We start from the raw sequence: 71,344 nt of genomic DNA on the forward strand, positions 1-71,344 counted from the left end.
AGATAGGCTTAGTGGGGCTATTTTGTAGAGGAAACTTGTTGGGGTATAAATTAGATTAAATGATCCTTCTCCAGAGTACCTTTCAATCCCGTGTGCTAAAGAAAGATAACACTATTTTAAGGATAGTGAATGGGGGAGAGGGGGTGTTGAAGATTAGACTTCTGCTTGGTTCCAGAAGGCAGAAATAGGAGAAATGGGGTAAGAGTTGAAGAGAGGAAGATTTAAGTTTGGTATTAGAAAAACTTCTTAACAATTAGAGCTACCCAAAAAGAAGAATGAGCTGCCTTAGGGTGGGTGGGGGAGTAAGAGATCCCACTCTGTGGACCCTTCAAGAAGAGTATAAAAATAATAATATAATAAATTATTAAATATTTATTAATTCTAAATTGCATGAGGACTTTTAGGGATACTCTTTATAATATCTTTGAGGCAGATGGATTGCCCAGTATGCCCAGAGTATCTAGACCTGGAGTCAGAAAGACAAATCTTCCTGAGTTGAAATCTGGCCTCAGACATTTACTAGCTGTGTGAGTCTGGACATGTCACTTAACTCTGTTTTCCTCATTTTTCTCATCTGTAAAATGAGCTGGAGGAAGAAATGTCAAATTATTCCACTATCTTTGCCAAGAAACCCCAAGTGGGGTCACAAAGAGTCAGAATAACTGAAAAATAACTACAGTATCCTTAAAAGTATACAAATCACTTGTGTGTGTATATACATATTATATACATATTGTGTGTGTATACATATTATATACATAAAATCTCATTTGAATCTCTCAATAACACAGTGAGGTTAGTACTGCAGGCATTATAATGCCTGTTTTTACAGACAGAATAATATCTTGTTTTTACTGACAGAAAATTAGTACTTAGAAAAGATAATTTGTTCATGAAGACACAGTGTTAAGCTGAGGTGATAGATTCAAAGCCTTACTCCCTCATACTCCAAATCCATTCTATATCCACTGTGCCAGATCAGATAACTGTTTTTGCTTGCATGTTGCAAAGATATGATTCCATTGGATACAAGTTTGATTCGGTGACTTTTGAGATCTCTTCTATTTTTGTAATTCTGGAGCCAAAGAAAGAAGATAAAAGAAGTAAAAGAAACAAATGCCACCGAAAAGTCCTTTGTTTTTTTTTTTTTTTTCAGTGACCCCTAAGATCTCTGATTGTCCCATTAGCTTCTCTGGATCCTTCTCTAAGTCTCAATTTTCTCATCCCTAAAATAAGATTGTTGCCTTGAATCATTAAGATAAGAGATTATTGATTATTGATAAACTAGAAACTATGCAGAGGAGGGAAACTAGGACCATGCAAGTCTTGAATCAATACTTTATTAAGACTAGTTGACGGAATTTAAAAAGTATAAACTAAAGCCGACTCCAGGAGAAAAGGAAATATGTGTGCAAGTATTAGAAGGTTGTCATGTGGAAGACAGAGATTAATCCCAGGTCTAAAGTCAAAGGAATAGCATTTATATAGCACCTACAATGTGCCAGGCACTGTGCTAAGTGCTTTACAGATCCTCCTGGGAGGTAGGCGTTATTATTGTGCCCATTTTACAGGTGAGGATATTCAGACAAGCAGGTTAAGTGGCTTGCCCAGGGTCACACAGCTAGAAAGTGTCTGAGGCCAGGTCTGAACTCAGGAAGAGGAGTGTTCCTGTTTCCAGTCCAGCACTCCATTTACTTAAGTTGCCTTCAACCAGGAAGACAGGACTAGCAACAATGGGGTGAAAGGTTCAGAGACAGATGTAAGGTAGATGTCAGAACCATCTTCTTAAAGATTAGAGAGGTCCCAATGGGGAACAGCTTCATTTTAAATCTACAAGTAGAGTCTGGATGACCACCAATCAGGTTCCGTGCGGATTTTTTTTCCAGGTGTGGATGTGGACGGGATTAGATTAGAAGTTTGTCGATGCTGCGATTCCGTCCAGCACAGATTGCTCAGAATTCAAAGGGCGGATAAGGTACCGCCACGTGCAGCGCCCAACCAGGAACCTTCCCAGCTAGTTCCATAGTGGGTGGGGCGCCGGGGGGCGGGGCCTCACAGCTGGAAGATCCGCCCCGTGCTTTCGCTTACGTAGCCCAGGGAGGGAGTGGGCGGGGCCTGGAGCCTCGCCAGACTACGTGAGCGGATGCATAATGGGGGCTGGACTAGTGGAGGCGCTGCTCATTGGTGAATCCGTCATGCGAAGGCGAGGCTGAAGGCATTTCCAGGCGGGGCTCACGAGGCTCATTTGGAATTTTTGGCGCGAGAAGGCGCCGCGCGCGCGTATGGGCCCCTCCCAGTTCCACCGACCCCTCCAAGCGCTCGAGCTTTTGGGACCAGCCGACGTCAGGACCCTCCCTTCCCCTACCCTGTTCCCCCCTCCCTTCTCTACTGCTCGTGACCCCGAAGGCTGGACCCGTGCCGAACTGGCTCATCCGGGGCTCTTGCAGTAGGAGCCCGAGACCCCACCTGGTGGTGAGCATCTGACCCCTGACCTTTAGAAGACCCCTGACCCTCGGTAACAGCCCCAGCTCTGGCCTCCCGAGTCCCAGGTACTGCGGGCTCGCTCCTCCCATTAGCCACTCCTCCAGAGCCCCTTCCCCTCCCAGCTCCTCCTGACAGGCTTCTTTCTGTCCCGCCCTCCGAGCCCCTTCCCCTCCTTGACAGCTCTTCATCCCCAGTCTCCCAGCCCGGCCCCGCCCTTCCCTGACTGCTCTTCCTCCTTCAGCCCCTCCTCTTCCCTTCCCTCCCCTCGCCTTTTCTACCTTCTTTCGGGATCCCCAGCCCCTCCCTGGCCCGACAGCCTCTCCCCTTCCCCTCCTAGTCAGACCTAATCCCCTCAGCCCCTGCCCTGCCCTTACCTCCCTGACAGACCAACCTTTTGTGCTTAGCCCTCCACTCTTACTCTTTCTCAGACTAACTTGTTAGTCCTGCTCCCCTCCCTCCTCTCTTCCTCTCCCCTTCCCTCCCCCACATTCCTCCCTGTCCCCCTTCCTTTGCTCCTCTCCCCCATATCTAATTCTCCTCCATTCCTCTATTCCCCGCCCTCTTGCTTCTTCTTCCTCCTTCTCCTCCTCGGGCAGCCCTTCCCTTTCCAGGATCCTTCACTGACCTCTGGGATATAGCAACCTTGGATGACAAGCAGCCCGTCCCTTCCCTGCTCCTCCTTCCACAAGTGGCGAGCTTTCTTCCTTCATAGGACCCTCTAGACTTAATCACCGCATTTCTAGTAACAGTTTACTGCTCATTGGTGCTCTTCCTCCCACTAATAACCCCACAGCCCCTGGTTTCCCCTCACCTAAATGACAGGCATTGCCCTCCTCCTGGAATGGCAGCCACTTGCACCAAACGCACTCCGTTTTGTCAACTATTATTTTAATTGTAGGGCTTTCCTTTCTAAGGGAAGGTGTCACCCTTTAACCATCTACTTTTGACTGTAGGTTTAAAGCATTTGGTTTGCCAGGATTTCAAAGGTCTAGAAGACAGACAGGTAGGAGTATGGTGGAGTCTGTCTCCATGGAATCATTACATTTCTAGAATTTGTGGAGGAAAGAAGGGAAAGGCTGGTTTTGAAGCTATTTATTAGGCGTTGCTTGCGCCGAGCAGGGTTTTGTAGCTTGATTGCAGAAGGTTATTTTGTGGTTGTGCCATCATTGGAAGGTGTTCGGGCTTATTTTGTACTGCATGTGTATGTTTTGGTAGAATCCCTTTCTTCTTCAATACAGGCTTCCCTATACTGTGATCTAGACCTGCTTTCAATTTAGCAAAATATTTACTCTAAGTAGATATTCTTTTCAAGAACCTGTGTTTGTCATTGGGAATACAGAAAAGCATCACTGACATTTTTAGTCCCCCTCCCCCCCAGCACTTTACTGCTGGGAAAGAAGATGATACATACACAGATATGTATAATTTGAATCATCAAATAGAGTGACAGGAGAGATGTGGCATAAGTTGCAATTACTTCTAGCTTGCAGCTGGGGGGAAATGTCATGAAGAAAAGGACCTATTGAGTTGGGTCTTGAAAGAATGGAAGAATTTCCACGTGCAAATATGTGGAGAGGTCGAATTCTTAGGTACTGGGAACAGCATCAGCAAATGCTCAAGGGTTGGAGAGAATATATTGAAGAATATGATATTGAAGGATGATGAATAATCTTGGGATTGTAGAATGCCAGAAGGATTATATAATGAGAAATGACTCAAAAAAAAAAAAAAAGAGAAATGACTAAAAATGCAAGTTAGTGCCAAATTGTAGAAAAGTCTTGAATGCTAAAATAATCTTAATTCTGTAAATAATGGGAAAAACTGAAATTTTTGTGATTTGTAAGTTTTTTCTCATAATGATTTACTGGTTACTGACTATTGCCTTTGTTTTATAGGGTCTCCTGTGCCAGTCATGCCAGTCCCAACAGAAGGGGCCCCTCCACCTCTAAGTGGTACTCCTGTACCTGTTCCTGCCTACTTTCGTCATGCTGAGCCTGGTTTCTCTCTTAAGAGGCCTGGGGGTTTGAATAGAAGTCTTCCACCACGGCCCCCTGCCAAGGGGAGTGGTTCTGTCAGCCGATTCTTTCCCCCTCGTACCCCAGGCTGGAGCCAACCCAGACCCAGAGGAGTTTCATTCCGGGGTGGGCCCCCAGGAGCATTGCAAAGCCGGGGCTATGACCCAGACCGGCCTGAATCTTTCTTCCAGCAGAGTTTCCAGAGGCTTGGGCGATTGGGACGGGGTTCCTTTGGGGAGGTCTTCAAGGTGAGTGAGGGTATAAGAATTCCTTGGTCCTATAATTAAACTCCACCTCTTTTCACTAAATTCTGAAAACTTTCAAGGAAGACAGTTATATCTCTATTTTGAGCCCTATCTCCTAGCAAATGTTCTACCTCTAAATTGTAGGGTTTAAAAATCAGCTGCTCAGGACTTGCTTTTTCAAATGGAATTGATGGGGTTAGGCAAGTTGTATATTTTCACTGCTCTTGACTTTGTATCTAGAGCTTTTTCCTTTTACTGTGTTCAAAAATGTTCCCCAACTGAAATTTAGTCCTGAGTTTCTGGAACTTCCTAATCCCTTCTCCTGTTTGGTTCCCAGAGATCTACTATATGGAAACAGTCCCTAAATGATATTTCCCTTCTACTCATTCTTTTACCACATTTTGGTGCCCGTTTCTGGCACATATTTCTTTTTTTCCCTACTGCCTTTTCTCCATGTACATAAAACACAGAACCATTTTTTTTAGGCATTTGCTTAGGCATTAAGGATTTAATAGATTTATGTACATGCAAATTCAGAAACGATATCTTAGAAATATATGGAATTCACCTCATTTATGAAGCACAGATTTAAAAGATTAAAACAGTTCCTGTCATCCAAGATCTGACATTTTACTAGGGGAATGTGATATATACATAGATAAATAAAGTATAAAGAAAGGAGCAAAGAAGAAACGAGACAAAATGCTCTAGGAATATTCAAGGAAGAGTATTAATAACTGGGATAATTAAGGAAGGCTTCTTGGAAGAGATAGTCTATGAGTTAAAAGAAAGCTATCTTGTCCTAGATATGTGACATTTAATTTTCTTTCCAAATTGTTCATTTTATATTTTTGGTCACCAAATTATATAATTTGATCACCTTATCGTCTCCTGGAGTATTTGCTTTTTCATAGTCCTCAGATGGGGATAGCATTTCAGTCTCAGAAAATACACAAAATTGATTTTCAGAATCATTTAGTTTTTGTTTTGTTTTGTTTTGTTTTGGTGAGGCAATTTCGGATAAGTGCTTTGTCTATGGTTGCACAGCTAATAAGTGTTAAATGTCTGCGGCTGGATTTGAATTCAGATCCTCCTAACTTCAGGGCCAGTATTCTATCTACTTCACTATCTAGCTGTCCTGAGAATCACTCATTTAGGCTTAAAGAATTGAATGAAATTCCACTATTGTTCAAAGTCAAGTTTGTTCTCAGCCAATTAGAAAAATAGTCTAATGACAAGGGTTTCTTGTTGTGTTCTGTTTATATTACTAGAGAATCATTTTGGTTAATTTCTTCCCTAGTCTAAGGGTCATATAAATACAAATGGGCAAAAAAAAATTTCCATAACATTAAAAAATAGTATTATTTCATCTGATAATGATTTGTCATCTTCAAAGTTGACAATAAAAAATCCCTTGTACATTTTCCTTGTTTTACTATTGTCCTTACATTTTTCCCCACCAGAGAACCTTAATATCTGATTTCTTTCCTATGCCCAATATTTTCCTTAGATTCTTTTACATAATTTTCTGATCTAGCTACCTCCATTCTAATGACTTTGTCATAGACACTTCAACACATTAATATTGGGCTGATGTTATTTCCTTCCTTCCTAAAGTTAGTCATGTTTTCCCATATAGTGTTACACTAAGTTGTAAACTCTTCCTTTTCCAGACTTGGCAATATCATTGTTCTACCTGCTACCCCCTTTTCTAGGTTCGCTCCAAGGAAGATGGTCGTCTCTATGCAGTAAAACGTTCAGTTTCCCCATTCCGGGGTCCTCAAGATCGAGCCCTCAAGTTGGCAGAAGTTGGGGGCCATGAAAAAGTGGGGCGGCATCCTCGTTGTGTTCGTCTGGAAAAAGCTTGGGAAGAGGGTGGGCTCCTGTATTTGCAGACAGAGCTATGTGGGCCCAATCTACAACAGCACTGTGAGGCTCGGGGATCTGGCCTACCTGAGGCCCAGGTTTGGGGCTATCTTCGGGACACGTTATTGGCTTTGGCACACTTGCACAGCAATGGACTGGCCCACTTGGATGTCAAGCCAGCTAACATTTTCCTGGGGCCCCGAGGCCGCTGCAAGTTGGGAGACTTTGGACTGCTGGTGGAGCTGGGGACAGCTGGGCCTGGTGAGGCCCAAGAGGGTGACCCCCGTTATATGGCTCCGGAACTGCTGCAGGGTTGCTATGGGACTGCTGCAGATGTGTTCAGGTAAGTAGGAAGAGAAAGAAAATGAAGAACCGATCTTTAGGAGTTGGATAGGAAAGTAGTAGTGGAGATTGTGTAGAGATAAGATGAGTAGTTCAAAGACATTTCATTCCATTAGAGTTATCACATTCTTAGGGAACAGGCTAGGGTTTTTCTAGGAGAAGGGATGTTATTTTATTTTTGGAGAATTTTTGGAAGGAATTTATGATCCTAAATATGATTGAGCTTGGATAGGTTTACTCAGAAGATGCTGAGGCCTATGTTTCTTGTTCCTGAAATAAATTTTACTGCAGGTAAGAATCTTAATGAAAATGGAAAATGTCTATGCATAAGGGACTGTCATGCTTTGTATCAGGAATGGCCTTAAACATTATAATGCTCTATGGGACTCTCTAAAAACAAACTCCTAGCCAGGGAGTAGCTACTACTTTTCTAGGTGACCATTAGGAAAAGTGTACTGCTGAAGGTAGAATTCCCTTCTCCACTCTATTCAGGGACTTTGCCATTAAAACACAGCAAGAAACCCTGAAAGGTTCTTTGGAATTCTAGATGAGTCAGTTGCCTTTGATTCCAGACTTTGTTAAGAAGTGGTATGCCTAAGTTTCTCTGTTTCAAGTTGTTTGGAGAAAGGCTCCAGGGGTAATCACCATTCCCAGGAACTTCAGTGATCCTACTCTATTCTCTTCCCTCCTAGTGCTCTTTAAGACTAATACAAAAAAAAGTTGTTTTTTTTAAAAAATTGACTTTCTGCTGCTAGATGCAGTATTTGCAGTTGCCATTTCCCTCTTATGCTTTTGGAAGTGAATAGGAATATTTTTATCTTGAGGTATAGACATAAGTAAGTTAGTTTTTGTGGGTTAACACTGCTCTTTTCCCCAGCTTGGGCCTTACCATTCTGGAAGTCGCCTGCAACATGGAGCTGCCTCGTGGTGGGGAAGGCTGGCAGCAACTCCGGAGGGGCTATCTGCCCCCTGAGTTCACTGCTGGTGAGTAGGGGCAGAAGGGAGAGAGTGGCAAGAGACACCAAGGCAAGATACCCTCTTGTAGTTCTGATAAAAGGGTTTGACCTGTATTCCAGGATAGACAGAAAAGGCACACCTAGGTTCTTGTGTACCAGAAGGGCTGGGGGAATGCCAAAGAAAATACCACTTATTTATCAATACTACAAAATTGGACCATGGAATAACTGAGTTCTAGTTCTGGGAATAAATTGTGGTAGGTACGAAAGGAAAGCCTTCTAGAGTACCTGGGAGAACTACATTTGGGTGCTGGGAGAACAGGTTCCTGAGAAGTAGGACAGTTTATTCCTATTTTCCTCCATAGGCCTGTCCTCTGAGCTGCGCTCTGTCCTCACCATGATGCTAGAACCAGACCCCAAGAAGCGTGCCACAGCTGAAACCCTTTTGGCCCTGGAGGTCATAAGGAAGCTGAGGCACTGGGGACCCCTGGGAGGCTTAGCCAGTGAGATCCTGAGTCGAGGTCGAGCCTTATGGCAAGTAAGTTCCATAGATTGCTCCTTCTACTAACATTTCCAAGTACTCCCATTCCTTTAAAAATTCTCCTTTGGAGTTTTTACCTCCATTTCACTTTTTTCCATAGGGTTTCCTTTCTCTGCTATGCTGGTTATGGCACAGTCTGGCCAACCCTGCAAGCTGGCTCCGCCCCCTGGGTCCTCCAGCCACACCTCCTAGCTCCCCACTTTCTAGCCTCCTTCTAGACAGTAGTATCTCCAGTGACTGGGAAGATGACAGCTTGGGGTAAGTCAGCTTAGATAACCCAGCCTCAGTGGGAAAGGGTGGGCTTATAACTTTTTAGAAAAACCACTTGACTCTTAACTTTTTCCCTTTTTTATTATATCCTTCCTGCTTAGCCTAGCCTCTTAATAAATGCTTGTTGACTAGACTATCTCAGATTGGAGTCAATGATATTTCTGACATTCTGTTCTCCCAAGAAGCTTCCATTATCTGACTTTCTGAGTTTATGTGGTGATGACAGTACCCCATCCCAAATTATAGGTTAGGAGCATCATTTCACAATGTTGTGCCAAGTCTCATTAAGTGAAATTCTACTTTGTTTCAAACACATATCTGTTGTTCAGTATAGAAACAGATGTGATCTAGTAGGGACCTGATTTGTTTTACTTTTAGGTTCAAGATACATTGAGCTTTTATCATATTTATTTGATGGTAGGATGTTATCTAATAGTATCTAACAATAAAACTATGTTAAATCATTCCAAATACCTAGACAAAAAGAAAAACAGAACAAATATTTGTTCAAACTCTTTGGTGTTAGAAGATTCCAAAGTATAAGAGAACTAATTTGACTAGTACCAGATTATGTTTTTAGTTGGGAAAATGCAACAAGAGCAAAGTAAATTGCTAGAGGGAGACAATTCCCCAAATACATAATCTGCAAGTATACGACAGTTACTCTTTTTATATTTTATATATTTTTTATATTATCTTTTTTTGTGAGTTAATAATTGGATTTTTTTTCTTTAGAAGTATATCACAGATTTTTATTAGTCAGTGGATAAGATTAAGTTTACAAAATTTACTTAACCTCAGATCTATAAGTTTTGATAAATGTACTTTAATAGAATTGAAATCCATTTTTTCCTGTGTATTTTATGGATTTAAAAACATTAATTTGATAGACCATAGACTTCACAAACTGCTAAAAGTTAGGAACCCTTGCTACAGAGTTAAGCCTTATACTTCTCTTCTAGAATCTTAGATTTTCAGGGAAATAGTGTCTGCTGTGCCCCCTTCCCTTTTTGGTTCAAATTCTTCTATCCCCTACAGCCCTCCACTGTCTCCAGCGATGATCCTAGCCCGCTCCCCTGGGGGTACTTCCACCCCTCGAAATGGTTCCCCTGATGTCAGAGGTGGACGGAGGATAAGGTGAGGAGAATCTGAGTCTGAATAGGGGAAGCCCAATTTGAGAGAAAGCTGAAGACTAGGAGATGCTAGTGGTCAAAAGAGAACTGAATCCTTAGATTTGGAGTGAGGCATCCTTGTGTGCAAGGTGAGACAAAGGGGCTGGTTGGTGTAGTGAGTGCTGGCCTTCATTCTTTTCTTCTCTCCTTGCCTGCAGGGACCCTCTGGACCTAAGTGGCATCAGCCCGGAGCTGCCCCAGGGTCCCTCCTTTGAGCCCCGGAACCTCCTCAGTCTCTTTGAGGACTCACTTGACCCCAACTGAGCCCAACCAAACCCTAGTCTGTTTTTAATCTTTTTATCCTTGTTCTTCACTCCAGGGCTCTTTACTTTGGGGGCACTTCTGTATATAGGCCTATGCTTTCCATAAAGTGGGGAGGGGTTGGCAGCAAGGAAGGGACAGTTCTTCTAGGATCCCTTCTGTAAATTTTGGAGATGGCATAGTCTAATAATAAAAACTATTTCAGTCTAGGGACTCTTGGTTGTTCTTGCAATTGAGAATATTAGAAATTGCCTTTATAGAATTTTTAAGGAATTACCCTCCTCTCCCCCCCCCCAAAAAAAAAAAAAAAAAAAAAACCAGTTCCCTGATCAGCTCATCCTGCTCCATTTATTGATTTTATCCTTGGTTATTCCAACCCTAGAGATAGGGTCTAGGGTGGGAGACATTTCTGTTCCAAAATCCTAGTCCTCATACAAGAAGACTGGTGATTGGAGCTGCATCTTCATTGTCAGGGATGGAGAGGTTTTCAAATCTTACAAGACCAACAGTCAAAGAGCACCATCCTCAGGCAAAAAGTGCAGGTATTTAGACCTGGGCAGTTTCAGTCCACAGGTGAGGCTTAAAGTTTGCTTGGGCATTTAAAAAACCCTCTAGATCCATCTTATGCAGAGTAGAAAAAGCCTGAATTCTTGGACCAGAGAACTAGTCTTTTGCCTTAGTTTAGAAGTGGTTGTGAGTCTTTGTGAGAAGCTGGATTTTCCTCTGCAGTACCACCCTGGCCCAATCCTTGTGCAAAGAGGCCTTGTGCAAGAAGCAGATATTTTGGTATTTGGTAATCTTAAATCCATGGTTTTCGAGGGGGAAGGAAGGAGTGTTTAGGGGCTGAGGAGGCTTTAGGAGGAGAGAGGAAAGGGAATAATCTCAAGAGACGGAGCTTTTACAAAGTTAATATAAGGGGCTACCATGCCAAGAAAGGAGACTTCAGTTGTGCAAATGCTGAGAGGTGGTACTTAAAGCCACCACACACTGGAGGAGGTGGGAAGTCCCTCACTGCTCCCCATCCAAGTTAGTGAAGGACAAAGAAGGTTTAGATAGTAAGGTTATTGACTACTGGCTCTGAAAAAGGGTAGCATATGTGCAAACATCTAGAGTTGGAAACCTAGATGAAATATTAAGTTTCAGAATTATAAAACTTACTTCACTCGCTCCTCATTTTACAGATAAGGAACCCAAGGCCCTTGTCTTAAGGTCACAGTACAAAGATAGTAGAATAGTGGAGGGCTATAATCCATTGATTCCTGATGCTGTCAATCATTCAGTCACGTCATACTACCTCTTGGGGTGAGCTCTCATCACTGAAAAAGCTCTAGAAAATATGACAGGCTGTGAGAACGTATTCTGGAGGAGATGAAAAAAGTAAGGAATGTTATAGAGTTGGACAACCCTTTACAGACCTGAGGAAGGAAAAGAGTACGCATTTAGGAAACTCAAATGAGAGCCTTTGGTACTCTAGAGAAGAGCTCATGATTAGGCAACGTGAGAAAGCTCTATAGATTTGAAAAGGGAGACCTAAGGGAAAAACAAGGCTATAGCTTTTGGGGGGCCTTGAAGGAAAAAAGGAACCCTCTACAGCTTCAAGGAATGGGAGCATTTTTTTTGCAGATTAAAAAAACAGCTCAGTCCGTAGGACACGCATGGCGGGCAGCCCAGAGCAGATCAGGTACAACACCAGCATGCAGTTGTAGAATGGAGCCAACACTGAGCAGATGCATGATTTGGTGGGAATTACCCCAGTAGTCAAAGCGGCCAGGCCCCCAGCGTTCAGGCAGCCGGGCCACATTCACTAGCCCCCCCAACAACGCTAATGCGTCCATTCGAAGATAGCAGGGCAGGGATCCTGGGGCTCCTGCTCCCAGCCCCATCCCTCGAGCCCCAAACACCAGCAGTCGTGCTCCTGCCTGCCAGCCAAAGGCCCGAAGTCGGGCACTAGTCGAGGGGGCAGTGAGGGCTCGCCAGCCTGCCAACCCAGATAAGAGAGTATAGCCCACCAGGGCTGCTGGACGCAGCCAAGGCCGACACGCCAGGGTACAATGGATGATGGGCAGGGCTCCTAGAAGGAGAAACAGAACACAAAAAAGTGATGAGTGAGAAGTTTTCAGTCTCCGAGCCCATCCCAAGCCCCACAAAAAGAATCCAGAAGTCATCTTTTTTCCTTCCCACCCTTCCTTTTTCTCTACCCAATTGTCTACTGCTCTAACTCATCTCAAAAGGTGGGACAAAGTCAACCCCACCCCAGTACCCAATTTCCCCCCCCTTTCCCGGCTCACCGAGGGTGTTGACGAGGCAGACCCCACACATGTCGAGGGCAAGGAGCCGGGCGTAGACAGGGCTACCCCCACGGTGGCACATGAAGAGGTGGTAGAGCACAGAGCCTGCAGGGGGCGCCAGGCAGGCCACACAGTGTGTTCCCCCCAGCCAGCCGCCCCCTCCCAGCTGTCCCCAGGGCATGGTCAGGGGCAGCAGCACCAGGAAACCCAGGAGGGCCAAGCCTGTTGGGATGGGGGGGAAGGGGGAGGTAGAGAGATGTAGGGACAGTATCAGCCAGATTGCTGTGTTATCCAGCTCTTCCCATAATTTCTTCCAAAGCAAAATCTGGAGAAATAAGAAATTTGGGCCTTTCTAATGATTTTTTTTTAACACAAGACCAAGCTAAGAATAGAAAGAGTGATAAGAAGATACCTAGTTCTCTATTTCCAGTCACCTAGCCTCTTGTAATTACTTAGCTTCATAAGAATTTCCAGCTTCTGATATCCATTCAACCTAGTATCATACTAGACTGATTTCTTTATCCTTCCCAACTCCCTTACTCTTTTATTCCAATTCCCCTCTGTGGCCCACCCTCCCATTTGAGGCCTGGTTCAGAGAGAAAACAGAAATGGAACCCTCTGTAGTAGGTAGAGCAGAAAAAGATTTTAGTGTGTCCCTAAAATCACTGAGCCAGTTCCTTGGTGTTTGACCTTAGGCAATAGAACTCAATTTTCTAGAGCATTTTTTAGGTTTACAAAATGGTTTCCTATGTTACCTTCATTTTACAGATAAGGACACTGAATGAAATGGAGGGGGAGGGGGTATTTGACACCTTAGCTAAACCTCTTTCTTTCTTTGTACAATTCTGAAATCTCCTACATCAGGAAAGTAATATGAATTGTAAAGTCCTACATTAACATCAAATATCATTTTTCTACCCAGTCCTTGACTGGTCCTTGGCCCTTCAGGTATTAGGGAAGCAAAAAGTCTGGGGCAGCCTTCTTGGTCTCAGAGACCATAAGTGGCCCTCAGCCCAGACTAGGTCAGAGGAATTCTCTCTTTTCTCCCAGGAACAGCTCAAGGACAAGCCTAGTAAGCTCAGCAGCTGTGTCAGCAGAGCTCAGCCCTGACCGAGGTAGAGGGGCCAGAAGAGGGCAATGGGGCGGCAATGGGCATCTTGGACCACCAGGAGGAGCTGTGACACAGAGAAACCTCAAGGCAGGCAGCTGGCTCTGGGATGGGAAAGGACACGGGTAGTCTTTAACGGAGAAAGAAGGGCCAGTTAGAGGGCTCCCAGATCTAGATGCGCCACCGACTCCTTCCCTATCCGCTTGCTCCCACACACTCCCCACCACCAAATATCCTCAGGAAGACAAGTGACCCTGAAATGAATGAACACTAATTGAAGAAAACTCGCTGTTTTCTCAAGGCCTCTTGTGGGACCCCCCACACAAGGGATTATGGGATTGATAAAGAACCAAGCCAATTCCCTTCAGCTCAAGAGGGATTAGCCTACGGTCACAACCTCACTGATACAGCTCCATCTCCCCGCCCCCATGGACGCAGGGAAGTCATGGGGCCCCAAACACTTGAAGTTCTTTAGGGTGGTGGGGGTGGGGCAGAAACTGGCCGAGCTTGGGGTCATAAACAACAGGAGCTTTGTCACCCCAGTCTTCCGTGCCAAAGTGAAATCTAGTGTTTTCTCCCTCTTCCCTTTCTCCCTCCAGCCCAATCTCCATTCCCAGGTACTCTCTTTCCAATGCCATCTTCCTAAAAAAAAACCCTCGTTTCTTCCCGGAAACTACAACCTCCTGTCCCTAGTCGAAAAGCTTTTCCCCAAATCCTAATCCTTTCCCTGCTTTCTGAGTTCCCCCACCCAAGGATAATCCTGGTTTATAATTCAGGAGCAGAAAAAAGGAAGGGGGCAATTGCAGTTAGGGTAACGGGATTAACCCTTCATCTCCTGGTCTTTCCTTCCCCCGACTTTGATCAGCCGGGGACAAGATTGCAGGAAGTCTGAGCTCTGGGAATCCCCTAGCTTTTCCATACTCTCCCCGGGCTCCGCTCATGCCCTCAACCCCCAGTGCAGCAGGCAAAGGAGAGGATGGCTTCAGAGGCCAGGGGCCCGCACAGGACAGAACTGGCATCGGGGCGGCTGCGACCGTGAGACGCGTTGCAGGGGCGAGTGGGGACAATAGGCAAAGGCGAGGGATGCGGGCCAAGAAAGGGGTTTTATTCAGCGTTGGAAACAGGAAGCGACAGTCGTGCGGGGATGGGGTATGCGGTAATCCGCAAGCTAGGCTCCGGACGCGGGGAAGGAAGGGATGTCAGCAAAACGGAATGCCGGTGATGAAGAGCGGGCCAGGAGAGGGGCGCAGAGTGGAAACTGCGCGCTCCGCAGGGACAGAGCAGGGGAGCTGGGGTGCACGGGTGGGGCCTGCCCCACCCGGGGGACGCGCTCACCGTGGGTGTAGATGTTGCCTAACTCGTTGTGCAGGTAGAAGAGGCTGCGCAGGCAGCCAGAGCCGCTACTGGCCGGCCGGTAGCCCGTCAGGACGAACTTGTTGAATTGCAGGTGTGGGGGCGAGCTGGCCCAGTCCAGCAGCCGCGGGCCCGAGAGGAACGCCATGGCCCGGTCAGACCCTGTCCGAACGCGGGAGCTCGTACGGAGGCGGGGAAGGGGGGCGCGCTCTCAGTTGCACCGGGGCCCCCCAGCAGCTCGCCCTCCCTCCCCCAGCCCCTCAGTCTGCGCACGCGTCCCGCCCCCAGGCCTGGGGTCTTGGACTCTAGCCCACTCCCTTCTCGTGCTGCGCAGGCGCGTCTTTCCTTTCGCGAAGAGGTCGGGGGGCGTCCCCGCTACAAAGCTGGGGAAGAGAATTCCGCTGGCTGAGGTGCAATTACCCGGAGCGCGGCCGGGGGTCCTGGACTGTGAAGGGGCTCTCCTGAGTCTCCTTTGATTCTTCCAGTAGCCTGTCAGTCTCCACTGCCTTCTGTGCCGCTACCGCAGCAGCGGATGGGGCAAGAAGTGAGGCCCCGCCCTCATTTTTCTCACCCCCCCTCAATCCCTCCGCGGTTTCGCGCGCTGGGCTCCTGACGTCACTGCTCTCAAGGCCAATGGACACCCCGGCTCTCTTCGTTTCTCGAAGCCGAGAGGGGACCTCTACGACTCCCCAATGTATGCCCAGGGACTGCTGCTCCCAGCAGAATCTCAGTGGCAGCTCTGGATTTCCTTATTAGCATAATTTAAGCATGCTCCTCCCGGAAGGTGGGTATGCTTTTGAAACACGTGCTTAACCTACCGCCTTGGTTTATTATCATAATACACTTTCTGCCTGGAGAAGGAGCAGGAAGGACCCCGGGTTTCACTCCACTTCTCTACCCCACTCTCTAAAACTTCCAGAGGCCCAGGCAGGACTTTGATCCTGCAGAGCTCTTCTTTCCTACCATCTCTAGGACGGGCCCGGGGCGTGGCTGTTGTCCCTAGGAACAGTGCAGTGCTCAAGACTTTGGTCCCAATTGGTTGCCGCCTTCTGCAAAGATACTCAAACCACCTTCACCCCCCTCCTCCCCGGAACTCCCAGTACTGGACAGACAGGCTGGGGACACTCTCCCAACAAGTCGTTACTTATTGATTGCCCCATACTCTGGGATAGGGATGAAGTTGAGAAAGGGGAAATGAGGAAGATGAGACTTTCAGAGGAGGAAGAAGAGATTTGGACCCTGTCTCAATGTTCATCCTGATGGGGAAGAGAAGCAGAGACGAAACTATCCTGGTCCCTGGGTTAGATGGGCTTCTACCCACTCTAGCTGCCCTGGTGCCTCGAGGTTCTTACCCAGCATGCCCTGCCACACTGCAGACCGCCACTCGCTGGTTCCGTCATTGTAGTACCCCTCTCTTGGATTCCCTTTCTTCTCAATCCTATCCCCATACTGGGGTGTAGGCTGAATTAGCTGAAGGATAGGTTACTGTTAGGACAGTTGGACTGCTCCTGTGCTGCCGCCTCCACCCCTCTTCCTGACAGAACTTGTCCCTGGCTTAAGACTTCCCAGATAAACTTCTAGGGAAGGGATCAGAAAAATCAGTGTTGTGGGAACTTAAAACAGGGCCCTGAAAAATAAGCAAGTTATTAATATCTGGAGAGGAAGTGGGAAAACTTCCTAGACAGGAGAAGGACCAGCAGGAGCTAGCTAGGTCCTAGCAATTTGAATCTGTCACAGGCTTCCTGAAAGCTTACCCTGGCTAAGCATCTCTATTTGGTGCTGTGTGGGAGGTGGAGATGAGTCATATTTGTTTGTGGAGAAGGATTTATTGGTATGGGTATAGATAATATATAATGAAAAAAAAATCCTCACTTCCCCAACCCACCCCCACTTCTGCCAGTTCTGAGATATCAAGTCTGCTCAGATTTAGGTTAAGACTGAATGTAGTTTTATAATGATCAACTATGATAGACTTAGCATTTCTCAGAAATATAGTGATCCAAGACAATTCCAATTGATTTGGGATGGAAAATGCTATCCACATCTAGAGAAAGAATTATAGCATATGCAGATTTAAGCATACTATTTTCACCTTTTTATTGTTTCCTCTTTGTTTCTCATGGTTTTTCTCTTTTGTTCTGATTTTCCTTTCACAACATGACTAATATGGAAGTATGTTCAAAAAATTGTACATCAAAGCTGGGAAAATTTTTTTACAGCCAATGTTTCTGATAAAGGCCTCATTTCTAAAATATGTAAAGAACTATGTCAAATTTATAAGACTACAAGTCATTCCCCAATTGATGAATGGTCAAAGGATATGAGCAGAATTTTCAAATGATAAAATTGAAGTCTTCTATAGTCATATTAAAAATGCTCTAAATTACTATTGATTAGGGAACTGCAAATTAAAACAACTCTGGTACCACCTCACATCTCTCAGATTGGCTAAGATGACAGGAAAAGAGTGATAAATGTTTTAGGGGATGTGGGAGAACTGGGACTCAAATGCAGAAGTTGGTGGAGTTGTGAAATGAATCAACCATTTTGGAGAGCAATTTGGAACTATACCCAAATGGCTATAAAACTGTGCATACCCTTTGACCTAGAAGTGCCTCTACTGAGTCTGTATCCTGAGAAAATCATAAAGAAGGGGAAAGGACACACATGCAAAAATGTTTGTAGCAGCTCTTTTTGTGGTGGCAAAGAATTGGAAAATGAGTAGATACCCATTAATTGAGAACGGCTGAATAAGTTATGATATGTTAAAGTAATGGAATATTATTATTGTTCTATAAAAAAATAATGAACAAGCCGATTTTACAAAGTCCTAGAAAGATTTACACTAACTGGTGCTGAGTGAACAAGCAGAACTAGGAATACATTGTATACAGTAACATTGTAATAGTAACACTACCATGATCAACTATGAAAGATTTGCTTCTTTCTTCTCAATAATTCAGTGATTCAATTGGATAGAAAATACCATCTGTATCCAGAAAGAGAACTGTGGCAATTGAATGTAAATCAACACATGTTATATTCTCTTTTTTTCCTGTTGTTTTTTTCTCTCATGGTTTTTCCCTTTTGTTCTGATTTTTCTCTTCCAACATGATTCATAAAGAAATATGTATTTTAAAAGTTAATATATGTGTATAATCAGAAAAATAAAACATAATAAAAAAGAAATTTTAAAAAAGATTGTACATGTGTATATATGTGTGTGTGTATATATGTATATATACATATATATATGTATGTCAGATTGCTTTGATGTCTTGGGGAGGGGGAGGGAACTGAGGGAGAGAGAAAAATTTGGAACTCAAAATCTTACTAAATAAATGTTGAACACTATCTTTACATGTAATTAGAAAAAATAAAATACATTAAATTCGGGGAGAAGAGACTAAATGTAGGTGCCGGTAACAAAAGGAAAATTATCCTCGAATTTTAGTAGAGGGAACCAAGGTTCACTGAGAGGAAATTATTCCTCCAAGATTATGTGAATTAGTATTATTAGCCCTGAATCTAAAAATTAGCTATGGGAGTGGGTAGAACCAAGATTGGGAGGCAGCAAAGCAGTGCAATGGATGCTGTACTTGAAGTCAAAAATAACAGCCCAAAATCCTGCCTCAAACATTTATGAGTTGTGTGATCCTGAGTAAGTCACCTACATTTTCCATAAAATCTATAAAATGAGGGGAATTGGATCCTTTGACCTCCAATATCTCTTCCAGCTTTAAATCTAAGACTGTGAAGTTTCTTCTCTTGGATTTCCCAACATTCATCAGGTTCAGGAGACCTCAGGGACTGGAATTAACTGCTTTTCAGCCCTGATCCCTTCTTTAAACCTCTTTTGGCTCTCCCTAACCTCCTGAAAGCCTGCCTTGGCAGAGACTCTGATTTAATTTTACTTCATTTCAGCAACATTAAGTGCCTACTTAATAACAAAACATAGCGCTTAATTTGACACCCTGAATGCCAGGGTCCTGTTCTCCCTTTGGTTCCATTGCCTTTTACTTTCTGGCCCTTCTTTTTTAACTCTTCTTTTTCTGACTCTCCCTTTCTACTCCCTGTCCTGATCTCCCTTTAAAAATTCTGGCACAAATATAAGGTCCTAAAACAAGGGAACATTTTCATCTCTGTATTTATATGCCCAATACCTAGTACAGTCAATATCTTGAATGTAGTAGTGATTTAATAAATACTTGTTGAAAAACCTTCATGTTTCCTTTCTGCCTATAGGATAAAATATAACCCCTGACCCTTGGCATTTAACACTTTCCACAGTTGAGCTCCAGTTTTATTTTGCAGTATTTTTTTTTTTTTAGTATCATACTTGGTGGGGTAGGGCTTGAAACTAGGTGGTACAATGGATACAATGAACAGCAAGATTGAAATCAGGGAAACCTCAGATCAAATCTTGCCTCAGACACTTACTAGCTGTGGGACCCTGAGCAAGTCAGTTAACCCTACTTGCTTCCATTGCCTCATCTGTAGAATGAAGATAATAATAGCACCTACCTCTCAGGACTGTTGTATTAAATGAGAAAATAATCATTGTAAAGCACTTAGCATAGTGCTTAGCATGTAATAAACACTATATAAGTGTTAACTATTATTATTACTTTTTTTTTCCTGAGGCAACTGGGGTTGTGACTTAGCCAGGGTGACACAGCTAGGAAGTGTTAAGTGTCTGAGGTCATATTTGAACTCAGGTCCTCCTGACTTCAGGGCTGGTGCTCTATCCACTGTACCACCTAGCTGCCCCTATTATTATTACTTTTAAAGTTTTTTTTTCAATTACCAAAAACCTATTTTCTCTCTCTTTTCTCCCCTTCCTCCTTTAGAGAAAAGAGAGGAAACCCCCCCAAAAAAACCATTGTTTAAAATTGTCAAGCAAAACAAATTCCTGAATTGGTCATGTCTGGAAAATATTTTTGTCCTTCTGCACTCAGTCCACTATTCTCTTCAAAAGGAGAGTAGCACATTTCATAATCAGTCCTCTGGAATCATAATGTATTGATCAGAGTTCTTAAGTTTTTCAAAGTTGTTTGTAGGTGCAATGTTATAACAGTTTTGCTCACTACTCTCTGTTTCAGTTTATGGAAGTCTTCCCAGATTTTCCTGAAATCATCTCTTTCATCATTTCTTTTAGCACAGTCATATTTCATTACACACACACACACACACACACACACACACACACACACTCAGAGAGAGAGAGAGAGAGAGAGAGAGAGAGAGAGATTTATACACCATAATTTATTCAGCTGTTTACTAAAAAGAGAGCAACATTTTAATTTCCAGTTCTTTGCCACCATACACACACACACACAAAAACCCAACTGCTATATTTTTACATATATAAAGACCTTGGGGTATAGCTCTAAGAGTGATACTAGTGGGTAAAAGAGTATTCACAATTCAGCAACTTTTTGAGTATAGTTCCAAATCACTTTGCAGAATGACTAAAGCAATTAACCCCAGACCCACCAACAAGGAATTAATGTGGCTATTTTCCCTCAACCCTTCCAATATTTGTCATTTTTTTTGTCATCTTTGCCAATCTAATGGGTGTGAGGTAGGAACTCAGAGTTATTTTATGTTTCTCTAACTGTCTGTAAATACCATACTTTCCAGCCATACTAGACTATTAGCTATTCATCATATTTGATATATACTATCTTTCATCTCCATGCATTGCTCTCCTAGGATGCAAGCCTCATCTCTATCTATCAAAATCCTTTTCAGCTCAATTTCTACTATTTTCTCAGGAAAGCCTTTTGAAACCCTTGAAGTGAAAGGTTTCCTTTAATTCAATAAATCAACTAAATATTTTTTAGCATTTACTACACATAAAGCAGGTAGCTGTATGTCAAAGTGGAAAGATTCTCAGGGCTGGATTTAGAAAGACTTATTTTCCTGAATTGAAATCTGACCTTAGACATTTACTAGTTATGTGACTCTACGTAAGTCACTTAATTCTGTTTGCCTCAGTTTCCTCATCTGTAAAATGAGCTGGAGAAGGAAATGGCAAACTACTCCAAAGAGTCATCAAAGAATTGGACATGACCGAACAACAAACATAAGGCACTGTACTAGGCCCTGAGAAGACAAAGACAAATCCCTGCCCTTTAGGAGTTTATATTCCACTGGGAGGTCAAGATAAAGCATGTACGTATTTAAATAAATACAGACTAGTTTAAGTCAAGAGAGTACACTAATAACTGTAGGTTTCATTTAGAAAGAGACACTTAGCTTGGTCCTGAAGGGAGAAGCAGTATAATATAGTGGAAAGAGACTGGACTTGAAGAATCAGGAGTAACCTGGATTCATATTCTGCCTCAACACTTTTTGGCTGTCTGACCATGGAAAAGTTGTTTAGCCTTTTTAAACTGTATCTTTAACGGTTAAAGGAATCTTGCAATTTCCTGAAGGCAACCTCAACCACATCCTTCTTCCTGTTTAATTCTGAGCCCAAGATGTTGTTTATATGTGTCTTTAAGATAATCAATAGTAATAATTTATAGGTAGTCCATCCAATTCCATGTTAGAACCTTGATAACAGTCATTCTATTCACTTAATTTTTCCAATGTGAATACTTAAATCATACTGTTTTGAAGGATTGTAGATTTCTTCCAGGAGATTCTTAAAAAAAAAAAAAAAAGTCAACTGCAAACAGAAGCATCTGGGGGAAATGCACAGGAATTCACTCTTCAACTTGGATAGCTTGGATTGTTTTCATGACAGTAGTGTGAACTAACTGTTTCTCTATCTCTGTCTCTATCTCTCCTTCTCTGTCTCTATCTCTGTCTATCTCTATCTCAAAACTGGCCTCTCTAATTTAGTAAATAAAGCTCCCAAATAACACACTCTTCAGCTCATTAAGCTCCTCACCCAGATACAATTTACATATGACTTAGTCTAGGAACTAGCCTTTCAAAAGGAGAGAGAATAAAAGAAGTAATCAATATATACTATCAATCAAGTCTGGAAGAGGTAGTTTATTCCTATACAGAAAAGTTAGACATGGATGAATCACACTGTGCACTAACAGAATTAACAGGCTTTAACAATTTAACTTGCAATTATGCTTAGAATATATTGTGAAGTCAATATTCAAGTCTTATAATTTATTTTATTGTCTCTAACCTTGTTCTTCATCCTCACTAAAACTTATATTCTCTGGACTCCTTATGTCTTTCTTATTTTATCATCTCTGAACTGGCAAAACTTTTGCCTTTCTCTATCAACCTCTTGGTAAATCAGTATAACTCTATGTTAGGTTAAGATGTATGATTTGCTTCTACAGAATGGCTCACTCTCACAAGACCTAAGATACCAAGTTGTATGAAAATGTTTAATAACCATGAATAATAACAATGAATTATAAAAAAAAGAAAACAAGAATTGACAGTGAAGCTCTTACAACAAAAGCACTTAATGCATCCTATGATTAATATTATTAGTACAATACAAGGAGATATATGGACTACAGGGGGAGATAAGAAAGAATACATCACTGATTCAGGGAAGCACCAACCTTGCAGACCTCAGGCTGGGGAATCCTGGATCACAGCCCTACAAGTCCCAATGGGGAAGGTCCCAGACAGAGCATCTTTTCCATGGGTGAAATTCTAATTTGGGTATTGATCTATCATGACTTAAATAGCCCAGGGAACAAAGGTGGCTAAATGACAGCAATACTGGCTTCACTTTCTTGAGCAAATCCAGATGGGGGGCCCATCCTGCCAGAGTCTGTCAAAAGTGAAGCTTTACTCCTGGAGTGGCTAGTTCCAATATATAGACAATGTGTCCTTGGTGGATTTGGCCAGATTTCACCCAGGATTGTGTTCTTTAAGCTGTATTTGTTCCCAAGGTTATTCAGCAACTGCAAAACAGGGGTGAATAATAATTCACTGTACTGTAATTACCCCATAGACATAGAGGGAAACTGAGGGCAGAGGCCTACAGAATCTAACCCTTATACCTATATCTTTCATTCTATACTATCCTCCATTTAGTAATACCTTGACACCTTGTCCTATCACTGGTTATATCTAACCAGGTACCAAGCCTGAGTCATGCAAATCATCGTCATTTGCTTTTAGTCACCTATTCTGAACAAAGCTGAAGAAAATCACATCACTGATTGAGTTCGCTGCAAATGTATGTAATGTCATCTCAACAGGGACCTCATGGCAAAAAGACAAATATTCTATTCTTCCCTATTTGATTCTTTCTCCCAATTACTAAAATGACTATTTAATTTTCCTCAAGCCTCCTTCGGTATCCCTTCTATAACCTATACCTATACCTATATTCTATATCCTTTTCTATACCTCAACACTGAAGACCTCACCTCTTCACAAAAAAGATTCAAATCATTTACTAAGAGTTTATCCCTTTCATCCTCTTCTTACATCATTCAGACATGTTTCTCCACTTTTTCTTTCCTTCTATGGTCACAGTTAAATAGGTGACTCATCTTATCCAAGTCTTCCCCAGCTTATTGTCCCTACTATTATCATCATTCTCTCCTCTTCAGTTTCTACCTACTGATTCCTTCATTGATATTTTTAAACATGCCCATATTATTCTCATTGTTAAAAAAAATCATTATCTGATCATCCTTGGTAGCTATTATTTTATTTCTCCTTTTCTTTGTGGCTAAACTTTTTGAGAAAATCATCTACACTAGATTCTTCCACTTCCTTTCCTTTGTCTCTTCTAAAAACACTGCAATCTAGCTTCTGACTCCATTACTCAATTGAAATTATCTTCTTTTTCTTAGTTTCAAAATCTAATGGCCTTTTCTCAGTACTAATCCTTCTTGGCTTCTCTGCTGCATTTGACACTATTAATTACCTCTTTCCAGATTCTTTCTCCTCACTTTATTCTTATGACACTACTCACTCTTGGTTTTCCTTTTTTCAGACTATTCCTTTTCAACATTTTTTTTTTCTGATTCATGTCATGCCCACTAATGGTGGGTAAATCTCAAGGATCTTTCCTGGGCTCTCTTCTCTGTAGTATCTCACTTAGTGTCCTCATCAACTTCCATGGATTCAATTATTGTAAAGGGTCAGGAGGTAAGTAAGACCCCATTCTAGGTTTTGAGTCTTGCAGTAACGTGGCTCACCCAAACTCCCTTATTAAAATAGCATAAAATATAAATTGTCAATATAATAAATTAATAATCTAGTGACTGAAGCAAAATGCAAACACTACTCTTTGGATTAAAAGTTAAACCTTTGAATTTAGGACAGGAAAGAATGTTCACAAGGAGACTAAAGGTATTTGGGAGAAAGATACATGAGATAATGGTATAATAAACTTTACTCTGATGCGGATCTCAACTAATTACATCTCTGTCTAGATAACCAAGTTTGAGGTCTAAGGGGTTTAATCAGTTACATCATAGTAGAATTTTGTTAGGCAATAGGAATTTTAAAAGAATGTAGTTTGTATTAAACCAATGAGCATTTGAAGTATATATATTTGTGTCTCTGATCAATAAACTTTGAAGTGTCTGTAACCGGGACTTCTCTACCTGGCCCCAATATGTCACATCCTTCATCATTATGGGAGCTGGACTCCAACAAATTATCACCCCTATGCATTTGATTTCCAGAAATAAATATCCAGCTCTAACTTCTGTCTTGAGCTCTAGTTCCTCAATATTAATTATCTTTTGGACATCCCAAAGTGGATGTCCTGTAGGCCTTTGACTTTTATTTTGATATTAAAATTGAACTCTGCTCGAGGAGTAGGAAGGGTATTATCCAAAGTTTCAAGTTTTTTTGAACAGTTGTTTTTAGAGCTAGTTTTAGGAGTCTGTAAGTTTTCAGTTCTTCCAAGGTGGTATGATCTAAACAAAGATGTGTTTTTTACTCTCCTGGTCTAAGTACTGATCTGTGAGTGACCACAAGCACTTTTTTACCCTGGAACTATGATCCACTCCCCTGCAGTCACAAGCTTGGCTGTGCTAGTGCTCCTTGTCATCCTAGGACTGTGACCCAGGATTATGGTCTGGATCCACATATGGACTATGAAACATAGTCCTACACCCAGTGCCAGCAAAGGGATTTCTGTAATCTGACTAGTTGTCCAACCCCCTTACCATCTGTGGGCTAAGAGCTCCAGAAATCACTACTACCAATTCTGTTGACCCCAGAGCCTGCTGCTGTTTTGTTGGGGTATTGCCTGTGCTGGACTGCACTCCAGTCTCATCCTGATTTGACAAACTTTTCCTGAAAATCCGCTAGCTTGTCTTGGGATAGTTTCACCCCATCTTTTTTCTTCTTTTTGTTCCTCCACTCCAGAATTAGTTTTGAAGTATTATTTTAAATTTGTTTGGAGACAAATTTGGGAGAGCTCAGGTGAGCTTTTCTCTACCATCTTAAGAAAGATTATTGGCCACAGGTTTTTGAAACCTAGCTTTTACATTAAGCCCTCACCAAAATCCTCCCTATTACTATTCCCTATTCCTTACTACTATTAAGTGTATACTATCCTCCCATTCACCCAGGGCCTGAAACCTCAGTGGCATCTTCAAATCTTTGTTGGCCTATTAATTAATTAATTGGATTGTCCAATCCATTGCCACATGCTTCTTCTCTCTTTACTATATTTCCCTTTATGTCTCCTTCTCTCCATTTATTCCCTATTTGAGGCCCTCATCACTTCTCACCTAAACAATTGCAGTAGTCTTTTAATCGGTATCCCTTTCTGTAGTCTTTTTCCTCTTCAAATGTGTCTTCTATTCAGGTGCTGAAATGGTTTTTCTTTTTTAAAATTTTCAATAGTATTTTATTTTTCCAAATACATGTAAAAATAATTTTAAACATTCGTTTTTGTAAGATTTTGAGCTCTAAATTTTTCTTCCCCTTCTCCTTACCTCCTCTCTCCCCAAAATAGCAGATAATTTGATGTGTTATATATGTGAAATTCTTTTAAACATATTTCCATATTTGTCATGTTGTGCAAGAAAAATCAGACCAAAAGGGGAAAAAAACATGAGAAAGAAAAAAAACCAACAAATAAAAAAAGATGAAAATACTATGCTTTGAAAATATTATGAAAATATCCACATTCAGTCTCCATTCTTTCTCTGTGTGCAGATGGCATTTTCCATCCCAAGTCTATCAGAATTGCCTTAGATCAGGAAATGATTTTTCTAAAGAACAAATCTGATCCTTTACTCTGACCCTTTATCTTTATTCAAAATTCCATGAACATGACTCCATTCCTCATCTTTAAGCCTCTGGACTAGATGTCCTCCTTGCCTGGAATGCTCTCTTTCTTCATTTCTCTCCCTTGGTTTCCTCAACTTCCTTCAGGATTCAGCTAATTTCTACTTAACTCTAAGAGACCTTTCCTAGTTCCCTCACATGCTAAAGCACCATCTCAAAGTGGTTTCTATTTACTTTGTATATATCTTATATCTACCTAGTTGTTTGCATGTTGTCTCCACTTACAGATGCACTTAAAAGCATTTTTTTGTCTTTTGCACCTCTGAATCCTACCAAGATATCTTGGGGTTTACTGACTAGATTTCTTTATTAAGGATTAGGCCTTAACCCAAAACCAGTGTGATTTTCATTAGCTACCAACAGATTCTAGACCAAGCCCCATTTGGTCATTGTGTGGGTCCTGACTGACTCAGATTGAATATAAATAGCAATCTTTTCTGCTTTGGACAGAAACCCTAAGTGTCTTACCTCCCAGATTCATTCACTCATTCATTTATGTATTTAGATTTTTTTTGTAATAGGTGAAAGAGGAGATTCTTAGCCTCAATTGCCACCTAATCACTGAATGGGTGTAGCCTTAGTCAAACTGAGAGATCTGTTGAAGACCTTAACTTAAAAAGGCCAAGGTCTTCCACTGTATCTAGGGCCAGCTCTAATCATTCTGATCTATATCTGGCCACTGGACCCAGATGGCTCTGGAGGGGAAACTGAGGCAGACGACCTTGTACAGCCCTCCCTCACTGAAATCCAATTCACTTGCGTGTCATGGCAGCACCTCCCTGATGTCATGGTCCTCTTGGAGAACAATGTAGAGGGCCAGGAGGTAAGACTCCATTCCAGGTTTTGAGTCTTAACTTGGCTCACCAAAACTCCCTTATTGAAATACCAGACACTGCTTGTCAATATAATAAATTAATAATCTAGTGACTGAAGCAAAATGCAAACACTACTCTTTGGATTAAAAGTTAAACCTTTGAATTTAGGATGGGAAAGAATGTCCACAAGGAGACTAAAGGTATTTGGGAGAAAAATAGATGAGATAATGGTATAATAAACTTTACTCTGACGTGTATTTCAACTATTTATATCTCTAAGTAACCAAGATCTGGGGCTTAAGGGGTTTAATCATTTACATCATAGCAGAATTTTGTTAGGCTATAGGAATTTTAAAAAGCGTACTTTGTATCAAATCTATGAGCATCTGAAGTATATATCTGTGTCTCTGATCAATAAACTTTGAAGAGTCCATCACCAGGATTTCTCTGCCTGGCCCCAGTATGTCACATTCTTCATTACTACAGGAGCTGGACTCCAACAGTGGCGTCTGAACAGGGACAGAACATGGACAGAGCTTCTGTGGAAGGGTGCCCACTTAGACACGCATGTACAATTCAGGTAAGTGGGGAATTAAATAACAAAAAGTAAGGATAAAGTGGGAAAAAAGGTGATCAGCAACAGGCACTTTGTCACTGGAAATAATTTGGTATTAGAAATAGTTTATCACCAGGCTGACACAGGGGAAAGATATCAAATATTAGGTATCAGATATCATATAATAAGATAAAATTTATAAGACTGGTTATTGTCCAGTTGTATACAATACAGAATACATACTGAATTTTGAATAAAGCAAAATCAGTCAGATCGCAGGGACTGAGAATGTTATCTGAAACTATTAGTTAATTAAAAAGGAAAAGGACTGGGAAATCTTCCAATTTTTTTATTCTCTGTTTTGGTGTATTTCTCCAACCCTCAGAGACAGTTCCCTTAGATCCTTAAAGTAAATTCTATTATCAGTACCGTGGAGGAAGACAGGAGGGCAGAAACTGAAATCCGTTGGAAGAGGGGAAGAAGTAGCACCTTCTCCCCTCCCTCAGGCTTCCTATTCCAATCTCTCTCATAGACACAGACCTGAAGAAAAGTTAAATTCTTATACTTAGGGAACTAGTTCAGGAAACACTTTTAAAAAGCTAAAAGAAAGAGAAAGGGCTATTCCTTTCAAAATATAGTCTTTCTAGATCCTGATCTAAATAATCCAATTTAAAAGACCCTAATCAGTTTTTTATCAGTAAAGGGAGGCAATTTAAAACTCCATTGAAACAACCTGCCTCTAAAAATGCTAATACTAATTTAAGAGGGCATTAGTTGTGGAAAAATCAAAATCCTTACTTCTACCTTTCAAGGGATTGCTTAAAAATCAGAAAAACTTAACATGAAATATATTTTCTTCCCACTAGAGACCCACTCGAGTCAACTTTCTTCTGATATGCTACGTCTTATTTTAGGATGCAGTTTACAAGCATTGCCAAAGTTTAAGGTTATTTTGAATTTTTAAGAAAATATGTATTCTTTGCTATACCATTTCTCATCATGGTACTTTTTCTTAAATACATAGGGGAAGAAAATAGCACAGTATTATCAATACCTTACAAAAAACTGGAAAAGCACAAAAATCAAAATTAAATAATATGTATATAAAAATAAAAAATTTGGGATGGGGAAAGGTTTTGGGAGCACAGGAAAGAAGGTATTTTAGATGCAATCTATCACTGATTTTAGGCTAATTCTAAAAGGGAAACTGGAGGGGATAATTTGGTTACTCTAAATGATTATGAGGAATTAGTGAGGGATATTCATTGAATAAAACTGTATTTGAAATTGGGAACACATGAATTGACAAAATTATTTCAGATTTTACAAAGATATCCTAATCTAAATTCTAAAAGAAATTTTACCAAGTAATCTGGGATCAGTTGCAAGCAGTGGGAGGAGCAATAATTCTTGTTACTTGGACAGCATGGGTATATTTGCTAATCAGGCTCAGAAGGGCTTTTCTGTTTGTCCTCAGATGGTGGTGATATTGATTCAAGGAGCTTTAATGATTGGCAAGTTCTATTGAATAGTTTCTAAGGTCCAAACGATAATATTTTTAGCTACTAATTTTACAATTCGTGACTAAACATTAATGGATATTTCCATAACTGACTAAGAAAAGTTAGCCTCTTTGTATGTGCATTCCATCTATCTGGACTATAGATTGTGCCTTAAATCCTCTGGGAAAATGGGTTTGAGAAGAGAGGCTTGAAAAAAGCCCTAAACTTAAGATGACCCGTCAATACCAAAACTTTTTTGCTTATCTAAAAAGGCCCTTGTCTCTTTTTCTGTAAAAACCTTCTTCCTCATAAAAATAGCAATGAAAACTTATTCAAGATCTGTCTCCCTACCCTTGTCTTTGAACACTACTACTAAATATGTTTTTTAATACTTCGCTTGAAAATACTTGAAAACAGTAGGAGTTATATGAAATTATTACTATATTGTATACCACTCAAGATCTTCTTAATATTTTTCAGATAGCAAACTTTCTGTTTTTTGAAACAGCCCAAGTCCTGAATATTCTGCTGGTTAAAAGATTTCTTAACAGTAATTTTGTATGTGAGTGTGTAAAAGAATGGTTTGTGCTTGCACAAATGATAATAATGATATGTTTTATATGTTTCAAGTTTGTGGCACTATACAAAGTAGGGACAATTCTCTTCCATGTCATTTTTATTTGTGTCTATGTTTATTTCTGTGCAGAATGTTCATGTCATGTGTGTGTGTAAGCTAGATTTTGGAATGAATCATAGGCCAACTAGCCAGAAAAAAAACTTCTTTGCTATAGTTTGTCTGCTGAAAAATTTCCTGAAAAAGGGTTTTTTTTTTTCTATGAATTTAAAACCTCTGGCCCAAGGTTGAAAAAATGCACAGAAAAAGTGATTAGAAAATCTTAAAATAATTATCTTACAGATTCTCAAAAATTTAGTGGGCAAAACGCCTTAGTAAAAGTATCAAAATTTTGAGAAAATTGATTATGGAATTTGGAAATTAGTCAAAAACAACAATTAGGAAAATAGCAGTTTTTACTAATTTTTCTTTGAATTTTATCTTGTCTGGAGTAATCTCCAACTCCAGGTGGGAGTGAGATTCTGGAGGTATTGCTGATGGGATTATTGTCATCCTTATCATTATTTCCTAACTTCTCTTATATGTTAGAGTATTGTAGAAAAAGCTTATTACTTATTACCGCTATTAGCGGTAGACTCAAAAGCTTGCAAAAAATTCCTGTCCAACCAAGCTTGGAGGAATGCAGATGGGGTGGGGGATCAAACTTCATCATTCTCAGAATTCTGTCTCCAGCCACCCCAGCTTCATCAGCTTCTGTCCAGCAATTGCTTGAGAAAAATCTGTGTGCCCCTGGTGGCATTCAGCGTGGCAGTGTGGGGTGTGTAAGACAGTCAACCTCTTTTCTTTTTTGGTACATTCACCATTCTTTATTTGATTTACAGAAATGGACTAGCTATGTAATCTCTGGCAAACTAATTTATATCTGACCAATTTTCTGATTTGTAAAGACAACTAATGTTGATTGTTGCTTAACAAAAACCAAATGATATATGAATGTTAAATTGCTTCATATTTTGATAACTCTATGGATTTTTAGATGTGACCAATATGCAATGCTAATGTTTAGAGATATAATTTTGGGGGTATGTAAATTACATTAAGCAAATTCAATTAGGCCTTACTAGACCTAGGAAGATAATATATGGAATCTCTTTCTCTTACCTTTTTCCTTTTATGGAATTTGTTTCATACTTGATCATTCTTAAATCTGATAAAGTAATACTATTAGAATTGGATATCAATCTAAACTAAAGAAGTTTTATTTTGTCATGTGTGTGCTCTCAGGCTAAGGCCTGAAAAATCAATTTTGATGGTATTATCATCCCTCCATATTTTCCTTTTACAATAAATTCCTATGATAAGAGCAAATGGTCAACACAAATTCAAATATATAATATCTTGTTTTCAAGATGTAGTCAATATATATATCCTAAATAATTTGATGAATATTTGGCCTAGTCATCCATTTGTTATAAATACATCTAAGTGTTTTGTGAAATAAATTCTTTATGTTTCCAAAATAATGTAAGAACAATTAACATGATTGTCCATAAGAATGAACTGTTATTTTATTGTTCATTTGAAACTAAAACTGAAACATCTTTAAGATTGGTATGTACTGTATGTCCTGTGATACAAATATATTTCATTACCTGAACATTGCTGCTCAATATACATCGGTCTCTTTACATCTTACAGAAGTCCTTGTGGACTTGTCTTTTTATCTCAGATCATCCTAACCTGTATTTGTTAGAGTTGTTTTGTATTCTAGAGTTTGGTCAGTTACAGCTGCATTGGCCAGCTTCAAGGAATTAAATCAACCTTTGGACACTTCAGTCAGCTCTAATTTGCCACCCTCTCCATTAAAAAGATGGGACCCTGAAAGTGACTCAAATCTATGCCCAGTCTCAATAGGCACCAGTTTCAGAAGATGAGATCATTCCCTTGGCATCCAGAGGATTTTGAGCCCCACTTGTTTAAAGAGGGGAATTGGAACTGACTGGTGAATGGACCCCAAATTATCTAGTCTCTGGATGGATCTCCTGTTACAATGTATTTGGGACTTAGAATGGCACAAATTTTCACATTTCAGATATGAGATGCCATGATGTTTTTCAAACCCCTCAGAGATATACTGTACAACATATTTTAAAATAACCACAGATATTCCTAACTGCAGATACTGTTTTAAGGAATGGCATTAGAATCCAGATCATGAATGTGTTAGGAGGATATATTGTAAAATGTTACAATTGTATTTTATTCCAATGTCTTACTTCTCTTCAAATGTCTGTCAAATTCCATACCTATTGTTATTATGAGACATACATTTTATGTGATAATGTCTAATAAAATTAATCACAATTGGTATAAATCAGCAGGTGAACAGGTCTGAGACAACATCAAATAAAATTAGAAAATAGTGGTAGTAGAAGAGATTTGTGGGATTACTCACTGATGGAATTTTTTAAAAATAGCTTTTTATTGACAGAACATATAAATGGGTAATTTTTCAACATTGTCCCTTGCAATCACTTCAAATATATCTTTTCCCTTCCCTACCTTCACCCCCTCTCCTAGATGGCAGGCAGTCTCATATGTGTTAAACATGTTAAAGTATATCTTAAATACAATATATATGTACACATCCTTATAGTTCTCTTGTTGCACAATCACTGATGGAATTCTAGCAGATCAATTATTACAACACTTGCTGTTTCAGATACAGCTCTTACAAAAACTGTTCAGATTGCTCAATTTGCAGATAAATCAGCAAAAAGTATATCATAAGCTTTTTAGAACGAATTAATATAGACTATAAGTTAAAACAAGAATTAAACTTAGTGAAACAATCATTAATATAGTTAGGGAATCATGTGAAAAATTTAGAATCTCAATTACAGCTAACTTTTTAGCAAAAAACATGACAAGAAGCAATGTCCATGGAATTGATCCTGATAGTGTAGCTAACCAAATATTTGAGTGGTTAAAAAAGATAAATCCTGTACATAATCTGACCTCTGTGCTTTTGCATTTTGTTCCTCTCACATGTTTTATTTTGCTATTGATTGGCTTAGCCCCTTGGTTGTCGAGTATGTTCTTCAATCATTCTCAACTATGAGAACTGAAGTCCATAGACTTCCTTTTTAATTTAAAAAGGGAAGAATTGTAGAGGGCCAGGACTCCATTCCAGGTTTTGAGTTTTACAGTAACTTGGCTCACAAAACTCCCTTATTGAAATAGCAGAGACTGCTTGTCAATATAATAAATAAATAATCTAGTGACTGAAGCAAAATGCAAACACTACTCTTTGGATTAAAAGTTAAACCTTTTGCATACTATTGCATACCTGCAATACCTGCATATGCTCTGTATATCTCACCAAGAAGGGCAAATCTGAGCATGTTCCTTGCCCCTTTTATGCAGCCAGAGAGAAAAATTTAGGTCAGGAAAGAATGTCCACAAGGAGACTAAAGGTATTTGGGAGAAAGATACATGAGATAATAGTATAATAAACTTTACTCTGATGTGTATCTCAACTATTTACATCTCTGTATAAGTACCCAAGGTATAGGGCTTAATCATTTACATCATAGCAGAATTTTGTTAGTCTATAGGAATTTTTAAAGAGTGTACTTTGTATCAAACCTATAAGCATTTGAGGTATATATATTTGTGTCTCTGATCAATAAACTTCGAAGAGTCCATAACTAGGACTTCTCCACCTGGCCCTAGTATATCACATCCTTTATCACTACAGGAGCTGGACTCCAACAGAACAAAGGATATAAAACAACAAACTACTTAAGAACAGAGTTGTTTTTCTGCTTCTTTTCAATTCCCATGCTTAATTAACACAGTGCTTAGCACATAGTAAGCACTTAACAAATTCTTGACTTTATTCACCAGAACATGAAACAGTTTTAAAGCCTGGGCTAATTATTTTACATTTCACCTTGGCTTAATACTGTATTAGTCATGCTTGGACCAATTCAGGCGACATTCAATGGTTACTTATAGTCCAATTTCAGCATGGAAATTTTAACCCTAACCTGGGATGTTTCACTCTTCCTTCAGCAACCTGATGGCCCTCCAACTCCAAGGGTTCCCCATAATAGTGCCATACTTAGTTTGGACACATAATAGGTTTTTGTCCTACAGTTCAGAACTCCCAACTCAATCTACTAACCTCAGCCTCCTCCAGAAGTAGGGATTAGAAGTCTTTTATTTATTTATTTATTTATTTTACGTATCTGGCACAATGATTCAATATAATTGGCTTTCTTTGTAATCCTATATATTTTATCTTATGCATTTAAAAAACCATTCTGAGAAGCAAGACTTTCTGCATCACCATATTGCCAAAAGGTCTAAGACACACACAAAAAAATTTACTCTAGAATACTCATTTACCTAAAATCAGAAAAGAACAAACATAAAAGGGTACAGATAGGGGCCTCCAGTGCATTTCCAAACTTGGAAATGGAGGTGGGGCAGGGAACCAACAGATCACTCAGGGTCTATCATCTTATATTAAAATACCAACAACAGGTTACCACCTAGTCAGAAGCAACCCCAAAGCTCCCACTTTTTAGAAGCTTACAAACAGCTAGAGCATACCTGCAATACCTGCATATGCTCTGTTTATCTCACCAAGAAGGGCAAATCTGAGCATGTTACTTGCCTCTTTTATGCAGACAGAGACAAAGAGAGACAGAGACATAGGGGAGGAGAGAGAAAGAGAGGAGAGAGAGAGAGAGAGAGAGATGGAGAGAGAGAGAGAGAGAGAGAGAGAGAGAGAGAGAGAGAGAGAGAGAGAGAGGTCAGTTATTGTCATCATAAAGATTCTGAGAGACAGATGAAAAACAGTGAATTTCAGGCTTGGGGGATGGTGACTTATGCAAAATACAGAAGCAAAATATAGAAAATTGAATTTGGGAACAGCTAATAATCTATTTAGGCTGAAATGTAAAATGCGTGAAAAAGAAGTACTGTGAAATAAGGTTTGAAAGGCAAGTTGTAAAGGTCTTTAAATGGCAGGCTATTTTATCCTAGAGTAATTGGAGTGACTGTGAAAGTTTTGAGTTGGTTTTTTTTTTAATGCCACACTCATCTGTGTCCTTGGAAGGATTATGTTGTTAGATGTGTGGAGTATGAATTGGAGAGTGGAGAGACTGGATTAAGTAAGATGAAATAGGAGGCTATTAGAGCAGCCAGTTAAGAAGTGATGACAATATGAACTAGATGCTGGCCTTGTGAATGATATCACATAGAAAAGAACAAGAAAAAGAACCATTGATCACTTGAAGCTAAGAAATGTCTGAAGCCCTTCCCAATAGGGACGGAAACTGGATTCTTTGAGGAAAAAGCAATAAAGTGTCCTTCAAGGCTGTGTGATGTAGATCCACAGATATTATCAGGGAGGAAATCATCTAGGGAAATGCTAGAGGAAAAACAGAGAAGTTGTGATAGCTGCTAACTCCTTACAGAAATAACAATTGAGGCAGCTATTGAATGAAATATCATAATAGAAACATCTCTTTCTTCCCAGGGCAACTATAGAAGATTTAACAGATATGACATCTCCCCAAATTTGTCAAACTTTAAAAATGTTTTATTGATACCTTTCATTTTTTATTAATTTCTATAAATATTTTCTACTCTCCCCTCCCTCAAAACAACCCCAGAATTACTATAACCCACATTTTTACATAACTAAAAAAAAAAAGTTATGGGAGGAAAAAAAGACACCAACCCCTTCATTGAGAATTTATCTAATGATAGCTCTCCCTTTTACTTCCACTCCTCCAAATTGAGAGGGGATTGGAGAACAAAATCTTGTGATAAATGTATATAACCAAGCCAAACAAATTTCTATATTGGCCATGTTTATAATATGGAAGATGTGTCAAACATCATGATTACTGTTCACTTTTTGTGATCTACATGCTCAAAGATGATACTGCAGAAGGAAACAAGAAAGCATTGCTAAAAATTACATAAACTAGGATAAGAAACAATATTCTCAAGGAATAGGTGACATTTTCATCTCTCTTGCCAAAGAAAATCAAATTTTTCTGAAGAGAAAAGCAGGTTAAATCAACCTAGAATAAGAAGATGGATAAGAAAGGAATTTCTGTACATCAGAGGAATGACTGGACATTGATGAGAGATAGGGGGTTCCTTAAACAGGGATAGTTACAAATGTATTTACCTGTAGGCTTGCAAATCTAATCAAAGGGATTTCAAACTGAAAAAGATGAGGTAGGGGGAAAAATTGCCTATAAACATTCACAAAACTTGCTATAGTGTAGAAAGACCAGTCATTGAGACTTTCAGAAGTTCAGAGATGACAAAAATATAAGAAAGAAACTATAGCCTCAAATGCCCATACCAACATGAAAGTATGGCCATGTAAGATGACAGAAAAATATAATGATAAATGTTGTAGGGGATGTGGGAAAACTGGGACACTAATACATTGTTAGTGGAGTTGTGAACTGATCCAACTATTCTGGAGAGCAATATGGAACTGTGCCCAAAAGACTATCAAACTGTGTTGGAATCCTTACAAAGTGTTAAATCATTAGAGTTGATAGAGACAATAATTATCTAATTTAGCATGGTTCAGTATGTTCGGGAGATGTTATGGGCCAGAACTTGAAACAAGTTACTAAGTAGAATTGATTGAAACAATGCTTGTGTTCACACCTTTAGAGAGCTCATATAAGCAAGAAGCTCTTAGGGCCAGAGAACACTCTGGAAGGAAACCCACAATCGCACTCTCGGATCCCACAATCCTACTCTCGGAGAAGGAGCATAACTAGAGCTTCAGTGAGCCAGTTAAGTCAGTTCAGGAGAAGCCCTCTCTCGGAGGTGTAACCAGATTCATTCATCCCACTTTGGTGGCTGGCCTCCTGCACTTCCCCCACTGAGACCAAGGCTGGTCTGAAAAGCTCTCCAGAAAGCTGCCCAGACCCAGGCAAGAAGACAAGACTCAGAAGGAGCACTCTAGGAGATTGAGAGTCAGAAGCCTTCTTTCGGAGGCAAGAGAGATTCATTCCATTTTCCACCTTTGTGCTGGCTGGAGGCTGAAGGACAAACCTTTGGATTTGGAGACATTCGGAGGGAGCTCTTGGAACCAAGCAGAAAGATAGGCTTCTAAGAAAAACTAACCGGGTTATTTTGGAGGAAGCAATAAAAGATCTGAACTTTTAACACCTGGCTACTTTTGGAGTGGTTATTACTTTCAACTGAAACTAAGGCTGCTTCCAGAAAACCTCCCCAAGAAACCTGCTCCCAGAGAGAACCATTATATTTTAAAGAAGAGAACACCACAAAACTGTATATACCCTTTTATTCAACAGTATCTTTACTGGGTCTGAAAGGGACCCACATGTGCAAAATAGTTTGTAGCAGCATTTTTTGTAGTAGCAAGGAACTGGAAACTGAGTGGATGCCCATCAGCTGGAGAATGGCTGAATAAATTATGGTATATGAATGTAATGGACTATTATTGTTCTATGAGAAATGATCAGCAGGATGATTCCAAAAAGGCTGGAGAGACTTACATAACTGATGCTAAGTGAAGTGAGTAGAACCAAGAGAACAATCACAATGACAACAAGAAAATGGGATTAGCAATTCTGATGGATGTGGTGATGCAGGCCATTCCAATAGACTTCTGATGGAGAGAGCCATCTGCACCCAGAGAGAGGACCATGGGGACTAAATGTGGAGCACACATTAGCACTTTCATCTTTTCTGTTATTGTTTGCTTGCTTTTTGTTTTTTTTTTCCTTTTTGATCTGACTTTTCTTGTGCAGCATGATAATTGTGGAAATATTTATAGACGAATTCAATATTATATGATTAACATATATTGGATTACTTGGTATCTAGGGGAGGGATATGGGGAAAGGAGGGAGAAAAATCTAGAAAACAAGTTTTTTGCAAGGGTGATATTAAAAACTATGCATATATTTTGAAAATAAAAATCTTAAAAAAAAATTTTTAAGTGTGAGCACAATGAACTAGAAATCCTAATGCAAGAAGGCATATTTAATCTCTCATAAGTATCACTGAGATTTGGTTGCATGGAAAACTTGTCTGGATTATAGCTCTGAAAGGGCATAGTTTATTAAAAAAAATAAGAGAGGTAAAAAATTATGGTGCAGAATAGCATATTATGTTTAGAAGATATATTCATATGAAGAAATACTGGGATCAAAGATGAGAAGAGACTAGTGGAGAACATTTAGGTAAAGATCAATGGAAAGAGAAATAGAAGTAATACTCTCAACACAGTATTCTGCATAATGAGGAAATAGATGAATTCCAGAAAGACTAATCTAGCACAGCTGATTTTATATATATATATTAAAGATAAACAGAAAAAGGAGCAAGGAGATACAATAAAAAGTGAATAAAAAAACAGTCTTCTAAGAATAGTGCCAGGAGTGTTCAGCATGAATTGAGGATGGTGATAAGAGCTGAGGATGACAAAAATAGTTTATTGTTTTTTTTAAGCTATAGTTGGGGAAAGAGAAACATCAAAGAAGAAGTGGCTGGGAAATTAACTGGTGACAGAAAAAAGGCAGAGCTACTTAAATCTTAAATTATTTCTGTCTTATCTCTCAAAGAACATGATCTTTGGACTGGAAAGGACAGAACAATAAAATACAATAAAACTTAGCAGGGGTAAATACAATGTGTTATATCTGGATTAAAAAATGTTACAAATAAGCAAAGAATTGGAAAATGACTAGATGTTCATCAATTGGGGAATGGCTGAACAAGTTGTGGTATAATAATAACAATAATATTAATATTATTTAATTATATAATAATATTATTGTTCTATAAAATGATTGACAAGCTGCTTTTAGAAAGGTCTGGAAAGATTCACAGGAACTGATGTTAAGCGAAACAAGCAGAACCAGAAATACATTGTACACAGTAACAGCAAAATTGTGCAGTGATCAACTAAGAAAGCCTTGGTTCTTCTCAGTGGTTCAGTGATCCAAAGCAAGTCCAATAAACTTTGGACAGAAAATGCCATCTGCCTCCAGAAAAAGAACTAAGGAGACTGAATGTAAATCAATACCTGCTATGTTCACTTCTTTTTTCTGTGTTTTTTTCTCTCTCCCATGATTTTTCTCTTTTACTCTGATTTTTTTCTCACAAAATGATTCATAGAGCAAAAGAAAAGTTACATATTAAAAATAGTCACGGCTAGATGATTAGATGAAAAAGATTCAGGGATTTTAGTGGATTTCAAACTCAGTATGAATTTAATGGCTGAATCCATAAGAGTCAATTACAACAAGTTGAAAATGTGGAGAAAAGAAAAGGGCTCAGAATGGAAACTTGGGGAATATTCATAAAATGATGAACCAGCAAAGCAGAAATGATAGAAGATAGGAGAAGAGCAAGGATAAAGAAAGTTATAGAAGCCAAGGGAGGAGAGTCTATCTCAGAGAAGAGAGATGTTCAATGAAGTCAAAAGCTGTCAAGGAGGATAAGGACTTAGCAAGTATTACTGAATGGAGTAATTAAGAGATCATGGGCAATGGAAATAGTCTCCATGGAGCACTGGCATCAGAAGCCAGAATGTAAGAGATTGAGAAGAGAATAGGTGGTAGAGGCAGCAAATGGAGGCACAGCTTTGCAGTGAAAATCAAATTTTAGCATTGAGTAGCATGTGAACAGGGATGAAGAAAAGCAATGATGCTAAGGAAAATTGTTAAGAAAGGACTGGCACAGGAAAGGACAAGGGAGAAAGAGTATATCAAGATAGACTTAATAGTATATAACCAGACAATCATAGGGTCAAAGGAACATAAAAGACTGAGAAGGGAATGGGTGGTAGAGGCAGCAAGTGGAGGCAGCTCTTTTCTAAAGTGGCTTTGCAGTGAAAACCAGATTTTAGCATTGAGTAGGATGGGAACAGGGATGAAGAAAAGCAATGATGCTGCAGATGATATGATGGTATACTTAGAGAACCCCAGAGATTCTACTAAAAAACTACTAGAAATAATCCACAAGTTTTAGCAAGGTTGTAGGATACAAAATAAATCCACATAAATCATCAGCATTTCTATGCATCACTTACAAAATCCAACAGCAAGAGATACAAAGAGAAATTCCATTTAAAATAACTTCATAGTATAAAATATTTGGGAATCTATCTGTCAAGGGAAAGTTAGGAACTATATGAGCAAAACTATAAAACACTTTCCACAAAAATAAAGTCAGATCTAAACAATTGGAAAAAATGTTAAGTTCTCCTGGATAGGTCGAGTGAATATATAATATATATATGTATATATATAAAGATGTTAATACTCCCTAAACTAATCTATTTATTTAGTGTTATACCAATCAGACTCCCAAGAAACTATTTTAATGACCTAGAAAAAAATAACAACAAAATTCATCTGGAAGAACAAAAGGTCAAGAATTTCAAGGGAACTAATTGAAAAAAAAAAATCAAATGAAGGTAGTCTAGCTGTACCTGATCTAAAACTATGTTATGAAGTAGCTGTCATCAAAATCATTTGGTATTGACTAAGAAATAGACTAGTTGATCAGTGGAATAGGTTAGATTCACAGGACAAAATAGTCAAAAACTATAGCAATCTAGTATTTGACAAACCCAAAGATGTCAACTTTTGGGATAAGAAGGCACTATTTGACAAAAACTGCTGGGAAAATTGGAAATTAGTATGGCAGAAACTAGGCATTGATCCACACTTAACACTGTACACCAAAATAAGATCAAAATGGGTTCATGATCTAGGCATAAAGAATGAGATTATAAATAAATTAAAAGAATATAGCATAGTTTAATCTCTCAGACTTGTGGAGGAGGAAGGAATTTATGACCAAAGAAGAACTAGAAATCATTATTGATATCAAAATAGAAAATTTTGGTTATATCCAGTTAAAAAGCCTTTGTACAAACAAAACTAATGCAGACAAGATTAGAAGGGAAGCAATAAACTGGGAAAACATCTTTACAGTCAAAGGTTCTAATAAAGGCGTCATTTCCAAAATATAGAGAATTGACTCCAATTTATAAGAAATCAAGCCATTCTCCAATTGATAAATGGTCAAAGAATATGAACAGACAATTTTCAGATGATGAAATTGAACTTATTTCTACCCATATGAAAAGGTGTTCCAAATCATTATTGATCAGAGAAATGCAAATTAAGACAACTCTGAGAGACCATTACATGTTGTCAGATTGGCTAAGATGACAGGAAAAGATAATGACGAATGTTGGAGGGGATGTAGGGAAACTGGGACACTGATGCATTGTTGATGGAGTTGTGAATGGATCTGGAGCCATTCTGGAGAGCAATTTGAAACTATGCTCCAAAAGCATAAAAAAGTTGTCAAACTGTGCATGCCCTTTGATACAGCAATGTTTCTACTGGGCTTATATCCCAAAGAGATCCTAAAAGAGGGAAAGGGACACGTATGTGCAAAAAAAATGTGGCAGCCTTTTTTATGAGTGGCTAGAAACTGGAAATTGAATGAATGCCCATCAATTGGAGAATGGCTGAGTAAATTGTGGTATATGAATGTTATGGAACATTATTGTTCTGTAAGAAATGACCAGCCGGATGAATACAGAGAGGCCTGGAGAGACTTACATGAACTGATGCTAAGTGAAATGAGCAGAACCAGGAGATCATTATACACTTCAACAATATTATATGAGGATCAATTCTTATGGAAGTGGCTAATTTCAACAACGAGAGGATACAAATCAGTTCTAATTGGTCAGTAATGAACAGAACCAGCTACACCCAGCGAAAGAATACTGGGAAATGAGTGTGGACCATAACATAGCATTTGTACTCTCTGTTGTTGTTTGCTTGCATTTTTGTTTTTCTTCCCAGGTTATTTTTTCCTAAATCCGATTTTTTTTGTGTATAGTAAGACAACTGTATAAATATGTATACATATATTGTATTTAACATATACTTTAAAATATTTAACATGTATGGGATTACCTGCCATCTAGGGGAAGGGATGGAGGGAAGCAGGGGGAAAGTTGGAACAGAAGTTTTTTGCCAGGGTCAATGTTGAAAAATCACCCATGCATATATTTTGTCCAATAAAAAGCTATAATAACAAAAAAAGAAAAGAAAAGAAAAGCAATGATGCTGAGGAAAATTGTCAGGAAAGAACTGGCACAGGAAAGGACAAGGGAGATAGGGTATATGAAGATAGACTTAATAGTATATAACCAGACAATCATAGGGTCAAAGCTATGAAGAGAGGAAACAGAGGCAAGAACAGACATGGGAATAGGATAATAGACTGAGAACAAGGAAGGACAAAACAATGGGTACAAAGAGATTCAAAAATAGTTTTAGGAAGAATGAGGCAGAAGGAGAAATGAATGGTAAGACCTTATCATTAAAAATTTCAGAATTTGAGGGGTAGAAGTAGCACAGTTTGGGTTATGGTGAGGTCTAAGCTCTACCTAACTTTTTGGTGTCTGATGTAGAGTGAAGACATAGGGATAACTCTTTCTGACCAAAATTTTTTTATCCTTTCATCATCTGTCTTTGTATTTCACTTCTCCTAAGCTTATTCTTTGTCTTTCCTCAAAATCTTATTTAACCTCACAATTCACATGCTGCAAACATACATATGTGTTATTAAATGGTGTTAGAAGAAGCCTTATAGCAATAGTAAAAAATCTTTTAATTCTTCAATCTTTCTACATTATCATTTTCTATTGTCTTTCAATTGAGAACCTCATTCTATACTTTACAGAGAAAATAGACACCAGCAGTTAGAAACCCTCTCATTCTCCCCTCTTATAAAATTCAAGACACTTGCACATTATATATATATATATATAAACATATATATACATATATATATACATATATATATAAACATTCATTTTTGTAAGATTTTGCATTCCAAATTTTTCTCCTTCCCTCCCTTGTCTTTCCCCTGCCCAAGATAGCAAGTAATCTGATGTAGGTTAAATTCAATCATTTATAAACTCATTCTAGTCCAGAAAATAAGATTTTGAGGAAAGACAAAGAATAAGCTTAGGAGAAGTGAAATACAAAGACAGATGATGAAAGGATAAAAAAATTTTGGTCAGAAAGAGTTATCCCTATGTCTTCACTCTACATCACTCGCTGATCCCAACTGAAACTGTTTTCTTCAAGGTAAATAAAGTGACCTTTTCTTAGGGCAACCTATGAGAAACAATTTCTGGTTCAGGAAAACAGTTGTTGTTCCCCTTCTCTCTCTGCCCTCCCTCCCCAATTTCAGGAATGCTTTGCAAGCCAGAAAGTACAGGAAATGTTGTGTGGAGATGATATGATGACAATATGATATAAATGAAATATTTGGGATCATTCTAATATGGTATCATATGAGTGTATTAAAAAACAAACTTTGTTTTATGAAAAATAGATGACAAATGAACATAGGCTTTTCAGTGATCAGACCAGAAGGACACAAATAACCCATGAAGGCATTGAGTGGCAGCCATTATAACAACTGTATAAGGAAAGCTAATAAGTTGAACTGAGATAAAAGACTGAACTTCACTCTTTACTTTTAAGACCAAAAGGCTTTGGGGAGAGGGTGGAGCAATCTTTAATATGTGGTCTTTGGGTGTGCCTAGGAAAATATGGCACAGAAGGTAAGTAGGGTGAGTTAAGATTTCAGACTTTATCTAGGAGCTGCCTTGTTAATCCAGAAGTCTAACCCTGCACTTGATTATTTTGGTTCTTTTTTTTCTTCTTTTTTTTCTGTCTGTCTCTGTCTCTCTCTTTCTTGCCAATCAGGGTTAAATGTCTTGCCCAAGGTCACATAGCTAGCAAGTATCCGAGGCCAGATTTGAGTTTGAGGCCTTCTAACTCCAGGGTTGGTATTCTACCCATTGTGGATAGATAGATAGGGCAGTCACTTAGCTGCCCAATTTTGATTCTTTAATAAGTGAATTCTTAGACATAATTTGGGAGATAGTAGAGGATTTTAGACAGGTGTGCTATAATCTGTGAAGTCTTGAAAAATTGAATACAACAACAAATAAGTGAACCCTAATCTTCAGATGAGTGAGTTATTGTTTTATTGTCACTCAGAATTGAGAGACTAGAATCTAAATGGGATATAGCCCGAGCAACGAGAGCTTTATAAAATTATTATTTTAATTATTTGTATGCCTCAATAAAGAACCTGGAAAAACACTAGGAAGACCTGGGATTGATGGAAGCAGACATTTCCTATATGTACTAAGAGTGAGGTTGTATAGTTTAAGCCCTGAGAGCTTTCTGGTAGCTTAATTAAATATAGCAAGCCATCAATATGTTTCCTTTTTGCACATCAAGGGATGTACTGGGGGCTCTTTAATCTTAGATTACCACCTACTGGTTAATAGAGATATAGCACACTGAGTAACCATCTCCAACCACTCCCCGGAGGCTATTCATAGTTGATGAAACACAGGTGCATATCTTAAAATGAAGCAGTGTTTCTAATAATATTCACCCGTCTTGACTTCTCCGCAGCATTTGTCACTATTGACTATTACTGCTAACTTCATACTCTTTCTATCCAGAATTTCTGTGATACTTTTCTTTCTTGTTCTTCTGAAATAAGAATAACATGTATCCAGCTTGCAGAAAACTTTATTTCATTACATTTTCACAGCCCTGGAATGTGGTTGCTCTTATTTCCTTATTTTATAGATGAGAAAACTGAGAGACTCAGAAATTAAATCAATTATCTGGGGTCTAGTAAGCATGTGAGATGGATTTCAAACTCAGGTTTTCCTGATCCCAACTCTAGTCGTTATGCTATCCTGACTTTCTGACCATTCTTTCTTACTTTCCTTTTCTTGGTTATTAGCCATTCTCTGCTACCCCCAATTTTCCCTTAGACTTTGTCCTGACCCCACCTTTTTTTCTCCTTATCTTTTTGGGATTTCTCCTCTGGTGTCAATAATTATCTATATGCATATGACTTATAGATTTATAATCCATCCCTAATTTCTTTAGGAAGACATAGTCTCCCATTATCAACTTGATTTTGTACATCTCTAACTAGATGTCCCATTGACATCTCAAATTCCACATTCCCCTTTCCTCCTTCCTTTCCTCCCAAGTTCCCAACTCATTATTTCTGCTCCCAGTCTTCATTCAAACTTACCTATTTTTGTGGAGAGTACCACCATCCTTTAAACTTTTTCACAGATTGTCCTCCATGTCTATAATATACTGCCTTCTCATCTCTGCCTCTTAGAACTCCAATCTTCCTTTCAGGCTCAGATGATCTGTTCTTTCCTGTGGGAATCTTTTGTTGATACCTCTTCCTCAAATAATTACATATATGTAACTCAACTTCTGCCATATCCAGAGAGATCATGACCAATCATGATTCCCCGATTTCCTTACCAGCCCTCCTTCTGATGGTCTTACTTCTGCTGGAATGCCAAAAGGTGACTTACTACATACTCATCGGTGTATATGACTGTACCCAGCCCCCAAAGTATAATGTTCTCCAGGACATTTTGTCTTCATACCCCTAGTCCTTTGCACATTGTAAGTGCTTAATGCTTGTTATATTTTGGAGAATTAGGGCTGAGATTGAAACAATAAAAGGACAAAGGGAGGTAGCAGAAGGAAAGCTTTTTATCTCCAAAGGGAAGCAATGGAGGCAAGGTGTTTATCAATACAATACAATACAATAAGAAATGAATAAATTGATCACAGCTTCTTGCAGGGTCCTATGATGATACAAGGATCCTGCCCTTATTGTTGCTTCATCTTCCAATTCCACGCCCTTTCAATAACTGTCCCTATGCTACAATGCTCTTCCCCTTTACCTCCTAGTGCTCCTGCTCCTGGATTCCTTCAAGACTCAGCTCAAATCTCATTTTCTACAAGAGGACTTACCCAGTTGGGTTTGCCTGCTGTTTCCCTCTTCCCCTGCCCCATGACTTCCCTTCAAGATTTCTTTCTATAGAATAATAATATTTATAAAGTATTTACAATGTATCAAGCACTGTGCCAAGCATGTTACAATTATTACATCACTTGAAATTCACCAACAACCCTGAGAAGTAGGTGCTATTATTATCCCCATTTCACAGATAAGAAAACTGAGACAAACAGAAGTTAAGTAACTTGTCCAAAGTCAAACAGCTAGTAAATGTTTGGGGCTGAATTTGAACTGGGAGCTTTCTTATTCCAGGCCCATTGCTCTATTCAGTGGGTTGCCTAGATGCCTTCGTTTGCCCATTATGTATGTATGTATGTAATTATACATATATAATATGTATAGTAGAATACATATACAGTATACATCCACCCTTAGCACAGTGCCTGGCACATAATAATCATTTAATAAATGCTTGTTGGTTGAACATGGAAATTAGGGGCAGCTAGGTGGCTCCCTGAAGTCAGGAGAACCTGAATTCAAATCTGGCCTTAAACACTTAATACTTCCTAGCTGTATGATCCTGGGCAAGTCACTTAACCCCAATTGTCTCACCAAAAAAATTTGTTCAATATTTGGGGTAGAGGTGGGAGTACACTCCTAGAAGACAGGACCTCTAGTCTGTTTGGTTTTTTTTTTAAACTTTTACATTATTTTTTATTCCTCATGATAATCCTGTGAGATTGGTACTACATGTGTAGTTGTTTCTCTATTTTGCAGCTAAAGAAACAAAAGCTAAGAGAACGTAAGCGATTTGTGCAAGGTCGCTCCATTAAGTATTACTTCTTTTTTAAAAAAAATCATTATATTCTCAGCACTTAAAGGTGACGTCTGGCAGATAGTACATCAAATAAATATTTGTTGTATTGAACCTCCATCCTCATTGTAAGCTTCTTGGGAGATAGATGCTTCTTTTTTTGTCCAAACACTTTCCAATTTAGTGCTGATGAATGTCTTCATCTCTTATCTCAACAATCAATACTGGTCCCTTCCTACTCCAACTGGCTTTCACACCTTCTCTAGTACTGTAGTACTAGGCTCAAAAGTCCTTTAGTTGATGGCCTTTTTCTTTTTAAGCAAACAAACAAACAAACAAAAAATCGAACTATTCTCTATATATTAGAGTGAAAACCTATCCTAAAGTCTAGGGTAATGGAAAGAGCCATACAAGGTGAATCAGGAGACCTGTACTCTAGTGCCAGCTCTAGGACCAGAATAAATCATTTCCCTGATCTGAGCCTCAATTTGAAAAATGAAGGGATTAAAGTATGTCATCTCTGTCACCTCAACCAGCCCATTGGATACCCTAATACTCTGGACTATCAAACACCCAGCCACTTTTATTCCTTACAGTGGAGGCCAAAGCAATGGGGTCTCCTTTCCCCCTTTTCTGGATCTCTCCATCTCCATCTCTGTCTGTTTCCATCTCTTTCTGCCTACTTGTCTGTCTCTCTCAGTCTCTGTCTTGTCTTCTCTCTGCTTGTTCTCACTCTCTCATTTGTCTTTCTCTCTCTCCTCCCACTTCCCAGTTCTTTGTCCTAGATCATAGCATCTAAACCATATTTGAGGAAGAATCAACTCTGAAAAACAGGCTCCTTCCCTTTTTGTTTGCAAACCTCCAATGAAGGAGAGTGGGGGAAGGGCAAACCCTCCCAAAGTAGCTCAGTTCATTTTTTGATAGCTTTCATGGCTAAAATGATTTTTCTTATGTCAAACCTAAATCTGTCCCTGCAGTTTTCAGCCTATTATTTGGAATTCTGCCCTTTGGGGCCTAGTGAAACAAATCTAATTGCCCTTTCAAATGACAATTCTCAAAATATTTGAATATAATTACCCTAAACACTTACTAGACACAACAAGCCTTTTCCAGGCAAAGTATCTCCAATTTCTTCAACCAGCAGTTCTCAAAATAAGGTCTGAAGTCAAAGCATTTTTGTAGTGATATTAAATATACTATTTGTCTATTAAAATACACTTTCTTTTTCAACTGTAAATCTCTGTGATGATGGATTATCTCCATCCATTTCAACCAAAACAATGCATCTCAACAGATTGAATGTAGAAGCAGACTAGAGAATCTAGTTGTCTTTTATTAAACCATTCATTAAAGGGATTTGCAAAAATATCTAAAATAATTCTACTCCTCTCACTAAGGGTTTGATTTTCAAAAATATAGTTATTAAAATATATATAGTTATTTAAATCATTTGATAGTTATTACAATGGGTTTATAATTTCTTTAAACTGAATATTTCAATTTTTTTCATTTCTAAGTGTCACTAGATATAACCTACATAAACAAAGCTCTTTGAAGTCATTAATAAATTTTAAGAGTGAAAGAGATCCTAAGACCAACGACTTTAAAAACCTGTCTTCTACAATCCTCATATGGTATGATGTTCTCCATTTTATTAAGGTATGTGCTAAGATGTAGTTCTTGGAACTAAACAAAATATTCTAAGTGGGATCTTACTAGAACAGAGGACAGCAGGATTGTCTGGCTGTCATCTAAGTTGTTCAGTGGATAGAGCACTAAGCCTGGAGTCAGGAATACCTGAATTCAAATATGACCTTATTATAGACCCTTACTAGCTATGTGTGACTTTGGAAGCCACTTAACTTCTATTTGCCTCAGTTTCCTTCACTGGTGATGATAATGGTGATAATAATACCACCTACACTAGAAAAGTTGTGAGGATCAGATGAAATAATATTTGTAAAAGATTTGGTACAGTACCTAGTATATAGGTATTCTCTAAATACCAGCTTATTTTCTTATATATTTCTTCATGCAGTAAAAAATTAATTTTTTACCTTTTGGAGGGGTACTATTTTATACTATTGACTAATATTGAATTTAGAATCTACTTCACACCTCCATCATCTTGTACTTGAAAAAGTTTATTTCTTTTATCTATATTAAAAGATTAAATGTCATTTTATTGTATCCTGTCCAATGATGAGATATTTGGGGGACCTGACTCTGTTAACCCATTTTGTTTGTAATTTTTTTTTACTTTTGTGCTTCCTGTAAACATTATTAACTTTCTGTCTTGTCCAAAAAAAAAAAAAAAGTAAATGCCATTCTAGACAGATAGTATACCAAAACTGATCAGAGTCCTTGAATTGGAGTTAAGAAGACCTGTGCTATTAGCTCTACATTATATGTCTGAGACCATCTATAGCAGAGCATCCACTTTTTTTCTTTGATATATATAAATGAAACATATACTGATAATAATAATTTTGCAACCCCCACATTCAGTTATGTGACCCCATATGGGGTTGAGACTCTCAGTTTAAGAAGCTTTGACCTATAGGACTATGAGTAAGTCATCTGCCTTTTCTGCAGCTCAGTTACCTCACTTGTAAAACAGTGACCTTCATTGAGAACATCTAGGTAAATTGCTTTATAAATCTTAATGGGCTATGTGTCAATTACTATTATTATTATTATCATCATCAACCCTTTATCAAAGTCATTGATATTGATGTTAAAGAGCACATGATCAAAGAGAGATCCTTGGAACATTGCACTAGTGCCCTCAACACTGAATCATGAATGACAAGTCTGTAAGTGTAGACATTCAGCTACTAGTTCCAACTAACTTTATTGTCATCCTGCCTTCCTCTTTCCATCTGTTAAATGCTTTGAGAATTTTGAAGCTTACAAAAAAGTTAACTTTACTTATTTTTAATAGCATTTGATTTTTCCAAATACATGCAAAGATACTTTTCAATATTCACCTTCTCAAAACCTTGTGTCCCAAATTTTCTCCCTCTTCTCCCCTTTTTCCCTCCCCAAGACAGCAAACAAGCCATTATAGGTTAAACATGTGCAATTCTTCTAACTACATTTCCATATTCATCATGCTGCACAAAAAAAAAAAAAAAATCAGATCAAAAGGGGAAAAAAACACAAGAAAGGAAAAAACTAGCTTTACATTATTTAACTTATATCAGATTATTTGCTGTCTTGGGGAAGAAGAAGATAAGGAAGGGAAGGAGAAAAAGTTCGAATACAAAGTTGTAGAGGGCTAAAACTCTTGAGTTGATGCACTGAGGTCAAGACAGCTGAGCACTTGAGTCTAACTACTGATTGGACAATACTCTATGGGCATATGCTTGGAAAATGGCCCTTCCCACTATCCTGTGCTGGCTCAATGATTGGTGTATGGAAGAAGGAGGTTGAGGAAGATCCCCTTCACTTCTACCCCTAAAGATCAAGAATAAAGACTAAGGACTTTTGCTTATCGTGACTCCAGCTGATTCTAAGGTATCCTGGGTGTTAGCGTGGTCATCACACAAAGTCTTTAAAAAATTATTGTTGAAAACTATCTTTGCATGTTTTTGGAAAATAAAATACTATTGAAAAAATTGAAATATATAAATAATGGTCTGAAAAAAAAAAAACTTAGCTTTTTTTTGGAGGGGGGAGGGAATAGAGGTGGATGGGGCTAGGTGATATAATAGAGTGATGGACTTTGAGTCAGGAAAACCTGAGTTCAGTTCCCACCTCAGATACTTACTAGATATGTGACTCTGGGCAAGTTACTTAACCTCTCTGTCTCTCAGTTTTTTTTTTTTCTTTTTCTTTTTCATCTGTAAAATGCCTCATAGGGTTGTGGTAGGGATCAAATTACATACACACCCCCACACTTCACTTTACAACTCTACAAATGCTAGCCATTAGGAAGGAGAGAAAATAAGGAAAATGTGAGAAATGAGAAATGGGGAGGAAGAGAATACAGGGAAAGGGGAAAGAAAGATTAATAATGATATCTGCTGCAGGAAAGTTTACAACACTGAATCTGGTTAAGATGACGTGTGTATCAGGGAGGAGTTCAGTCCTTGAGAGCCATGGACCCTCTTTACTGTCTGTCTGTTTGACTGAAGCCCTGTCATATCTCTTCTTTCCTTTCCTCTCTCTCATAAATCACTTCCAGCAATCTTTCATTTGCATAATTTCTGCATAGCCCACTCATGTTTTATATATTCTCAAACATCCTTGCCCTCTTTTAATCATTCAAAACCAGTGTCCAACAATTCTTCCACATCCAACCTCCTTAGAATAACTGCATAACTTCTTTAACCCTTCCACTCTCTTTTGCAAGGAAATAGACTGCTCCAGGGTCAGTATAAAAATATGTCCCTTTATTCAAAATCTATACAGTAGGTCTTTGATCACTTTTTCTTGACCTGTGACCTCTTCATCAGGTTCAAGAAGATTCCTGAAAAGGGCACCATTTTCCAGTAATCTCAGACCTACTCCCAACTTAGTACATATTTTGTCACATTTAGGGATTGCCCCTGAATCTGTCAGCTGCTGTCACATGGTCCTGGGGTGCTGAGTAGAGGGGTCCACAGTTCTGTATTTCTCCTATCTTTTGGACTTAATCATCTTGAGGTCCATCAACAAGGCTGATGGTTTGACTGCTTCCTATTTTATCTCTTTCTTCCCCCCCCAGCCCTTTTCCATTCACAAGTCGGGAAGCAAGTGTCCAGGGTTTGTCCCCTGGTTGTCTTCTGATTCCATTTTAGACCATCAGTAGAAGAAATGGGGGGATAGGGGCCAGTGAAGAAATCTAGATTGGTCTGGAATGGGCAGATTTTAGAGGACGTGGTAGTTTGATAGGAGCTAAGATTCCGGGGCTGGAGTGGGTTTGCCAGTCCGGGTCAGAGTGCTGAGATGAGGGATCGAAGAGAGCTCTGACTGGAGGCACTGAGGGGCCGGTAGCCCAGAGCTGGACCCTCAGGAGCGGGGTCTCCAGTGGTACTGGGGACAGCTACCCCACGGGGCCGGCGATACCAGACGACCCAGCTTCTCCCAGCTCCCCTGACAGGCCCCAGCACCAGTAGTCGCCCCATCAGCCCCTTCCCTGGTGCCAGCATACAGCTCCTGAGAGGGAGGGAGGAGATCAACAGGGTCCTGCCTCCTCTCCCGATATCCAAATCTTCATCCTCTCCCCTCCCAAGGCCCGTGTATTCTGCGTTATTCCCCTCCCGCAAAGCCCTTGCTCTCCGGGGACCCAGGAGTTCAGCTTCCAGTCTTTAGTTTAGCCCTCAGCCCTCCTCAGGTTTTCCCTAGGATTCTAATTCTAATCCTGCCCCTGCCCCTCCCCTCCCCCCGGGGCTGGCCTAGGTCTCTCCTGGGTCTCAGAGGGTCCAGTCACACACCGTTTCCGAAGCAGGCGGTAGAAGGAGAAGAGGATGAGGAGCAATACGGACACCACCGTCACCGTGTAGAAGACCCCAGCTGCAGAGGGATGGGAGAGCGACCGTGAGAATAAAGAAGGGCTTAAAGAAACCCAAGGGCAGCTCTGAAACTCCGGTCGCTTAAACAGAGTCCCCCCCAATTCCCCTGGTAATCCCCTGGGTGCTCTCACCCCCTATTCCAGGGTCTGGATCCCCAGGCCCAGTGCTGCAGTTAGTTCCATCCATGGGGACTGGCAAGGTCTGGGCCAAGCTTTGAGGGGATCCCAAGTCCTCAAGAGAATCCAAAATTCCTGAGGAGAGAAGATCCAGACTTGAAGTGGAATTCTGGGCAAGACTATAATTAACTTGGTCTGGAGAATTGAAGGCTGGGGGTTAGGATGTACTGGAGTAGAGTGTACTAGATAGGAAGGATGTGCCCCCTCACCTCGGTAGGTAAGGGCGAAACCCTGCGCATGGCCTCGGGGGTCGCTGTGGAAAGTAAGCAGGAGGGCAGCTGTAGGAAGGCGCAGGGGGCCTGGAGGCGGTGGCCTTGTCCCATCGAAATCCCGCAGTAACCGGCCGGAGCCAGCCTCCCGAAGCTCCAGACGGTCTCTGGAGTCGGCCAGCTCAAAGAGGCGGAAGGTGAGCTCTAAGGCCGACCCTGGCGGGTCCAGAATCCAGCTGCAATTGCGGTCCGGGCCATATTCATCTGGGAAATCCGGAGAGTAGATGACACCCTGCGGGGCAGTCCAATTCCCTTGGCAGGAACCCACAGACACTGGAGGGATGGCAGGAGGCACGGTTATCAAATGGCTTAAGGCCATCTCATTGAGCCCCTGCGCAGTGCTACCCAGGGGAAAGAATCCGGGTTATACAGGTCTGGAGAGACTCCCTAGGCGGCTCCCACCCACTTATTTTATTTCTTCGACCCCCTCAATCCTCCTCCTCCGCCTTTCCCATATTCATACCCAGCTCCACCTCTTTGGAGGCTGTCCCTTTCCTAGTCTGGTCCCACTTCAGACCCCACCTTATTTTTCAAGTTCCTCATCCCATCAAAACTCAGGCTCCACCCCCCCCATCTTAAAGTGCGGGTCCCCTCATTCCCCCACGTTCTGAGTGGTTCCTTCTCAGCTTTCCAGTCACCCTCACCTTCATAGATGCCCAGCCTCCCGTCTCCACCGCACAGCTGTCCCGGGTGGCCGAAGCAGATCTGGTCACAATCTGTGGCCGGGGCTGGGCGTCCCCGGGCCAGGTCCCTCTCCGAACCGCAGAAACAAGCATAACCGGCCTCTACCCCAGCTAGCTGCGGGAGAGAGGTCGGTCACCTCCAGGCTCTTCTCAGCCTCCCTGTTCTCACAATTTCAGGGCCGGGGCTAGGACAGGGAAGTAAGAGAAAGGAAGGAACCAGGACAGGTCGGAGTTACCTGATATCCCTTCATGCGACAGAAGCGCAGGCAGACCTGTACTGTGAGTTTGGTGGAGGTGCCACTGGGGCCACTCAAAGCTGGGGGAGCCCCGGAATCCATAAAACAGCCTAAGTAGCCCGGCACTGGGAAAGGGAAGCAAAGGAGAATGGAAAACGGATCAGTCCTCCTTCCCCACTCCCCGCCCTGTCTTCCTCTTCCTATACTCCCAATGCCACAAGCCTGAGGCCTTGGGGTTCTGGTCTAGCTCAGGTTCCCCACCCACCAGAACCCCAGCTGTTCTGAGTGTGTAGTCATACTTTTAAGTTCTCCAAGCACCAGGTAGTTTCATCATTACTCCGATGTGTCCCCCTGTGTCCCACTCACTCGGGACCTGGTTGTCCCCGCCCCTGGCTTCAAGCTATCTTATTCCCATTAAGGATTCAGGTGAGCTCGCCCATCTTCCCAGACCAAGGCTCACTGTGGCACGTGGGGATGTCGCAGTATCGCCAGTAGATCCCCTCTTCTGTCTCCGAAACGTAGCACCAGGGCTGTACGTCTCCGTCGGGATTCCTTAAGGAGATGGAGAGCCTGTCAGGCCTCATCTCCTCCTCCTTTCTTCCCCCAAGTCCTGGCAAAGTTCCCTCCCTCCCTCCCCGAATCTTCCACAGAAACAGAAAGTGTACCCCCCACCCAAGCCACCCCTGCCCCACTCCGGCCCAAGTCCTCTCGCACCGGCAGAAGTTGTGCGCTCCCAAGCCCCAGCGGCCTTGGGGATCCTTGCTGCTGCTGTAGCTATGCTGTTGCGTCTGGTCCCAGAAAAGGCAGGGCCGACCACTGCCTCGGGGTCCGGTCCGGTTCTGGCGGCCTCGGTAGTCTGCCCCATTCACCTGGTAGCACTCCGACAGCGCTGATTGCAAGGTCAGGGTTAGGGATGTCGGGGACTGGCAGCTCTCTCCTAAAGAGCCTTCCTCCCTCCTCAACCCTCCCTCCAGGGGTCAGAACCACGCCCCCACCTCCAGGTCAGCAGGCAGGCAAGGAGACAAATGGACAAACAGGAAAATGGACCTGGGGTGTGAGGAAGATCAGCTTATATAAAGAGAGTTGGGTCTGGACTTTCTAGGAAGAGAGGGTTGGGGGACTGAACACCTGAGTTCTAGGGCGAAAGGAAGCTGTAGGTCTAGATGCCTTAGAGGGAAAAGGGCCAGGGGAACTCGATACCTTGGGTCCTGGAATTGTAAAGGTCTGGGCGACAATCCCGGATGCCCGAGTTCTCAGACTAGAGGAAGCAGGGATCTGGACACCTAGATATTGGAAAGGGACTGTACCATGAGATTCGAGGAGAGTGGCTAAGGAGACAGGAGAAGAGAAATCCAGGAAGGAGGGAGCTAGGGAACAAAATGCCTAACTGCTCAGAGAAGGCAGAGAGGCAATGGGACCAGACTCCTGTCCTACTGAGGGGGGAGATTGGAAATTGAATAACTGGATCCCAGGAGAGAAAGAAGCTGGGGGCTAAATGCTTAATTCCCAGAAGGGATATTGCTTGGGTTGTTTTTGAGGACTCACCTGGGCTCTGCAGATTCCCCCCCAGGGTCAGGGTCAGGGTAGGGGAGAGCAGCAACAGCAGGAGATTCCAGAGTTCCAAGGGTCCCATGGCCCCCTTTATGGGGAGATCCTTAGAGCCAGAATCATGGGGCCTTCTAACTCCTCTCTGGTCCCCCACCGCTCCCTTCAGTCCTGGCTCTCTTGCCCTTCACTCACCTCACCTCCCTTTCCAGGTGACTGGCACCTGCTTTTCTTAATTCCCCAAACAGCTCTTCTCACTCTCTCATAGCCTGGATCTTCACCAAGCCATTTGAACAGAAGCTACTTTGAGAGTGAGTCCTGCCCCCATCTCTTGAGCTTTGCTGATTTGTCAACCGGCTTCTGAGTCTCTTCCTGCTCACTATCTATGACTCTTCTCTGTTACCTAAACCTATATTATCATAATCCAAGTATTTCTGAATCTGTCTTATTCAATTTTTTGTGTCTCTTCTGAATTTCTCCCTTTCTCCCCACTTCTGTTTTGCCAGGTCTGTCCTGGGTGCCTCCCGGCTCAGCTTTTGCCTGGTTCCAGGACCTCCCTCTCATTCTCTGTCTCTAATTCCCTCCCTCTCAAACTCCCCACCTGGGATCTCCCTCCTTCTCTGGGTGGGTCTCTCCCTAGCCTGGGGGGGGGAGCCTGGGAAGCCCCGCCTGAGAGAGTAAGCTACAGGCCCAGACACCTCCCCTTCTCTTCCACTCCTTCCCTCCCCCTTGATGGGAGTTTCAACCTGCCTTTCCCCACCCCCACCCATGAACCCAGGCATCCTCTTCTCAGCCTTAGACGGCTTTTCTGAGATCGGAGAGTCCTGTCCCCTCCCTGCATTTCAGGGGCTGGGGAAGGGGGGATGGTACTGAAGCATCTGGAGCTGTCTGAGCAGGTCCAAGCCCAGAGGGGATTGGGGGGATTGAGGAGAGAGAACAGACAGAGACTCTGAGTCTAACAGAGACCCAGAGATATAAACATTAAGGCATGCGAAGACATAGACGTGGTATAGAGTGGGAACATTCACAGACATGCTGCTGCTCCCACAAGCACGATCACAGGCTTATGAGCTCCCAGACAGGCTCTTGTGCTAGTTTACAAAAAGGGTCACACTCTCACATGGGTTCCTCATGCTTAGGCTCACATTGTCAGATGGGATCCTCTGTTCCTAGACATGCTCACTAAGAGATCAGATGTAAGTATTAAGGATTTAGGGTCAAGAGTCAATTTAGGGTCAATAGGAGAGGCCCTATTTCCCCTGCACATGGAACTTAAAGAATAAATCCCACCTGGTGTCTGACACAATGAAGTAGCTATGTCTCCAATCCTGAATCTCTCAGGGATTAGGGTTCTGGATTCCGAGCCCCCTTTCTTCATAGGGTGCAGACATCCTGACCCTGTGGTCCTTGCATCTTGATACCCAGTCCTCACCCTTTGCAGGGGACCCTGGCATCTGGCCCCCTGGCCTATTCTAGGCTCTAGAGTGGAATTCCCCAATGCCCCCCACCTGGCTCTGTAAGGGGAGGGGGAGTTCAGGCCCAGACAGGTGTGGGGGGAAATTCCCAGCCCCCTCCCTGCCCCTCCCCCAAGGGGCCCTACTCCTCTGATCTCTGAGGCCCTCCTCACAACTCCTCCCTGCTTTGCTCAGCTGCCCCTGGGGCTTGGGGCGAGGCCAGCACAGGTGTGTGGAGATGGGAGGAGAATTATGTTCAGGGAAGGCTGGGGTCAAGACACCTGGGTCCTTGGAGAGAGTCAGGTTTGGGGGTTAGGCTACTTGGATCATGGGAAGAAGTGGAGTTTGGAGGTTAGGATGGGGACTGGAGGTCAGGAAGACAGTAGATTTCAAGTAGAAGCTGAGGGGATGGGGGATGAGGGAGGGACAAAGCCTCAGACTCTTTAAGTCTCCTCTTTTTCCTCCTTAAACTTGAACTTTCCCTGAGGTCCACAGACTGAGACCCAAACTCTCTTTGTCCTGAATGCCAAGCCTTTCTCTAGTCCTACACCAATCCATACCTGCTATCACTTTAGGTTACCCCCCCCCCTACTCCTACCTTATCCACCTTGTTCTATCTCAAAAATGAGAACCCTAAAATCTATAGTCTGGGTTCCCAAGGTATGCCAGGAATGGAGATGGGGGACAATCGCCTGTTCTTGGTTTCTTGTGTCCCAGAAAACACCTCTCCCCTCCCAACTCCCCTGCTCCTATTCCATCCTATCCATCCAGCTTCCTCACACAAGAACTTTAGGAACATCTATTGCATTTCAGTGAGCAAAAGCTCAAAGCTAATGACCAGAAAGTTGACTTTCCCCTATTTTCCACCCAAAACCTCATTTACTCATTTTTGATATGAATCCAACTCCTCATCCCTCAACTCTCTCACTGATACCAACTCAGAATCACAGATCCCAGAAATCATCCAAGTTCTGCGTAGGAAAGGACTCAGTGATGATCGTCTACTCAAAAGTCTCTACTATGTCTCTGCAAGTGAGAGTCATCTAGCCTCTGCTCGAGGGCCCCTAGTAATGGGTCACTTACTTTTGGGCAGCTCTACCTAGTAGGAAGATAGGGAACTATGTGGAAGACAAAGAAAGGTCAATCTTCTGGTCATTACCTTTGGGTTTTTGCACAGTACAACTCAACCAATGTTCTTTTTTTTTTTTTTAATTTTTTAATAGCTTTTTATTTACAAGTTATATGCATGGGTAATTTTACAGCATTGACAATTGCCAAACCTCTTGTTCCAATTTTTCCCCTCCTTCCCCCCACCCCCTCCCCTAGATGGCAGGATGACCAGTAGATGTTAAATATATTAAAGTATAAATTAGATACACAATAAATATACATGACCAAACCATTATTTTGCTGTACAAAAAGAATCAAACTCTGAAATATTGTACAATTAGCCTGTGAAGGAAATCCAAAATGCTGACAGGTGAAAATATGAAGCATTGGTAATTCAATGTAATGGTTCTTCATCATCTCCCAGAGTTCTTTCGCTGGGTGTAGCTGGTTCAGTTCATTACTGCTCCATTGGAACTGATTTGGTTCATCTCATTGCTGAAGATGGCCACGTCCATCAGAATTGATCATCAGATAGTATTGTTGTTGAAGTATATAATGATCTTCTGGTCAACCAATGTTCTTGAAGTTCTTGTGTGAGGAGATGGTGACCAAGGTAAAATACCAAGACATAAGTATCCAAGTACAGAAGATGGTCTCCTATTTCCTTCTTTGGAATCCTCTGGGAACCCAGGTTGTACATTTCTGAAGATGGGCAAGATGGGCAAGGTAGGGGCAGGAGGAGCAACTCAAGGCTATAGCAGATCAAAGTTGGTGTAAGAAGCTTAGCACTCAATATAGAGCGCATTTGTGTCTCAGGCTAGGATCCTTGGAATAAATTCAAGTTTAGGGAGGAAAATAAGAGACTTAAGAGTCTGATCAGAGTGGAGTGTGATAGAATTATTCCTTCCCCTCAATTTGAATATTATTATTTTATTAATGCAGATCAATTAACTTTTTTTTAGCTGCCATGTCACATTATTGATGCAACTCATTAGTTTGCAGATCCCTAAAACTCCCAATTTTTTAAAATAGAAATTATGATCTAGCCATACTTCCTCCACCCTGAACTTGTGTAGTTGATTTCTTGAACCCAAGTGTAGGACTTGAAAATGAATAAAGATAAATGTAATCTTACTAAAATTACCCTTTAGTTTTAATTTTCTCCTAGCATAGTGCATTGAGAAAAGCACTGGACCAGGAATCTAGAAGATCTAGGTTTTAATTTCACATGAGACACTAGCCACCTACCCTGAGCAAATCACTTGTCTTTAGTTTCTCTATGCTTGTTTTCTCACCAATAAAATCAAAATAATTATCCTGGCAATACCTATCTCACAAGATTCCTGTGAGGCTAAAATGAGATAATGTATGCAAAATTTAAAGCAGCATATAAATGTCAGTTATTCTTATTAGCCCATGAAAATAAATTTGGATCTTTGTTGTCTTGTTCTGACATGTTAGCTCTCTCTCTCTTGGCTTCCTATCATCAGCAGATTTGACAAGCATCGAGGCTTTCAATCTAATAACGGATTAAAAAAAAAAAAAAAAGGCCTCAACAGGACCAAGGATAGATCCTTGGGACCTTCCACTGGTGACCCCCATCCAGTTAACTTTGATCTGTTAATGACTGCCCTTTGGTTTTGAATATTCAATCTTTTCTGAATCTCCCTAACTGTACTAGTCCACATTTTTACAACTTGTCAGCAAGTATATCGTGAGACATTTTGTTAAATATCTTCTTGATAAGATAATCAATTCTGATAGACATGGCTCTCATCAACAATGAGGTGATTAAGACCAGTTCCAATAGTCTTGGGATGAAGAAAGCTATCTACACCCAGAGAGAGGATAGTGGGAACTGAATGTGGATCACAACAGAGTATTTTCACTCTTTTTATTGTTATTTGCTTGCATTTTGTTTTCTTTCTCATTTTTTCCTTTTTGATCTGATTTTTCTTGTGCACATGATATTTGTGGAAATATGTATAGAGGAATTTCACATGTTTAACATATATTGGATCACTTGCTGATTGGGATTGGGGAGGGAAAGGAGGGAGAAAATAAAAAGCTTTAATTAAAAATAAATCAATAAATATCTTCCTGAAATCCAAGTGTGCTATGTCAGTGGCATTATCCTACTAGTCTAGTAGAAGTTCTGTTTACATTTAATTTTTTCGTTCAAAGGGAGCAAGTTGTGTGCAAGAGAGTTAAATGACTTATAGACAAGCAAAAAAACTGCTCTAGAACCAACTTATTCACCATCATTTTCAGTGACATCATCTTCTTCCTCTTCCTCATCTTCTTCTTTCTCTTCTCTATCTTCCTTTCCCTCCCCCCATCTTGTTCTCTTCAGCTTTGACCATCAGACTTTCTCTCAGTCTAGTATACAGAAAGTGCAGGATGTTCCCCTTTGATTTGTGGACAATATTCAGAACAGAATGAGAAAAAAGCTGAAGATAGCTTCTTAGGTGCACTGGAATCATCACAATTCTTTTTCTTTCTGTTTAGCAGACATTATAAAGCTTTTCTTTTTCTTTTTTTCTTTTTTTTTTTAAATTCTGAGGTCATAGAAACATTTGGATATTTATTCTTTTGTTCCACTAAGCAGGTTTGCATAAAGAAGACATATGAAGACCATTTTCCTCTCACCATCTTGGGATCACTTTTGCCTAATTTTGATTACTTTCCCTCTATGGCACATTGACTACCCAGTGCCTATTTGGCTCTTACTTATCCCTGTACTGTCTTTAGGGAGTTTGGTGTACTTCAATGACTATGAAAGCACAAGCCAGACCTAAATGTACTGTTGAAAAGGGAAATTATGTCAGTTCTTAATGAATCTGGAACTACAAGTGATCACCATTTCTTTTTCTAAGTGCTCATAAATCATCACTTAAATAATACATTCTTGAATTTTGCCAGAAATCACAATCTGGCACATGGGTTTATAGTTTAAAGAATTCATTCTCTTTTCAGAGAGTCAACATTCTGGAAGACATTTACCCCTCCCAGGAATGTAGCAGCTCTCTATTTGTCTTTTAAAATTATATCCACTGGCTCAGTAATCACAAAGATCCTTCCATACCCAGAATATAATTTATTAGACTTGGTGCCTTGAACTCATTGAAAGCAGTTAGTTATTCTTGTATCATCTTTTCATTTATCTTGTGTTTGAACACTTAATCATTTTAATCCTACTTAGTAGAGATAGCAGAATCAAAATAAGACTTCAATAGTTTGGCCTTTTCTCTGTTTTCTGTCATTATCATTCCATCCTCCTGAGCATCAGTAGTCCCACGCATTCTTTAATTTTCCACTTACTCCTATAGATTGACAAATGCCTTTTTTGATAGTCCTTGCTATTCATCACTAGCTTCCATTCATTTTGAAGTTCAGTGTTCCAGACCATATCATTACAGGACTATGCTATTTCTCTGCATTTATTTTCAGTTACCTCTCTTTACTTTCATCCTCTAGACATATGTCTTAAAATTCTAAGTTTGTTCATTTGTTTCCTGTACGTTCACAATGATCTCTTTTAACAGCAGAATTTTTTGTGATTGTATAATCAAAATTTCATCTCCTTTTTATGCCAACATCTTCCACAAAACCTTAGAGCATAGGGCTCTTTTCTATCTTTTCATTGAACTCTTACAAATTTCCTTTCCTCTTATGTAGGATGCACATTAAACTATGCCCACAATTTCCCTCTTTATCAAAATCTGTAAGATGAGAGGGTCGTTTAACTTCTTAGCTTCCCATCATTTTTAGCAACTATATCCTACCAGAATCAGATCCAGGTTTCCCTCCTGAAGAATTAATTTATTATGAAGGCAACTCAAGAATTTATCAATTAACCATCTGGACATTTGGTGTTCCTCATTATCATTGTCTTGACCTCAGCTCCTATGCCTTCTTATCATCCCTCTGTCCTTCACATTGACTATCTCTCCCTGTCCCAGTCCGTGACACTGATCCCAAATGCCCTGGTTTCCCAAAACCAGACACAGACCACTCTCCTATCTATTGAACTCCGTCCTTGCATATCTTCTAACCTTAAAAAATTTCTGTCCACTCTAGGACGACTTTCCTAATTCTTTCAGTTGGTAATTACTCTCCTCCCCAATCTCCCTCCCCCTCTCCACCTCCTGACCATACAAAACACTTTATTTGCAGGTTTCTAATGCATACAACACACATTGTTTTATATTATCAATAATTATATGTCTGTCATATGTCTGTACTAAACTACAAAGCTTTTTTTAAAAGCAGAGTTAAATGACTTGCCCAGGGTCACACAGCTATTATGTATCTGAGATCAGATTTGAATTCAGGTCCAGTGGTCTATCCACTATGCCATTGGAACTGTCCCTGTGAAGTTTCCTGAAGGAATCCTATCTTTCTTCAATTTCTATGCATAGTAGATGAATGATAAATGCATTAAACTCTGATATGGTTGAGGATGTCCTCAAACTGGTAGGTAGCTCTCTGCTTCCACCTGGTGACCAGAAATACAACATTAATTCTGAAGAAACTTAATGTGGCTCTCCAACTCTGCCTTCAGCTTTAGCAATCGCCTGGTCTCCCCACCATGACTATTTGCTCCTGTTCATAGACTATGTGAATTTCTGGGCAGCATAGATAAAAGAAGAAAAGATCCAAGGCAATCCCAATAAACTTTGAATAGAAAATGCTATCTGCATAAAGAAAGAGAAGTATAGAGAATTCATAGAGAAATCAATAGAGAAATGAATGTAAATTAAAATATATTCCACCACCTACCATGCCTTTTCTCTTGCTTCTCATGTTCTTATGCATTCAAGCAAGTGTATCCACATGCTTAGCACAGATTTTTAATCTCTTTCCCTTCCTCTCACCTCAAATTGGAATTAAGCTTTCTCAAGCGTCTCTGTTTAACCATGCCTTTGCATTTATTGACACCAAATTTACTTTAGTTGTTTGTGTATAGCAATTGGATGGACTCTCCCTTCTACCTTCCACCTCTCAATACCAGATAGGATATTTTCTCGCAATTACACATACTATCAGTGCAAAGAAGAGACACATTTAGGGAACATCCATGGAAAACACATACATATGTAGCCAAGGTAATGTCATTCTACGCTTATAAAGCTTGTCAGTCTGGTTCCTTGTGATTTCATGTGTGTATAGTTATTGCCCTGACATTGGACTAAACTCCATCATCCCTCTATCCCTAGTACTGATTCCAAATGTCTCTCTCTCATTCCCTGACATTGACTCCAATAGCTGTGATTTCCCAAAGCCAAACACAGATACCTTCGCCATCTCTTTTAGCAGAAATGTCAGGGGGATATGTATAGGATGTGGGCGTGATTTTTATGCTCTACTATTGCCATTCCCTCCTGTTCTCTCATAGCTGCTCTTGTTAGTCCTCTGTTTACCAAGAGCTCATTGCAAAGTATAGCTCTCTCATCTTATGAGTTGTTCCCAACTTCTGATTCTTGCAGGAGTCTTTAGGAGATGTATTACTTTTTCTTCATTAGAGAAAGAGTGGATTCTGCCATATCTTCTTTAACTTAAAGCCAAGAGGCTTAAGTATCAGCTATTTTAGAAAAGCAAGGGCTTCCTATACCGAGATAAAACCTTTAGCTGCTTCCCTTGCTACAGAAGAGTTTGTTGGTCCAAGGAGCTTGGGCTATTTTGGGCTTTTTCTTTCTTTTCCTTTCTAATAGGAGAGTCTTGCCTAGCACAGAATAACCATTATTCTATGAAGTGCCCAGCAACAATAAGTCTATTTTTTTAACCTCAGTCAGTCTCTATCTGAGTTAAATCTTGTTAACTCATGGCAAACTATACCCATTTAAAATAATTTTTAGGAGTGCCTTTTCTTTTTTTTTAAATTGATTTGTTTTACTTTAGCTTAATTTGACTTTTTATAAGGCTTTATTTTTTCTCTCTCCAATTCCCCCTCTCGATTAAACAAAATTTAAAAAGGAAAAAAAAACACCTTTATAATAAATATGCCAAATCCAGCAAAACAAAATCCCACATTGGCCATGTCCAAAAATGTCTGTCTCATGCTGCATTTTAAATCCATCATCTGCTTGGCAGGAGACAAATAGCACGCTTCGTCTGCAGAGTCCTGGAATTGTGGCTTATTATTGCATTTATCAGCATAAGAAAGTCTTTCAAAGTTGTTTTCCCCTATAATGTTGTGGCATTATATAAATTGTTCTCCTGATTCTGCTGACTTCATTGTGTATCGGTTCATGGAGGTCTTCTCAAATTCCTCTGAAACTAGGACTGCTCTTTCAACAAACTACCAGAAACAATCATGGTTTGAGGTCCCCCATTTTTTCAATCCCCAGATTTTTTAAAATTTCCATTTAAAGGAATAAAGCAAATAAGCAATAAAGCAAAAAGAACAAAAATTTTAATATGCAGTTATTTTAAGGGACTGCCTTCTTTCTCAATTCTTTGCTTCAAATCCTGATATCTATTATATTTATGGGATCAGCATCAACCTTCTTCTAGCTTTGAGATATGCCATAGGTAGTGGTATATGCATTGTATTTGGCAAAATCTCTCTAGTTTTCTACCTTCAACTTCACCTTGGACTATCAGCTCTGTGTAGGGAGTGTCTTTGCCTTTTTTTTAATTTATGAATTCCTATTCCTCAAGATGCTGCCTTGTATACAGTACATATGAATGTATTGATGTTGGTTTAATTTTGGTTGCAGGCAGACAGCAAATCCAACTGCATCATATTTTTCAGGGCTTCTGTCACAACACTATGAGATGGATATTATTATCCTCATTTTACAGAGAGAGAAATTGAGGCCTAGAGAGGAATAATTTATTTAAGGTCATATAGTTAATAAATAGTAATTATATATTGGACCTAATGAGTTGAAAAAAGAATAGATCTAATTCTGATGCAAGTGGCTCTTTCTAACGTGAGATGATTCAAACCAGTTCCAATTGTTCAGTGATGAAGAGACCATCTACACCCAGAAAGAGGACTGTGGGAGCTGAGTGTGGATCACAACAAAGAATTCTCACTCTTTCTGTTGTTGTTTGCTTGCATTTTGTTTTCTTTCCCATTTTTATTTTACCTTCTTGATCTGATTTTTCTTGTGCTGCAAAGTAACTGTATAAATATATATACATATATACATATATTGCATTTAACATATTTTAACATATTTAACTTGTATTGGACTACCTGCCATCTGGGGAGGGGGTGGGGGGAAGGAGGGCATAATTTGGAACAGAAAGCTTTGCAAGAGTCAAGATTGAAAATTTACCCATGCATATGTTTTGTAAATAAAGATATAATATATTTTAAAAAAGAAAAAAATAATAGTTCTGAAAACTGAAGATCTAGGTCTGAGATCTGGCTTTGCTCCTAATTATCTGACCTTATGAGAGTCACTTTCTCACTCTAATATTCAGTTTTCTTATTTGTAAAATGAAATAAGTTTCAGGACTCCTTTTATTTACAAGAATACCTGCTTTGCATTAGTAGAGATAAAAAGCAGGCTAGTGAGCAGAGTGAAAGTATTCATCATGCCATCTCTACAAAAGCTACCCTATGGCTCTCCAAGCTCCCAGCTCCCCTTCACTAATTATAATATTTGTATAGTAGGATCCTTTGTGGTCCCTTTTGTTTCTGGTTTTTTGCCTGTCCCTGGTGGGAACAGACTACTAGCCTAGACTCCCTTTGGTTCTGTTTTCTAGTGCTTTAGAAATCAGAGAAATTCTATCTCATCTTGTTTAGTCTAGGGTTGAAAATATTAAGATTATTTTGTTAATGATTTAGATCATTAATGAATGAATTTGATGGGGGACCCACATAACAATGGAGATACTACAGTGGCAGGAGCAGTGTATACCTAATTCTTGAATTCTCTGTTTTTCTGCAAATCTACAGAAAGAAAGACACTCAATAAATTAATTAACCCATGAGATATTATAATATGTGAAATACACATTTATATATGTATATCTACATATGCATATAATCAGGAGGGTATTTGGTTTTCATTTCTCCATTCTCTACAGTAGGTTGATGTAATCACAAAAGTGCCAGATAACAGAGATAATCAGGTATTGATATCCTCAAAAAATACAAAGATCTGTATATTCCCTCTAATACCTTTATGAAACATGAAGACATTTTCTGATTGTGATGGAAGGGCAAGTAAGCATTTGCTGGGTGAAATTTGGCCATGCTAATAAAGCTAAGCCTGCCAAGCTCAAGGCAATTTAACAGTTCAAGGGCAAAGAAATCAGTTTGAGGCAGAATTAAGATACACCTACCAGGAAGAAAAAGCTGTTTATGACATACAAGCATACACACACAGGAACAGCCTTCCTGACAGGTTCAAGGAGTGAGACTTTTAAAAGCAGAAAAAATTAAAAAGAGAACTGGCACTAAACAGTCAAGAGCCAGAGAGAAACAGGGAGCCAAACTGAGTAACCCTCACAGCAGGGATGCTGTACCCAGGGAAAAACAGAAAAAATCCCCTTCTCTTCTGGAGAAAAGGAGGACCAAAGGAGTGAAATGCATGTATGTTTATGTGCACATATGCATATTTATACAAAATGTGTGTGCATATATACAGATGGCTATATATGTATGTGTGTATGTGCATATATAATACTACCCAAGTATAATTTAAGCCTGAGTTACATTTTTTATTATATAATTATTATTATTATTGTAAATTTATACATATAACCTATGTTTCCAGTCAAACTTGGAGTATTTTGTATAAGATTCTCCTAATTGATGAAGAGAATGTTAACTCCATACTCTGTACCTACCTGAGTAGAGGCTTGTGTACAAAAGCTTTGAAGAAGAGAAACTTTTTTACTTCAAAAGAAGATATCTGTTCTAGAATCTCTCTGAGGAGAGATAGATGAAGAGAGGAATTTTGGATGCAATAGGCATGTAGGGGAAGTTGGCTCTTCAGCATGTCTCAGATTTCTAATTGGCTTCCTACACTTTGGAGAATATTTCCTTTATGAGATCTCTTGGTTGAGCTGAGATCCCAAACCACTCCCATTTATATAACTTCTCCAATTTCAGTTTGTGGTTTGCTTAGATTAATCAGTTTAATCACTATTCACTATTTTGATGGTATTTTGTGTAAGTAGCATTTAGTGGGAAGAAATTAAGCCTGTGGGTGTAGTAGGAGTTAAGCCTGTGGGTATAATTCATAGGAGTTAAGCTTGTGGGTATATCTTGGGGTACCAATCAGGAAAATAGCTTTTTATTTGGACCTATTGGACTCCTAGGCCAACAATATTTAAGGGGGGCTGTAGATATAATTTATAATCCTAGTGCAGTTCTCCTCTTGGAGAACGCAGAAAAGAATGCCCAACATTCAGACCCATAGGGCTTAAAGGCTTGCCTGCCCTTGTACCCACTCTACCTATCATATTGGTTCTCCTCCTCCCATTTGAGGCTGCCCAAATCTCAGATTATATTTATTGCTGCCTTTCTGCAAGCTAGGTATCTATACTTTGAGAAACTTACATAAACATACATATCTTACAGAGGTATATATAATCTACACACATGCACATACACATATAATTTATAATATATACATATAAAACATATAATTTATACACATACAATATATACATATACATACTTATAATACATAATTTATCGATGTCAAATGCCTGTATGTATATCTCTCTGTATATATATATATGTGTATGTATACATATCTCTTTTATTTTTTGACCAAAGTTTCTTTAATTTTTACTAAAGAGATCCTTTCTATTTCCAACCATACTGCATGCATATAGGTTTATTTGGTCTTTGTAGTGGATTCAAAATTTAGTCTAGAGAAAAAAAAATGGAATATCATTCTGAATTATGAGAATCATGCAGTGTCTGGAAAAATTTTCTTCCATCTGACTAACCTTCTATAATTCTATAGCTATACATCTTTTATTCTATAAAAAAGAATGGAAAAAATGTCTCTGCCTCTGTTTCTTTCTGTTTCTCTTTTTCCTTAGGTGCCCAAATTGAATGACTGAATGGAAACCTCTTTTTAGAGCAAAGAAGAATCTTGGGTATTTGGGGATCTGAACACTGAAGGACATTTTCCTACCTTCTTGGGGGTTCATTGATTTGTTTACCTCTGATGGACTTTGGGAAAGGGGAAGAAATAGCATATAATCCATATTATCATAAATTTACTGGAATGGTTCAACCCTCTTCTATGGAGATACTTAGTAGTTTTGCAACTTTCTGTGATCTTAAGGGCTATACACGGTAGCTCAGAATACATATACTGAATGAAATTGAAAATAAAAGAGATGACATTAAAACTCCTGAGTGGCTGTAAACCTGACACCATCAGCAAAGTCTGAAATCCCAGCTCCCCAGTGGTTGCAGCCAGTTCCTGTTAAGATCTAAGTTTTCAATTTCACTTTTGCCAGAGGAACAGGCCTCCCCAAAGGCCTTTTGCTGACAGGCATCTGCAGTAATCAAATAAGGGAACAACCTTCTCTTTTGCTGGGTGGTCATTCCTTTCTTGACTTCTGGAATGACAACGCTCACCTAGTTTGTTCTGGTCAGGTAATACATGAAGACCTCGGATCACTGGAGGGTCTCTCTGATAATTAAGAAATCCCTACCCCATGCAGCAGTCCATTATCTCTAGCTCAAGAGGATTTCCCAAGGGTCTGTTCCCAGACCTCTTTTCCAGCAGTCCTTTGTGCCTTTGTCTTAAATGCATCTAACACAAAATTACAAGATCTTTTGGGCAAATACAAGTATATTAAGTCCCTGAAGCTGCGTAAACCACACACTTCTGTTTGCTTTAGTGCCTTCAGGGTAGAAATATTGCAGGGGAATGCTTTAAAAAAAAAAAAAAATGAAAGGGGGAAAAAGAGCCCTTACAGTTGATGCAGTCACGGAAGAGTTGCAAAGTAATTACAAAGTATAAAGCAGGTGTTAGAGAGTTTTCCTATCAACCTTCACTCTTCCCAAAAAGTGAAGTAGTTATTCAATTTGAGAGGATTATAAAGGCTTGGCCATTGGATAAAGGCCAAGAAACATTTTGTGATTGGCTGAAAGCAACAGTCATAGCCCTTAGGCTTGTAGATTAAAGAAGCAAGCCATTTAGCTCTGGGAAGAATTTAAATTTAAGTTGAAAGGCAGTTGTGGGAGACTCCCAAGCCTATTCCAGAGGGTAGGGTGGGGGAAAGGATTGTCTCTCCTTTGCCCCCTTTCCCTACTTCCACATTGGTCTTGTTATTGTAGCTACTAGATTGATGGGAGATATTTCATCCAACAGGAAGAATAGATGCATAACCCACACAGATACAAAACATAGATACAGACATAGTCACCCAAGGGAAAAAGTGGTTTCAGGATGTGGGACTTCTGACAATCAAGAGTTAAATTGAGCATTGTCTCTCCTGGATCTGTATCCCAAAGAGAGCATTAAAAAAAAATTATTCGATGATTAATTCTAATGGATGCAGCTCTCTTTTCAACAATGAGATGATCGGGGACAATTCCAATAAACTTGGGATGGAAAGAGTCACTTGCATCCAAAGAGAGGATTATGGGGACTGAATGTGGATCACAACATAATATTTTCACCTTTTTTAATTATTTGCTTGCTCGTGTTTTTCTTTCTCATTTTTTTCCCTTTATGATCTGGTTTTTCTTGTGCACTATGATAAACGTGGAAATATGTATATAGAAGATTTCACATGTTTAACATATATTGGATTGCTTGCTGTCTAGGGGAGGAGGTGGGAGGAAAGGAGGAGAAAATTTTGGAACACAAGATTTCAAGGGTGAATGTTGAAAATTATATATATATGTGTGTGTGTATATATATGTATGTATGTGTGTGTGTGTATATATATATATATATATATATATATATATATAATAAAAATCTTTTTTTTTTTAAAGAGTTAAGCTGAGGAGAGAAATAGACCTTGGGAAGCAAGCTGAGCAGACCACCTGAAAGCTACCTAAGGATGATATAAAGAGAAATATTACTTCTATTAAGCCTTGTGATACTAGGCATTGCAAGGAGATATGTATCCTTGCTTTCACATTCTTAGGTTGGGTCCTCAGAGATAGTCTGCTAAGAATCCTAAGAATGGTTATTAAACCTCTACAGATATGCTTTCCATTAACAATCAGCCAGTAGATTTAATTAACTTGGCAAAGGCATTTATTAAAATAGTATAGTAAGAATAGTTGGAAAAAAATATTCTCCCTATAAACCTAAGGTGCAATCTTTCACAAATCTTTCACACAATGTCCATGGAAAGAATGGACTGGAATATATCAAATACACATGTTTATGTCATGATAATAAGTCACATATGTAGGAGGCTAGAAAACATGAGGAAAAAATCTAGATTCCCTGTCTTTGGGATCAGACCTAATTCTTGTATGAATTCACATTTAAATGTGTTAAGAGAAGAAATTCCCTTATGAGAAAATGTCCCCTTGGGTCACAGGTTGGCTAAGATCAAGGTAACAACATATAATAAACAATAAAGAAATAACACAATAAATTGAAGAACTAAAATAAAGGAAAGCAAATGTCTACTTGAAAAAAAAGATGGACTGGCCACATGGCAAGAATGAGAGAACAGATTAACATCCCTAATATATCACTAGTATCCTCTTGCCTTCTAATCTCAGGAGAAAGCAAAGAAAAGTCTAAGCATGTTAAATAAACACTCTGTCAAGTCAAGGTTCTAGTCATAGAATAACCACTAACTATGATCCTATTCAAGAATTTATTGCCTCTATGATTTTAGGACAATCACTTTGCACCTCTTAGTTTCCTCATCTGTAAAATGAAGAATTCAGTCTAAATGAGTTCTAAACTCCTTCCCAATTCCATGATTCCCAAATGCTAAAACCTTAAGGCTTCAGGTTTCTCTTCTATTGTAGGAGGAGTAAGATCTTTAAGATTCTACCAACTTTGACAATACTATAATCCTATGCCTCTCTAAAACATTTTAATACTAATAGCAGTAGGTTCAAGATATAATCAGCATGAACTGGTGTTCATGGGAGAATATATAGAAGCAACATGTTCAATTACATTCAATTTATTTGGTTCCTACTGTGTATCCAGTACAAAAAGAGTAAATGGGGATATTAAAAAATCTCAGTCCGATGCCTCATTTTGGGGGTTCATGATACAGGATTCTCAAAGCCTATGCTTACAGAGTATAAACTCTTAAAGGTTCTATTACTCTGACAAAACTTCTTCCCCCCTTCCTTTTCTCCTGCTCCTTTCCCTTTCCCTTCCTTTTATCTCAAAAGACTGGAAGTATGGCAACCATTCATGAATTTTATCCCAGTACTGATTGGTATGGAATTTTTAACCTCCATATTTCCATTCTGGGCCAATATTTTCCCTTAACTCCAAAAGACAGCCTAGTCCCATATCAACTTTAACTTTGTCTTATAATTATAATCAAAAGCCTTGCTTCTAGTGGCTCATTCTGAAGGTTTATTTGTTGTGGACAGACACTCAGAACTCCTAAATTCAAGTGACCCATCAACCTTAGCTTCCACATCAACAGAGAATCCAAATATGCATATATGACCAGATTTGAAAGTTTTTTTTTTTTTTTAGTGACATAAGAAGTCTGTTTTTAAAGAACCAAACCAAGCAGAAAAAAGCTCATCAGCAATAGCAAGAGGGTCATTAGGTGATAAATTATTTGGATACAGCAACAAAAAAAGGTAAAAACAAAACAAAACCCTGTTCTCAATCTCACAAACCCTGTTTCATTTTCACAAATGAGCGGGGGGGTGGTGGTGGTGGAGGGACTCCCACAGTAATAGGAAAGAGGCAGAGGATAGTGCAAAGTTTAATTAATATGTAAATATTAATTCAGCTGAAAATGCTCTAACCCATATTGCTGATTAGTGCTTAACAGGGTCCTGGCACGTCGTAGTAAGCACTAAATAAATCTTTATTGATTGATTGTTTATGAACAAATTGGCATATTACTGGAAGA

General features: G+C 39.9%; 3 protein-coding genes across 7 annotated transcripts; 1 reads left to right on the forward strand and 2 right to left on the reverse strand.

Annotated features, from left to right (window-relative positions):
- Nucleotides 1–2,179: 2,179 nt before the first annotated feature.
- Nucleotides 2,180–10,359, forward strand: PKMYT1 (protein kinase, membrane associated tyrosine/threonine 1). 4 transcript variants are annotated; one of them, XM_051968303.1, is made up of 9 exons: nucleotides 2,180–2,472; nucleotides 3,438–3,487; nucleotides 4,380–4,747; nucleotides 6,460–6,953; nucleotides 7,830–7,936; nucleotides 8,274–8,446; nucleotides 8,550–8,707; nucleotides 9,758–9,856; nucleotides 10,050–10,359. In XM_051968303.1, exons 3-9 carry the CDS (start codon nucleotides 4,397–4,399, stop codon nucleotides 10,153–10,155), a joined length of 1,488 nt encoding a protein of 495 aa, XP_051824263.1. In that variant the 5' UTR covers nucleotides 2,180–2,472; nucleotides 3,438–3,487; nucleotides 4,380–4,396; the 3' UTR covers nucleotides 10,156–10,359. The 4 variants fall into 4 exon arrangements, with proteins under 4 accessions (XP_051824263.1, XP_051824253.1, XP_051824267.1 ...); XM_051968312.1 differs by lacking the exon at nucleotides 2,180–2,472 and adding an exon at nucleotides 2,509–2,549; XM_051968293.1 differs by lacking the exon at nucleotides 3,438–3,487.
- Nucleotides 10,360–10,481: 122 nt separating this feature from the next.
- PAQR4 (progestin and adipoQ receptor family member 4) lies at nucleotides 10,482–16,681 on the reverse strand. Of its 2 annotated transcripts, XM_051968321.1 has the most exons (4): nucleotides 15,322–16,681; nucleotides 14,884–15,063; nucleotides 12,441–12,662; nucleotides 10,482–12,223 (listed from the first exon to the last, which is right to left on the reverse strand). In XM_051968321.1, exons 2-4 carry the CDS (start codon nucleotides 15,047–15,049, stop codon nucleotides 11,790–11,792), a joined length of 822 nt encoding a protein of 273 aa, XP_051824281.1. In that variant the 5' UTR covers nucleotides 15,050–15,063; nucleotides 15,322–16,681; the 3' UTR covers nucleotides 10,482–11,789. The 2 variants fall into 2 exon arrangements, with proteins under 2 accessions (XP_051824281.1, XP_051824287.1); XM_051968327.1 differs by lacking the exon at nucleotides 12,441–12,662 and having other exon boundaries at nucleotides 14,884–16,681.
- Nucleotides 16,682–50,582: 33,901 nt separating this feature from the next.
- On the reverse strand, nucleotides 50,583–55,322 carry KREMEN2 (kringle containing transmembrane protein 2). Its single transcript, XM_051968334.1, has 9 exons — nucleotides 54,759–55,322; nucleotides 53,928–54,102; nucleotides 53,674–53,765; nucleotides 53,214–53,338; nucleotides 52,939–53,092; nucleotides 52,235–52,567; nucleotides 51,981–52,100; nucleotides 51,772–51,850; nucleotides 50,583–51,493 (listed from the first exon to the last, which is right to left on the reverse strand). Exons 1-9 carry the CDS (start codon nucleotides 54,844–54,846, stop codon nucleotides 51,271–51,273), a joined length of 1,389 nt encoding a protein of 462 aa, XP_051824294.1. The 5' UTR covers nucleotides 54,847–55,322; the 3' UTR covers nucleotides 50,583–51,270.
- Nucleotides 55,323–71,344: the final 16,022 nt, after the last annotated feature.

Source organism: Antechinus flavipes, chromosome 1, assembly GCF_016432865.1.
Source record: "Antechinus flavipes isolate AdamAnt ecotype Samford, QLD, Australia chromosome 1, AdamAnt_v2, whole genome shotgun sequence".
Lineage (NCBI taxonomy): Eukaryota > Metazoa > Chordata > Mammalia > Dasyuromorphia > Dasyuridae > Antechinus > Antechinus flavipes.

Excerpts from the sequence above, each read along its gene's own strand:
- PKMYT1 (XM_051968303.1), top strand. The coding sequence starts at position 4,397 with ATGCCAGTCCCAACAGAAGGGGCCCCTCCACCTCTAAGTGGTACTCCT. Across the intron at positions 6,954-7,829 it reads ACTGCTGCAGATGTGTTCAG|CTTGGGCCTTACCATTCTGG; the intron begins GTAAGTAGGAAG and ends TCTTTTCCCCAG. Across the intron at positions 9,857-10,049 it reads AGAGGTGGACGGAGGATAAG|GGACCCTCTGGACCTAAGTG; the intron begins GTGAGGAGAATC and ends CCTTGCCTGCAG.
- PAQR4 (XM_051968321.1), bottom strand. The coding sequence starts at position 15,049 with ATGGCGTTCCTCTCGGGCCCGCGGCTGCTGGACTGGGCCAGCTCGCCC. Across the intron at positions 12,663-14,883 it reads AGGCAACATCTACACCCACG|GCTTGGCCCTCCTGGGTTTC; the intron begins GTGAGCGCGTCC and ends CCATCCCAACAG. Across the intron at positions 12,224-12,440 it reads CTGCCTCGTCAACACCCTCG|GAGCCCTGCCCATCATCCAT; the intron begins GTGAGCCGGGAA and ends TTCTCCTTCTAG.
- KREMEN2 (XM_051968334.1), bottom strand. The coding sequence starts at position 54,846 with ATGGGACCCTTGGAACTCTGGAATCTCCTGCTGTTGCTGCTCTCCCCT. Across the intron at positions 54,103-54,758 it reads GGGGAATCTGCAGAGCCCAG|CGCTGTCGGAGTGCTACCAG; the intron begins GTGAGTCCTCAA and ends CCTTGCAATCAG. Across the intron at positions 52,568-52,938 it reads GAGGCTGGGCATCTATGAAG|TGTCTGTGGGTTCCTGCCAA; the intron begins GTGAGGGTGACT and ends CCATCCCTCCAG.